This window comes from Harmonia axyridis, chromosome 3 (assembly GCF_914767665.1).
Source record: "Harmonia axyridis chromosome 3, icHarAxyr1.1, whole genome shotgun sequence".
Lineage (NCBI taxonomy): Eukaryota > Metazoa > Arthropoda > Insecta > Coleoptera > Coccinellidae > Harmonia > Harmonia axyridis.
The window spans coordinates 28,089,104-28,161,192 of NC_059503.1; the positions used below are offsets into that span (position 1 = coordinate 28,089,104).

The 72,089-nt window shown below is 34.0% G+C and overlaps 3 protein-coding genes, 1 long non-coding RNA gene and 2 other non-coding genes across 6 annotated transcripts; 4 read left to right on the plus strand and 2 right to left on the minus strand.

The window, feature by feature from the left end:
• Positions 1-5,261: 5,261 nt before the first annotated feature.
• LOC123676422 lies at positions 5,262-12,441 on the plus strand. The gene is made up of 3 exons (XR_006746937.1): positions 5,262-5,382; positions 8,089-8,235; positions 11,345-12,441. It is a non-coding gene; the product is annotated as an uncharacterized LOC123676422 (long non-coding RNA).
• Positions 12,442-18,841: 6,400 nt separating this feature from the next.
• On the plus strand, positions 18,842-19,904 carry LOC123676431 (ADP-ribosylation factor-like protein 2). Its single transcript, XM_045612308.1, has 2 exons — positions 18,842-19,421; positions 19,475-19,904. The coding sequence occupies exons 1-2, from the start codon at positions 19,114-19,116 to the stop codon at positions 19,719-19,721; spliced, it is 555 nt and encodes a 184-aa protein (XP_045468264.1). The 5' UTR covers positions 18,842-19,113; the 3' UTR covers positions 19,722-19,904.
• Positions 19,905-21,381: 1,477 nt separating this feature from the next.
• On the minus strand, positions 21,382-26,477 carry LOC123675198 (T-complex protein 1 subunit zeta). The gene is made up of 5 exons (XM_045610515.1): positions 26,269-26,477; positions 25,768-26,107; positions 23,551-23,998; positions 23,029-23,483; positions 21,382-21,736 (listed from the first exon to the last, which is right to left on the minus strand). The coding sequence occupies exons 1-5, from the start codon at positions 26,400-26,402 to the stop codon at positions 21,521-21,523; spliced, it is 1,593 nt and encodes a 530-aa protein (XP_045466471.1). The 5' UTR covers positions 26,403-26,477; the 3' UTR covers positions 21,382-21,520.
• Positions 26,478-26,796: 319 nt separating this feature from the next.
• On the plus strand, positions 26,797-27,186 carry LOC123674600 (active regulator of SIRT1-like). Its single transcript, XM_045609525.1, has one exon. The coding sequence runs from the start codon at positions 26,797-26,799 to the stop codon at positions 27,184-27,186; it is 390 nt and encodes a 129-aa protein (XP_045465481.1).
• Positions 27,187-36,833: 9,647 nt separating this feature from the next.
• On the minus strand, positions 36,834-36,905 carry Trnaq-uug. Its single transcript has one exon. It is a non-coding gene; the product is annotated as a tRNA-Gln (tRNA).
• A 1,983-nt stretch (positions 36,906-38,888) lies between these two features.
• On the plus strand, positions 38,889-38,960 carry Trnaq-uug. The gene has a single exon. It is a non-coding gene; the product is annotated as a tRNA-Gln (tRNA).
• Positions 38,961-72,089: the final 33,129 nt, after the last annotated feature.

The following is a 72,089-nucleotide window of genomic DNA, read 5'->3' on the forward strand; positions in this document are numbered from 1 at the left end:
ATTAAGTTCTTTATTAAATTTGGCCTAGCTTTCGGTCATTCACATGGCAATCTTCAGGGCATTGGAAACAATTTTTTACATTACGAAAGACTATAAAAAACCAAAAAAATACTCATTAGTTATCTAAATCTGGACTTACAATTAATCTGAACCTAACAATGAAAAATTAAGCAGAACCATAACAATGAGAGTCACCTTTTAATAAAACTTCCTGGTCATACAATTAAAATTTCAAAAATAAGTATAATCCACAATTCAATTATCTTAAAAGCACAATAGATATCTGTAAAATCACATGGCAACGTAAACACTCAGAAACTATGGAAATTGACACCGACAACAAATTTAAACTACTAAGACTTCAGTCGACCACAACAGCGTTGTGTTAGCTATACTGTTCCTGTAAGTTATACTAAAATTACCTTCATTTTATTTTTAATATTTATCACTTCATTTTTAGTTAAATGAGATAAAAAAATAAAATATAAATATTAAAAATAAAATGAAGATAATTTTAGTATAACTTACCGGATTTAGATAACTAATGAGTTTTTTTTTGGTTTTTTATAGTCTTTTGTAATGTAAAAAATTGTTTTCAATTCCCTGAAGATGGCCATGTAAATGACCGAAAGCCAGGCCAAATTTAATAAAGATCTTTGAGTGACTTTATACCTAATACATTATTCCTTTGATCTTGTTACAAAGTCGAGAATTCTTTTCTTGCAATTTTGTTAGATTTTTTTGTTTTTTTTTTAATAAAGACAGACACTTTTCAAAACTCATTGAAGTAAAACTTTCTACTTTTCGTAACTAGTTACGAAATGTAAAACATTTGGTTTGGATAGTAATGATATAATTACAAAAAACAAGCTGCACAAATAACTAGTATGATACATAATATATGAAGGTTAGTGTCATCATACTTTTTCACCTGTTTCTAAAAAGTAGAACTTTACAAACAGTTGTCAACAGTACAGGGTGTTCCCATGATTTCAATAGGAGATTTCATTTCGAAATTGAGAATATTTCACCCTACACCTCTTTTCTTCCAGGTTAAAGCACTGCCACTGTGAATTGTAATTGTTTCAAATAATATTAGGTAATCCTATCATATATTAACAGTGAAAAGAATGAAATTTGGCTTCAAATTTCATACTATATCTTATTATATCCTACTATGGTGAAGAATATTTAAAATATCATGTTTTTCAATAAAAAGTGAAAAAAGCATTCAACCTATTTGGAATTCAGCCTGTGGCTGCATAAATCACTTAGTCCTATGACTGAGTGATTTTTTGGGATTTTGGGCTGTCGTATAAGATGTAGACCCTACTAGAACTGAACCTTGGGGCACTCTTGCTTCTACTTATCTAATGGTATATACTGGGTCATCTTATTATTCTGCAAGCTTGGACAGTACCTCGGACAGTACAGCCTATCATCATCATCGTCATCTTGTAGACTAGTCCTTCGTGCCAAACTCGGTCGAAGGTTCGTTCAACATCTGATAGCACCAATCCCGTGGCTTGTTTGTTTTGAAATCCTTCAGTAACATATTCGATAAGCCTCAGTAGTTGCAATTTTGTGAAAAGACATCTTCTGAATACGAATGGTTTGGATGCTTCTGATTCATTTTTCATCGTTAAGTCTTCTTGCACCTTCTTAATGGAATTCGTAGTTATAAAATGATCAGGAAAACAAAGTTTCTACCCTTTATTGAATTCTAGTCATAATTTGTTCATTAACGATCTCAATCGCGCCATTTGAGATCCAAACCTAAACTAAAAATTTCAATTCAAGTTTCCAGGATTTCTGTTTAAGAATTTTCGTGGCCGAATGGAAAATAAGGATACCTAGAGACTGCTCGAGAAACGAACGCTGAAAAAGTGTTAAATATAGTGTATTAGAATTAATTTATCATCCAGCTATCTAAGTTAGTTGCCCTCTGAGTGGATAGAAGCAATTCTAATCAATGTGTAACTTGTCCATTAAAAACTAGGGCTGGCCAAATGCCAAATTTCAAGGAGATAATCAAACAGTATCGAAGCAAATCATTTCTGAGAGTCATATTCTATGATCTGGGAACTATATACATATATACATTCTAAGGGGAAATATTATAGGAAATAGGATAAACTGCCTACACTTATTTTTTAAGGTACAATAGCTCTTGTACATTTTGTTTCACAAATCTGAAATACTTTCAATATGCGAAACAACCAAAAATATTAAGGATTAATTCTATCAGTTAACATCACGAGATAATCTTTCATACAGACTCTTGTGATTAATGAGAGAAGTTACAAGATTTATCGAAGAATAATTCCAAACTACTTCTCATGTCGGAATATAAAGATAAGCACCAATAAACAAGGGGTCTAACCTTCAATCCATTTATAGTAGAGTGTTATATCGAAATCACCATAAACTTGGAGGATATAACGGAGTTAAGGGCGCTATAAATCAATCTCAATACAACCCTTAACTCTCAGTACAAACTTGGCCAACAATACTTTGTATACCTATTCATCATTGTGGAAAAACCATTTGGAGTTTTTCTCCCCAAGGCAGAAAACTACTGGGTTTCCACGGCGTCACGGGTTATTTACTTTCTATGGGTGGTCCGAATATGCATCTTCTTTCGTTCAGAGATATCAAGTTTTTTGAAATATGCTTCTCAAACATACATTTCCACTATTTTTCATTTGAACAGAAAATTTTGAAAAATTGCCAATGATTTCCATGATCACAAAAATGTCGGAGTTTTTAGAAGTTGTTGTTTTTCCGCAGAAGAAAGCGATGAGGGCCATTTTTGGAATGAGGAATACAGACAGGTGTAGAAAGGTATTCAAAAATGAAAGGATTTTGACCATAACAGAAGCTTTCATACTAGCAGGTGTTAATTACGTTCATCAAAATCAGAACAATTTCCCTAAGAACGCCTCCTTTCATGAATACAACACAAGAGACAAAAATCACTACTCCATTCCATCATCAAGAATCAAGAAAACCAAGGCCCCAATCACACTTGACTGAAATTGTATAACAGACTACCAGAAGAATAAAAGAATCTGAGTTCGGCTGTTTTCAGTAGGAGAGTGAAATGTCACCTCCTAGAAAAAACGATCTATAGGTTGAGCGAGTTTTTGGACGTATGATATGTGTTTTTTTTTAATTTCTTTGTTTTACTTAATATTGTTTATGTCCCATATACATAATAATTGTTCTCAGTCTTTGAGTGTTTTTATATGAGTATTTATGTGTTTTTATCTACATATTGTTCTTTTATCTAGGAGTATGACTAAATATAGCCCTTGACAAGCCACGGAATTTTTTAATGGCAAATTATTTGTACATGTATTCTCTGTATATATTATTTTATCATGTGTGAATAACTTATTATTATTATTATTCAGTTCTGTGGTTTTTAAGGGTGCAATTGGCCCATGAATAAATGGGCGGTTAAAAGCTCCAGACCTTTCCCCCAACATTTTCAATCGTTATCTCATTATTTACATATTTTTTCATAGTTAGTCCTTTAATTATTTGAAAGTAACATTTTTACAGCATTAACGTTCTTTTTGGTATTTGATAATCATCAAACATAGTCGCATAACGAAACCATACCAGTTTAGAAATATTTTTCTCTAATTCTGTGGTTATTCCCTTCATTCTTCCACATCTTGTAGAACAAAATCGTGCGAGAATATATAAGAAACGCACAGTTTTCATGGTTATATTTTATTATTCTATGTTGGTACTCCGAACTTTCCGCCACGGCTTTATCTGTCAATTCATCAATTTGCCTTAAAGAAATCAGTTCTGCCAACCAACATTTTTCAATGCAAAAATCACTAAAATATATTTATGGAAATATTTCATTAATTTCAAATAAAATGCAATGAATTAGAGAAAATAATGTATAATACTCGTACAGAAGGCTCATTCTACCACTCGTTCATTCCAAAACTCGCCACTTCGTGGCTCGTTTTTGAATTTTGAACTCGTGGAAGAATATCAATGCCTTCTGCACTTGTATTATAAATAACTATTCTTATTTGCACTGGAACTCACTGACGGATCTGCGAGGGGGGTATAAGGCCCCACATTTATTTTATGTACATTATATTGTTCACTACTTCCAGTTGTTTCCAGTAAATTTGCATTTTTTTTTAATCTTATTCATATCGTTTTTTTTACCGGTTTCTGTTGTTTCATATAATAAGAAAATTTCTTTTTATATCAAACAAAATAATAAAATGCCATTTCATGAAGAAATGACATTTTATGTATTTTATTCCATATGAAGACTCTAAGGTCTCTAGGGACAATTTCCACTTTGTCATTTTATCATGGCATATGCCAAAAGAATAGTTTTGTGGGACAATATGAATTATTATTTTTGAACCACATTAACGCTAATAGTTATAAAAATCTTATCAAACAAATCCTATATTTCGTGATAGTCGTTTTTAGAGGAAAAAATCATAGCAAATTCAGCAGTTGACTCCTGAAATGGCTTTTGACAATGAGGAAAACACTGAAAATTTCGTTCGGCGTTTCAGCCAGAAGAATATTCTTGTATTTTACCAAGAATTTCTCATCAATGAGTCAAATCATTCCCGGCTCAAAATTAAAAAATAACAACATTAAGACGAAATGATTGAGTGATTTGTCCGGTGAACGAGTGATCAAAAAAAAAATTTAACGATTATGCGTGAATGTATGATCTCAAAAGGGCCTGTATTGAAGGTTATAACTAAAATAAATTCGGATGGATACAACAAATCTTATGTTTCATCAATGAAAAACTAAGGAGCATATTAATGAATAACTTTATAAATGAGCTCATTTTTACAAAATAAGTACAAATAGAGATTTTTGGGGTTCATTAGTATTTTAGGAAGGGGGTATATATGATTTTTGTTTCCATATGACGACTTCTAGTATTAAGTATTAAAATATAATTACATCAAAATTTTGTCCCAGTCTATGAATTAAAAACGACAAATATAGTAGATAAAATCTAGCGAAAATTTCAGTGATGTTAAAAGTAATCGAATTTTCAAAAAATCATCCAAAATCCATCAATTCATTTCATAAAGAAAATAAGACAACTGTCTCGAATGTACTTTGGAAGACCAGTCACTTATGGACCTCCTGTTTGTCGGATTTCCTCTTATCCTTCTCCAACCCCCGCGTGGGGATGTTTTCATACGATATAGAGCTGGCGGTTTGGATGTCCTACTCCCACACAAATTCCCGGATATAAAACGGGAAAATTCCCAAGCTTCCCTCATTTTAGTTGCAAATACTGAGTTGAATTGAGTTCTCCAGAAGCTGCTTACAGATTTTCCTTTGGCGTATTTTTCCGCAGGTCAGGTGAGTTAGAAAATATATTTGCAGAAATATCGAAATTTAAAAAAAATATTCTTTTCAATATATTTATCGCAAAGAAAATTATTACTGTTTCTGTTTAATCTTTTGTGATCCAAGTCTATTTGGTTTATTAATTTTCAACTTGTTTTAGTAGAACATCTAATCAAATTTCAGGTGATGAATCAAACGGTACGATTCGAATTCGAATCGCTTCGCACTTAATTTTTCTTTCATTCAATATATTATATATTTTTTTTAATTTATAGTTTCAAAAATTTGGCTCTTTTTTCAGAAATATACCACAATAAAGGTTGAAGAATTTCTGGAAATTATCTTCAATTGCAAATAACCTTCATCATGTATGAGTAATTTCAATTACGAGTTGAAAAATTTTCAAATCTAAAATAATTTATTTTAAATACTAAGCACATCAGATTCAATATGCTTAAAGGTCTCAAATATATCTATTGACATCAGGGAATTTGTGATATAATTGATTTTATCTCATGGTACAATATTAGATATTCTTATTCGTACGACTGTGAATGTTGGAATTCAAGCCTCGGACCCGAAAAATATTTTTTTGTCTTCGAGGATCGTCTAACGAATCACTGATGGGTTAATAATTAACAATTTTCTGATTTAAGTGACAATGGGACTCAATAACAAAGGTCAAACAGTTCTGAGCTTCTGAGATGTCTTATGGTCTAGAAGAGACAGGTTCAAAAAAATTAAACATATTAATAATAATAATAATGTATAAAAAAAATTATTTCAAAATCATTACATTGAATGAGGAAAAATTGCATAATAATTAAAAAATTGATACACATTTATCTGAAACGAAGAAAACAAACCTACTGAAATCTTTTACATGTTTCTCCCCAATATCTACTCAAAATATCGAATCAATTAGTGTTCATTGAGAAAAAAATCAAAAATTGTTCTGTTTGTTCATATCATGCTGATGCTGCTGCAAATATAAATAAATAAAGGAATAAATCGAAACCAGCAACATTTAAAATTCTTGTTTCTCCATGTTCTTTAATATAACTAAATATGACAACAAGACAAGACAAACGTCATGAGAAATACGCTGACGTCAAGTCAATCTCTTGATCTCTTGATTGTGTGTTCACATTCGTATTTTTGGAATATTTTCACAAAATTTTACATGCAGATTTCAGCGGCCATATATTTTATTCAGTCTCCTGAAATCTGAAGTCGAAACTTCTTGATTCATCAATTTTTTAGAACAATTCTCTTCAGGAAACGAAAACTCATATAGAAATATTGAAGGCTTGCTTGAAACGTTGATTTTTTCCTGGCTACATCTTGGCATTTCTCTGATCCTCCAAGCAAATGACCGAAAAATATCGAAGTAAATTAGCCTGTTCTCTGAAAGATCTTCTGTGGTTCAAGGTTCCCAGATTGAAAAAAACTTGTTTATTTTCTTTCTTGCAATAGCTACATAGCTGAATTTTCAAAAAAGTCACTTTATCGATAAATTATATATATTAAGTGTGCAAAATTTCGTGAAAATCGGTTCACTGAAATTTTGCGTGTATGTATATGTATACGCAAAATTCCGAGGTATGGCAATTTTGAAATAAATTTCTCCGAATGAAACATTTTTTACGAAATTCTGCATGAGCGTTGGTTCCACTATTTTACAACTGATTTCTAAATTTCAACTCAATGAGCTAGATAGTTATTCAATTATTGAAGAAATAAAACTTTAACATAGGTATAATTCTTGAATCATCGAACGGGTTTTGACCATTCAGAAACTCAACCGAAATACATATTAGGATCCTGAATTTAGCCTGAAAATTTCTAGTCACTAGCACATATCTTGTATACGGCGAACGGACAGAATCGATTTTGACCTCGAATCAGTGAGCGAACCAAAACATTCAAGACCACTCTCGTCCCAAAATTACGTACATCAAGCGCGCAAAGGCTGCGTCATCATGAACAAAATAGCCGCCTTAAAATATACACATCTGTAAAAGTTATGAAGAAGTGTAACATATTATCCTTTGTTCACTTGGTAATTATGACATTAAACGTGAAAACCACTACGAGCCCCCTTCTACATTGATACAATTCTCAGACCAAAGGCGCGACTGAGGGTCGACCCACATATGTACCGTGTGTGTCAATTTTTAAGTTGCAACATCTCGCAAGGGATGGCGGTAGTTCATCCCGGGAACACTTCTATATTCATCATAGTGGAGTATGGTGACTCCGCCGTAAATCGTTTGGGTTATGTCCAAGCGATGGCGTTCTTCCGAGAGATGCGCAGCACATGACGCCATCTCTCGGGCCAGCTGAGAGTCACTTCAAGACCTCAATTTTCCAGCTTCAACTTTAAAATATGGAAAACGCACTCAAACCCATCGATTTCTAATTCAAAGGGAAAAAATTGTCTGCCTTTTTCCCTGAAACTTTAACTTTTCTATGCAAAATAAGGGACTCGTGCTTACCCTCGTCAGAGGCTTGATATTTTGGTAATGAAAATCAGAGCTCGACGAAGCTCGTTCGTTGTTTTGAGATTTTTATTTTAAAATTGGAAAAAAAAGAAGTGTTTTCATTGACCCTTCTTGTATACCATAAGATAAATGTCTTTCATTAAGTAACGTTGTTATAATTCGAAATTGTATTGTAAATTGAATGCAAAGCTACCACTGTTTGTATTTTTTCCAGATCGGAATGTTCACAAAGCACTTCTCCCTTTTCTGCCTCTTAGTAGTAGTATCAATGCTGGCTTTCAGTGACACTTCTGAAGCCAGATACCTCTCAACCAGAGGCTCCGCTGATAGGATCGACAAACTCAAAGAGCTCCTCAAAGAAGTGAGTAAGATCCGTAAGGTATTCATAAACATTCTTCAAATTCAGTTGCTTGGCTTGCCACAGTGTGAAGATAAATGGATGAGCTCTGCTTTTTTCGTCACAAACGTCATGAAAGCATGTTTGGTGTAAACTACGCGATCGTGTTGACAGATGACAGAGATTTCATAACGAAGAAGTCTTAATGTTGAGTTGGTAAAAGTGTAAAAAATGAAACTCGCATCGTACCAAACATATTTGGAGAATTAAAAGAGGTATTAAACATGGCTGCTTCCATTCCTAACGCAATTGAATCATTAAAACACACAAAAAAGATCATCAGCATCATTGATGCAACCAGAGAAGTTTCAACCGTTGGGACCACTGGTCCATCAAGCTTGGATCACACGTCGGATTATTTCATGATAATCAGATTACTACAACTTTTTTGTATTTATTAAGAGAAGCATCTGCCAGCTATATGCATGAGAGGTGTTTTTGTCTGTCTTGGTGGTAATTAGCATGCGTTGCGTCATATTTTACCATCGCTGAACCATATTATCGGGCACTGTTCCAGGATGGTATTCAGCAAAATTCTTGATGAGAAGCAGATAAAAAGTATTAGCCATGTTTCACTAACTTGAACACTAACTTATTTCATTCTTAATACTTATCTTAATTACTTATTTCTGAAGCTACTACTACTACCAATTGACTCAGAGTGTGAAGATTATTGTTTTGTACATGTGTCAATGGATGCTTACTGCACTGCAGTCTTTTGAGCTTTTGTGCGTAACTATTCCATTCCTCATGTCTCAGAAGAATGCAGATGACTAATTTGTGATATTTGAAACTGAGTTTTGTGAATTCAACATTAGCTTTCTAACAGAGCAAGTTTTATTTGTACCATTGCTTTCTACTTCCATAAAACCCATAAGAAAAATTAGGCTTTTTCCCTCCATGGCTATAATATTTTGGATTAAATAACGTGGAACCATCCGAAACGAAAAATAAGCCGTACTTTAAATTCCTTTTTTTATTTTGAGGTTTGGTGAATTCAAAAATTGATTCAAAAATTTATTACAATGAATATTTATTATTTTTTCTTTCTCAAGAAATATTTGATCTCATGAAAATGAGTATCATGATGTGGTAAATGAGGGTTATTTATTCCGAGTAAAATATTCAAAACTGAGGAACATATTTGATATGTTTCTTTCAAACAACTAATTTTTCAACAATTTGGTCTAATAAATTCTAGACGACGACTTATCCATTCAAATTCTTAAACAACTTTTAATTATATAGAATTATGAAAAAAGATTTTAGGAAATAACTATTCATTCCTAAATTCATGCAACATAATATAGGAGGTGAATTCTCGTATGAAATTAAAATTCCTATAACAAAATTTCCTCAGACCACCCCTTTCCGAGATATCACCCTTAAAAGGTGGTGACTGAAATTCACCATAAGAAATTCACCTCAAATCTTTGAACGTATACGGCAATCCATGACACGTAAACTACGTTCTTGCATTTTGGCTGGAGGTGATCATTTCCAGCATTTATTATGAATCCTTCCACATTTTACAGCTTTACTGTTTTCCACTCAATTTATTCAAAAATTATAAAATACGGTTTTTCTCTTCAGATATTCGTTTCGGAAAAAAATTCAAAAATAAAAAAAAATCCTAAATAAAACAAGGATTTCAATTCATAATTTCATCTCATGAAACTTCATATCGAGAAATAGTTTTGATACGAAATAAAATAAAGGTTGCTAATTTCACCTCCTTTAAAGGTAACAGGAATATTGAAAAATTACCCGATATTAGTCCTTTGCGAGTGCACGAAAAATACAGAATTTCAAGTTTCTAGCTCTGCTGGAATTTTAGAAAAAAAAATAAAAACTGAATTTTAGTGCTCGATATCTCGGAAAGGAGTGAGCTGAAGAAATGTTGTTATAAGAAAGACCAATCTTAATTTTAGACGAGCATTCGCCTTCTGAATTTTGTCGCATGAACTCAGGAACAACCTGTATATATTTTATCCCCACTCAAAGAATTTTGTTCTTGATATTGAATTGAACCAAAAAATCAAGAAAAAATGATTTTTTGAAAAAACTCGTGGGGCAAGTCCATTCCTGGACATTGAATAATAAGAAAACCTCGAATTACCACGCGTCGTGATTCAATTATTCCACCGCAATTGTTGTTGTTCGATCGAGGAGTCGGAAATGATAGTCTTGGAGCCTCTGAAGAGGATATGTCGACACAGACTTTCACTCGTAGGTCTTCACCGTTTGACCACCGCCGGTAACACCCAGGTCCCAGACTGACCACCACACCGTCGGCAGAACTACGCATTGGTGTAACAAAAAAAATCCAATGTAATAATAAACACCTACAACAGATTTGAAATAAATTATAAATTACTCTCGATGGGAGTACCCCAGGAGTCTGAATGGAGCCCTTAATTTTCCCATTTCCAGGTGAAGGAACTTGGGATGAGAATTTACAAGACATGCTTGTGCATGGGCATGAGTTTTATTTCCAATTTTCTCATTTCAATTATCAAATAAAACTACTCCGTACGCCTCTGCATCAATAACTCTTTCTGATCTAATTGTATAAACTAGTTTGAATATCTTCAAGATCATTTATATTAGATGTCGAATTTCATCATTGGTAAATTTATCGTGATGTCGAATCTGAAACGTTTCCTTATTACGAAATGATTAATTAAAAACGTTTTCAGAGTGTATTTTCCAGATAGGACTTATAGGAAATTACGTAACTGAATTAAAGCAAAATACATGCAATTCGTTTTTCATTCGAAAGGAAAGTAGAGAACTACATCTGGAGTTGCTTTGACAACTTCCCATTGTGTTTCTGAGTTGAAAATTGCATTAGAGTAATCAAAACAAAATAATCATTTAAACCTTCGTAAAATCCGCACAATCTGTATCTAATCCTAAGTGTATAAATTGCTTATAATCTTGCTTGCGTTTTGTTGAGATCGAGGAACTTGAACTTGACTTATCAGCCTTTGTCAAAATAGAAACGAGTTCAAATTCTTCGACCTTGATTTTAAAAATTTTGTTCTTTATGAAAAAACTGATTTATATGCAGTTGTTGGAGACTGAAATTGAGAAGGAAGACCAAGGAGATGCTCCCCCTAGATGGCACCCTGAGAGCAAGCTTTTCTACAAACGGGAAGTTGCAGAAACCAAACACTAATAAAGATAACGACCCCTGCAATACGAGGACTACGATTAAGACAAAATAACAATAATTTTTTACATGGATAAGATCAGCTAAAACAAAAATTAGATATAGAAGAGAAATAAAAGATATACAATATTATAATAACGAAAGCAATAAGAAAACAATAAAAAAATAAGTGTTTAAATTAACGAAAATTTGTTTTAGCTGAACGTAAATGTTCACTGTGTATATTCGTAATTGATAATTATGAATGTTGAAGTGTTGAAGATATGGAGAACTTGTATCTCTTATCTTCTACGATAGAGTTCATGCAATTATTTTTGTGATATTAGTGTATTAGAAACGAGACAATATAAGAAAATTTTGTTGTATTGAATATATTATACAGGAGTGCAGAAATTGAGATTCTTTTGAAATTCGGTAAATATATGAAAAACTTAATAAAATATCCTGTATATATATTTTGTATCAAGTTGATGTGGAATTCTATTTCTGCTTTAAAAACAGAACCCTCTTAAGTTGAACGGAAGATCTGACACTTTGCACCGAAGACATATCAGATCGTACATATATTCCATACATAAATCTAACCATTAGTTTTCGTCTGGTATGTTTCCGACCCAAAGTTTCCGTTCATATTCAAGAAACAAGAGGCAGAAGTGGAACATAAATTAACAAATTATTGTTTACCTACAGCTTACAAGTTGATCTCTGAGAAAAATGTTGAAGAACTATGTCGACCTATTCTTTGTCTTCTGATGGCAATGTAATAAGAGAAAATTTATTGTAATTTAAATATGAAGTAAATGTTATTAAGTAATGCATAATGAGTGCAATTACGATTTTCAACAGATCGAAATGAAGTTCTTTGATGTTCCACCGGAATATGTTGTTCAGAGGTCAACTTTCATTTCATGGATGTGAAATATCTCAATGTGTCTTATCGACTTATAAGTGTTAATTGAAAATGTGCAGTGATCAAAAACATGACGATGAAATTATTTGGTTTCATTTCTTCCAATTCCTCAGGCCAGGTGAAAAGTAATCGCGAAAATTTTCAATCCAGATAGGCAGAAATGCATTGGGAGTAATAAGGCACTTTCGAATACTCGCTTACTTTGCAGCTTACCTATTGGCAAGAACCTTATAAAACACTCCAATTTTTTTTAATAGCTAGCTATCTGGGCAGCTATTATTTTCTGACTTTCAACAAGTAAAAACTACGATTACTAAAAATGGAAAGCTACAAGCCTCAACAAAGCATTGAAATTGTTAAAATTCACTGCAAATACGGTGAAAAGTTTGTATTCACAGTTCGCAAAACTAAAACCCTTTTTGATCGTCTTGAAGCACCTTCCTGGCTGGCAATAGTGAAGTTGGTGGAAGAATTTGAGCTATTGGGACAAGTTAGTTATGCTGAAAATAGGAACCAACGAAACCGTGCAATACCGTTCAAAAACAACTGAGAATATTGCTGCTATATCCCGTAGTGTTGTCAAAAACCCAGGTTTGTCGATTTTTTGTCGATCTTGGGATTAAGGCATTCATCCACGTATTTTGCATAAAGACTTGGGTCTTTAGGCTATAAAAGCTCAAATAACACAAGAACTCAAGTCGGTCGATCACCAACAACATCGTATCTTCGCTGACTGGGAACTTTATTCAATTTATTCAATCAGATCTCCATTCAATCTTTCCTATAATTAACAATATTTGAGAATCTAGTATGACCATGCAAGACCCACCTAGGCAAGTATGCCTCTATTGTAAAGAGTGTTTTTTTTAGAGCTATTGAACTTTAAATTGCAATAAAACAACGATGGATTATTCGATTGACATGAATTTTATTTATCCGAAAGATAATCTTGTGGCATTACATTTTAAATATGATTTCTGGCATATGACCGCCACGGCTGGCTCGGATGTAGTCCAATCTGGACGTCCAATTTTCGATGACTTTTTCCAACATTTGTGGCCGTATATCGGCAATAACACGGCGAATGTTGTCTTCCAAATGGTCAAGGGTTTGTGGCTTATCCGCATAGACCAATGACTTCACATAGCCCCCCAGAAAGTGGTCTAGCGGTGTTAAATCACAAGATCTTGGAGGCCAATTCACAGGTCCAAAACGTGAAATTAGGCGGTCACCAAACGTGTCTTTCAATAAATCGATTGTGGCACGAGCTGTGTGACATGTTGCGCCGTCTTGTTGGAACCACATCTCCTGGACATCATGGTTGTTCAATTCAGGAATGAAAAAGTTAGTAATCATGGCTCTATACCGATCACCATTGACTGTAACGTTCTAGCCATCATCGTTTTTGAAGAAGTACGGACCAATTATTCCACCAGCCCATAAATTGCACTATTTGCAAGCTTTGTTCAGGCGTTAGTCTATTACCAAACCAAACTGAGAATAAATTTGACAGTTGTTAAATCGGTTGCTATCTTGAACAGTAATACCAACTTAAAGTTATATACCTCGAAAAAAAACACCCATTATAATCTTGCCAGGCCAAAGCGGAGTTAATAAAAAATTACAGTTCATGTAAGATAAAAAAGAAACGGAACTAAAAAATCATTTTCAGTGACGTGGCCTATTTTCACCTCGGAGGCTATGTTAATAGACAGAATTGTCGCATTTGGGGCTCGGACAATTCATGAAGATTCAAGTTGAATTGTTGAGGATGAAGTCATCAATGTGTCAAAGTTTTGTGCGATTTTTGGGATGCTGGTGTGATTGGATCTTACATTTTCCAAAATGAGGCTAGTGCAATAGTAACGGTGAATGGATTGCGCTACCGAGAGCTATAATCAATGATTTTTTATGGTCGGATTTGAAAGATATCGATGTGGACGACGTTTATTTTCAACAAGAGGGCACTACGTGCTATACATGCAACGAAACAATCGCAATTTCGTAAGGAAAGTTTCCTGGTCGTGTTATTTATTTTTTTTTTAACGACTTTATTCTTCAATTAGATACAACAAGGCGATATTTAGCTTGAAGCTACTCTTACATGTAACCACATCATACCATAACATCCATGACCTAGCCGGGATTCGAACCCGGTACCTTCAGCATCACAGCCGTCTCCCAAACCACTGTGCTACCGAAGGTAGACATACTGTAACTGATGCTCCCGAGGCTACCGTGCTATGTATCTACTTACACGGCAGAAATTTGTGAGGCGAGATCTCCACTTGCAGAAGCGCCAACAATGTCAAAAATAGTAAACAAAAATAAAACACCTGAAATAAAAAGTATGAACAAGAAAATATTGATAAAGAAAGATCAGGATCCTCCTCTAAATAAACAGGTCAGTCTCAGTACGAGTGTAGATATCAAAAACATCTCCTTTGATGGTGAGGTAAATAATGCATGGAAAAAAGTTTCTCGAAAACGAAATAGAAAAAGTTCCCGTCCTGCATTAGTTACAGGAACATTCTCGGGTCCATCAGCTGTAGAGGGGATCAAGAAATACAAGGCACTGCATGTAACAAACCTCAAACCTAACACTGCAGCTGAGGCTCTTACAACGTTTTTAAAGCAGAATTTCTCTGAAGTGATATGTAAGCCAATTAAATCACGATTCCCAAATAGTTACTCGTCTTTTAAAGTCCTTATTCCCACTGGTGAAAATGACAAAGTGATGATAGAATCGAATTGGCCAAATAGATCCACAGTACATTATTTTCACCAGCGAAAAAGGAGAGAAGAAGAACCCTAAGTCTCAATAATCATACAAGTGAACAATGTGAAGAGATATTCAAGATGAAAATACTACATAAAGAAATGAAAGTTAAGAAATCTTACTATTGTAATTTTTGATAGAGCCGTTGAAATTGTGTCCTATACATTGTTATATGTCTCACAGGATTAATAAATATTATCATTATCATTAAGAGCAGTATAGTGCACCATTCACTAGTGGTCATCGAAAGATTCGATTTGAAGTACAAGCTTTGGACGTTTTTATCTGGTGGAAGATTCGTCGTAGTTGGGTGATTCTCTGACTGATCGTTTGGGGTGTTTTATCGCTTTCCTAAGAATTTTGATAGCGATTTCATATAGAAATGTCTTCATCGGTGGTGGGTTTATCTCAGGCGGGAGTTGAGAAAAATTTATTTTGAATAATTTATTAAATTTGTATTGTGTTGAACTTTGTCATGGTGGGTGCAAAGGCTGAACACGTAAGTTACAGTATGACTGACAATAGTTTTGTATATTAGGAAATTTGAAAAGTCCTCGGTCTGATGCATCAGATGGCGGTGCTAGTATTAAATCCATATGATTTTTTGTTAGTAGGTACCAACCTTCAAACGATACGTGTCAAAATTTTACAGCAGTCCGACCATTAATTTGTGAGATTTTGCGTTGTGAGTATTGCTACTTTTGTTATTCGGAAAAAGATGAAAAAAAAAAACAATTTCGTGTGCTGATGAAATCTTGTTTTTTGGAGGGAAAAAATACAGTTGAAGCAAAATCTTGGCTTGATGAAGAGTTTTCGGGGTCTGCACCAGGAAAATCAACCATCATTGATTGGTATGCTAAGTTTAAACGTGGTGAAATGAGCACCGGAGACGACGAACGCAGTGGACGCCCAAAAAAGGTTGTCACCAACGAAAAAACAAAAAAGACACAAAATAATTTTGAATGGACGTAAAGTGAAGTTGATACAGATAGCAGACATTGAGAAGTTATCATCTGAACGTGTACATCATATCATTCACGAATATTTGTACATGAGAAAGCTGTGTGCAAAATAGGTGCCGCGCGAGCTATTAATCGATCAAAAGCAACAACGTGTTAATGATTCCGAGCAGTGTTTGAAGCTGTTTAAGTGCAATAAACATGAATGTTTGCGTCGTTATGTGACAATGGGTGAAACATGGCTCCATCATTGTACTCCGGAGTCCAATCGACAGTCAGCTGAGTGGACTGAATATGATGAACCGATTCCAAAGCGAGGAAAAACACAACAGTATGCTGGCAAGGTTATGGCATCAGTATTCTGGGATGCGCAAGGATAAATATTCATTTGAAACAGATATTCCTATCATCAATATTCATTGATTCCCTCCAAAAGGCCAGACCATCAACAGCAATTATTATATAGAGTTATTGGAACGTGTAAAGGATGAAATCGTTGAGAAACGGCCCCATTTGAAGAAAAATAAAGGTGCTGTTTCATCAAGGCAATACACCGTGTCACAAATGAATGGAAACAAAGGCAAAATTGCATGATTTAGGCTTCGAACTGCTTCTGCATCCACCGTATTCGCCAGAACTGGCCCCAGCGACTTTTTCTTGTTCTCAGACCTCGAATGAATTATCTCTGGAAAGAAATTAGCGCCAATGAAGAAGTAATCGCCAAAACTCAGACCTATTTTGAAGCGAAAGACGTATCATACTACAAAAATGGTATCGAAAAGATGGAAGATCGATGTATCGCCCTCGAAGGCAACTATGTTGAATAATAAAATCGAATTTTGCCAAAACAATGTGTTTTACTATTGCAGACCGGGGATTTTTCAATTGGCCTTTTGATCAATTTGTATGAATGTATGTGTATGCACAATTTTCCCTTTCGGATGGCATAGTCCAGATGCTGGTTGCATGTGAGGTTTTTATCAAAGATGACTCCCAAATATTTTACTTGGGATACTTAGAGGTTATCACGTCCAGACATTTGGACGTGGCCGTACTGTTCGACTAAACTTCCCCACAAGATAAGATCAACGCTCTTTTCTGGGTTCATTTTAGCCATTTGCTGCACCATTCTACCAGATGGCTTACGTCTCCTTGAAGGTATTTGGTTGCCAATGAATGAATGTGTCCAAATGATGAAGTATATTGATACTTTATCCACCTGAGTGGGAGAGGGCGCATTTCTCGTATTGTAATTGTGGAAGCTAGAAAGTTTTGAGTTATTCATTGTATTTTTATCAACAAACAAAAGACATTTGTATGTGCATATACAAGAGACTTGTAATATGACTTACTCTACAAAAAGAGGCCTCCACGATTCTCGAGCAGCAAATCCGAAAATTATCCTCAGAATACGTTTCTCAGTTTCTGAGCTATAAATACCCTGACGAAATTACTATATTATTTCAGGTACCTAATATATGGCTATGCACTAAGCTATAATATACATTCAAAACAGCTGAGAGTGGAAGATTATTTTTAATTTGACGGATTACATAGGAAGACCTGAGTTTCCTGCTAATATAAGCAACTCCATCAGACCATCTTAAGTAGTTTAGTAGTTATCAATGTAGATACCTAAGAACTTCGTACCGTAGAGTCCTTGGAAATTAAGGTCCATCTTCTTCTTCAGCCCGTGTTCATCCATTGTCGGATATAGGCCTCTTCCAGGTTTTTCCATGCTATACGATCTGTTGCCAATCTCATCCACTTTCCTCTGTTCTGACGTCATCGATCCATCTCTTTTTAGGTCGGCCCACACTTCTTGTTGTCCCTCTTGGTCTCCATAGTATCACTTTCTGGGTCCATCTGTCTGGCTCCTGTCTCGCCACATGGCCGATCCATTACCATTTTAGGCTTGCTACTCTGTTAATAACATCAATTAACCCATAGCTAAACTAAATGACTTCCTCCCCTCAACTCGAATTTGATCAGAACTGTTTTTCTAAATTAAGAACACGTCTATATCTACATTCTATACCTATCAGCAAAACTCTTCAAAAGCATTGTATAGTATATCCAAAGCCACTTGAACTAGTCCATAAAAACGCTTGGCCGTAGATGTCCCTTTGAAGTGGATATCGCGATCAGTTAAATACCGGGATTTATTTGAAAGTATTGTTAGGCAATAAATCCACTGGCCCCAAAGGAATTTCTGGAAACTTGGACAACCCTTGTATAATCGAAATAGTCAGCCTCCTCCAAGTGACTTTGGATATACTATACATAATTCGACAAGATTTTTCAGATTCTCAGCTGTAACTGAAAATGATGTATCAGTATCATCTACCTATACAAATATTATAATCTTTGTCTTAATATGAGATGGAACGTCAGTTATAAAAATAATCAAAAGAAGTGGTCGTAACACCGATCCTTGAGGAACACCAAGATGAATTTCGTACCCATCAAAATAAGATCGTTTATTTTAATATGTACCTATAGTTTCCTAGTTGTTACATAGTAGTCATTGATCCAATCCAGGAATATTCCTCGAAAACCTATATTGTAGTACAGGAGAATGACACGACCTTTTCAAACGATATATCTCAAGCCCATACTTCCTATTTGAAAAATTGGAGGATCCTGTCTTTAAAAGGGGGGATTCAAGGTCCTTGACACAGACAAACTAATCTGAGTTCTGAGAGAAGAGAAGTTTATCTATGATCCTTGATAAAGTTTTCGGACATAGAGAAATATCTTTTCGCTTAAACTTTAGAAATAATGGCCTTCATTAATTTATTCATTAATAATATTCATTTTTCTTTCCGATATTTCATGATATTCTCTGAATAAATAATAAGGTTCCTGGATTTTATTTGACCGGGTTTCATATTCACCTTAGTGCATCTTAATTTCAGTGAAAAGTTGAAGGTTATGTTGATCAATTCTCATACAATTACATTGTTTCCTTGTGGACCGAATGTCATGTAAATTGCAAAAATAAACAAAATCTAGCCAAATGGGTTTCTTAAAAGTGTTGAGAAAGATGAAGCAAAAGGAAAAAGAAATGAGAATACTGATGCTTGGTCTGGACAACGCTGGTAAAACAACAATTCTTAAACGTTTCAATGGTGAAGCAATCGACACAATATCTCCAACATTGGGTTTCAACATAAAAACCCTAGAACATAGGAATTATAAATTAAATATGTGGGATGTAGGAGGCCAAAAATCGCTTAGGTCTTATTGGAGAAATTACTTTGAATGCACAGATGGTCTGATATGGGTTGTCGACAGTGCTGATAAACGTAGACTCGAAGACTGCAGGTGAGCTACTTGAACTAAAGCAAGGGACTCCCTATCAGTATATGCTATTTCAGGGATGAACTACACGCTCTCCTTAAAGAAGAACGCCTTCTAGGTGCTACACTATTAATTTTTGCTAACAAACAAGATCTACAAGGAGCTTGCTCAGCAGAGGAAATAAAAGAAATCTTGGGTCTAGAAGAAATTAAAACTCACCATTGGAATATTGTTTGGTGCAGCGCAGTGACTGGAGAAAATTTATTGAAAGGTATCGATTGGATGATTGACGATATTGCTTGTAGAATATTCACACAAGATTAATACGTTTCCAGTCTTTCAAATGATATTTTCGAATTACTGTGATTCTCTTCCAGTTGAAGCGACTGGAAGTTTAATTTATGATTTTTTGGTATTTTGAATGCTTATTTAAATGTTATCGTTTTCAATTGTATTCTGATCTATACATGTTGAACATTATTGCATTGATTAAAAGTTTTGAATAAACTTATAGTTTTATTATTATGAATTTGAGATGTTTATATGATATGAAGATACATGGTATTTATTAATTAATGAAGGTGGAAAAATTTGTTCATTTGATCTATACATATAAAAAAGCAGTAGGAACTGACGTAACTTTACTTCTCAAAAATTCATGAAAATATTTATCTTGGTGATAAGAAAAAAGAAACAATTCACAAAAAAAAATTTTTTCAAATTTCAGTCTGCAGTTAGAAATCTAATCTTTGAAACTATTGCACTAATTTTTATGGAGTAGTCTCAATAGAAGCAGTATTTGGGTTTCTTCTAATTGAAATCCAGTTGAAGTGGAAAAAGTTTGTTTCATTTCAAGACACCCTTTCATTGGTTATTACAAACTAGTGTTAGTATATGATTACAAAAACTATTCATGAGATTTTCAAATTGATTTGAAAGCACAAATAACAGCTTTCAGAAGACTATTTTATTTATGACAAGATCACTCAGGTTAAGAATATTTGTCGTAAGCAGACCCATCTACAGAAAGTCGAGTAATAAAATACACACAAGTAAATAGTATATTGTGCAACAAGTGGGGAAAGTCCAACTTTTCTCGCGAGTGAGGAAGTTTGTGGCACGAGCCTGAAAGGCGAGTGCCGCAAACACACGAGCGAGACAAGGACTTTCTCCACATGTTGCACACTATACTTTTCCTACAACTGCACAAATTTCAATAATTCAAGTAATGGACTTGATTCAAATCAAAATGACCTTCGTTGACAGTATGTGCTAATTTATTGCGTTTCCATAGACACGACTCAAAAGCCCAATTTCATTGGTCTATCAAGGAAGGTGTGGGCAAAGTGCCGTGGGGAATAATATTTCCCACAGTATGCGCAATACATAGTTTTGCAATTGAGTAAACTATGCAGAAAACGCTACTGTTCATAGCAGTTGTAGGAAAAAGTATTTTATAGCTCTAAGAAAATTATAGCGAATCTAAGAAGGAAGTTTTTTTTTAATCTCCCATACTGCACCAAATTACAGAAAAGACATTTACAAAAGATTACAAGTAGTAGGCACACAATTGAGAAAGTATTTTCTCAATAGATATGCTGGATACTGACCTAGGAATTACTGAGAAACAAATTCAATAGCCTCTTATCTGGGTTCAATAATTTTATTGTTGAGAAAGCTATTTCTAGTTTCCACATAAATACAAATATATTTAAATTTCAGAATTATCCTAAAAGGAGTGAATAAATAAATCTAAAAGACAATCTCATCTCAAAAACTCAAATTGAAGCAACACTTAAATTTCTAAGAGACTGTCAATTGTACAATCTTATTAGATCGATATAATTTTAGTTCACTGTTTCCTTTTCTGTAAATATTTTGTAAACTGTATTATTTATAATGCCTAGAGGATAAGTACATTGTATCGTGTGTCATTGGCCCGAGCTGCTGAGACATGTTAATTTAAATAAATAAAAAAAAATCATTACAAATAAGCCATTTATTAGTAAAATTATTAAATAGGGAGACTGGTAATAAACATGAAAAAAAATTGTTCAGTAAGATGAATACAGATTAAATATGAAATACAAGCTGATTTTTCAGTTATACATTGACCTGAAAACTTAACCCTTAAGGCTGCTCATACCAGCTCTCATTATTTCATCTACCAATATAAGATTGGAAGCAATTATGGAACAGGAGTTGATTATTTGTTTCTTCACAATATAGTTGTCCAAGATACCTGCATCTTTTGGATTTATGGGTTCACCTGAAGTCAAGTCGATTCCAACAGGTTGTGGGTTCAAACGACATTCTTCTTGAAGTTTCACAATTGTATCCTAGAAAGTTAATCGTAATTTAGGAAAAAAGTTCACGAGGACACCAATTCGAAAATATGTGTTTATAGGGTAAATGCACTGGTTAGCCGACCGGCACTGGTTCTCGACCATTCCGTGATTTGAGATGAAATAATAATAAAAATATATCATGTAGTGCAAAATATTTTCGCGGTACATGTTCTCGACCATTCTACTCTTCCAAGATAGTTTGCATAGTAATGGTATAGGTCAGAGTTTTCGCGCTAAAAATTAGTTTATAATCGTCTATCATAGAAAAGGGTTCTTTCTCGTCCTCTCTTAGAAAAGTGCTTTGTGATATATGACCAGAAAATAGTAATTATTTCTTATTTTAAATGAATTATGTGTCTATATTTTGTTCCATATCAACTATAAGATATATTTTCGAGTGTATTTCAATCAAAAAGCAAATAAATGTATATTTTTTTGTTTAATATTCGGCGGTCGCGAACTGGTATTGGAAAATTTCTATCTTTTATTTCTCGACCAAAGTGGTCGAGAACCAATATGTTCAATAATTGTTCATTTCAACTGATATATTTCTGTTGGACCATATTCGTTTTTTTTGATACCTTGATTCATTTATATATCTACTTTGTGAATATTAGTTTGCGACCACCGAATTAACGTTGAAACACTTATTTCTACCCTTTATTTATTCGCGGTCGAGAACCAATTTGATTGTACTTAATTCTCGACCACTGGTGGTCGGTGTTTTATATTTTATTTACTCATTAGTTTCTAAAAAGATATTAAGAGCAAAATAACCAAATAATGTTGTATGAGTTGTTATTTTGAAATATTTATAGAAAATGGAAACTTTTGCAAAATAATTTTTTTTTCGTTCCGAGTGTTTCTTACTTGATTACCTCATCTGAAACCCATCTGAGTGATAGGTAGTGATGTCGATGGTACGGTACGAAAGTAAGAACTAATCACTCATCTCGTTCTAAAGTTTTTTATAAAAATTTTAAGTGGAGCGGCCACTATTATTAGTGGTCGAAAACTAACACAAAAATGGTCGAGAACTCTGCGGCGTGGTCGAGAACCGAGGTTATTGAGATTTTTTATAAGTTTTCACATTTCGAAGGTTAAATGCGGAAAGAACGCTTAAAATTAGATGACAAATCATTTAAAACTCGCCAAAGAATCGATGAACACCAACACCATTAAAATTTGATAAGTTTATGTGTGAAAAAATCGTGCTCGAAATCGATGTTTCTGTTAACTGGTCGAGAACCAGTGCATTTATCCTATATTATTTCCATTTATACCTGTGCATCATATCCAGAATTTGTAGCCAACACCTTTGGGATGACAAGTAGAGCTTCAGCATAGGCTGCAATTCCCAACCTTGCTTTTCCTTTGACTGTATTTTTATATTCATTCAACACTTTGTTGGCTGTTACCTCAAAAGCACCAGCACCTGGAATTAAGGCTGAATCAGCAATGGCATTATTCACAGCTCTAAGTCCATCTCTGATAGCGTCCTTTAGCTGCACAAGGGTGTGCTTGTTGGGGCCTTTGACCAATAGGGTCACAGAGTTGGGATTCTTGCAATCTTCTACGAAGGTAAATTTATTCTCTCCTAAAACATGTTCATAAACGTGGCCAGCATAACCGAGATGAGATTCCTGGATGTCTTCAAATGAATTAAGAGCAACTCCTCCACAAGCTAAAGCTAGACGTTCCATGTTACGCCTCTTGGCTCGACGTAATGCAACAATACCTAAAAAAGTAGAAATTACAGAATAACAATTAGGGACACTCATCTACAAATAGGTAACCGCACTCACCTTCCTTGGCCAAAATATCCAAACTGAGGGGGTCAATACCCTTCTGGTTTATGATTACGAAAGATTTATTGGTGCCATCGCACAGCTTCTTCTTAAGCTCGACAACTTTTTTGACTCTTTGTTCGATAAATTCCCTTTCAGCTAATACCATCTTTTCTCTATCTTCAGATGTCTTGTAGTAGAAGCCAGAGTTGACTTCACTCTTCTCATATTCCATACTGACGTTGCAAGTTAGGATATAGCAATTATCAAGTGATTTTGGCATGTCAGGATGTCTTGAACCATGATCCATGACCAGACCCTTCACCAGCTTAGTGTTGGTTTCACTCTTATGTTGCATCTCCATGATTTCGATCATGTGAAGATCCACTGGTTTATTATCCTTGTTAATAGTAAGAACAGCATCTACACACTCATCTGCCAAGATGTCTGCAATTTTTTGGTGAACCTATGAAGGATAAATAATTTGAGTTTTTTATGGACAGTTGAAGCAACCTTTTTTTTTAGGGTATTTTTTAATTAGTACTTGACAACAGATTTCGACAATAAAGTATAAATGATGCATTACATTTTTTTCACGAAGAGTCATGACTTCTATGTGATTTATTTATTGAGTAAAACAGAGCAATTATTTGTGAATGCCGATGAGTAGTTTGTTCATAGTTGCTTCAGTTCATGTACGAGTTTCTACTAATCACAATAATTCACAAAGGATTTAAGAAACACCTGATCAATATCTTTCATTTCAGTTTTATGTTTTTGAAATGAAAACAGCTCCATTTTAGAAATAATTATTTTTAAAGAAAAAAATATAGAAAAATGGTTCAAGCCTAACCTAACCTACTGTTAAAAAAAAAATAATACACAATATACCAAACAGGTTAGTGATTCTCTTTGAAACAAAGGCTTTTTCACAAGCTTTGCATTCAGTTGAAAGTTGTTCATTTTCTTTGAATAATAATGCCCTCTCTTCAACTTTAACCGGCTACAATCTGGCAAATTTTCTCTTTTAAGAATTTGGCAAATAAGTTGTTCTACAAAGTCAAGTTAATGGAATAATTTTAAATATATTATACAAGGTGATTCAAAAGTACTTTGACAAACTTGAGGAGGTGATTCCTCACAATATTCTAATATTAATTGTCCAAATAAATATACGTCTGAAAATTCTTTGTTTCCAAGATACAAGGTGTTAAATTTTTATTTTCCTTTTTTTTTAGATAACTTTCGAAATACTGACCTGAATTAAACAAAAATTGGTATTAAAAGGTATCGAATTGAAACCTGATATTTTTGCTCTCATTCGTAGGGGGCGCCACCTACACCTCTTTCTTTTATGGAGATTCATAACTTTTTTGAGTATACTTTTAGCAAATTTTTCAGTAAAATAATAAATTCCTCTATCATACCTAAGTAAAAAAGCTACCTTTGCTACAAGTCACTATAGTTAACCCTTTTCTAGATATTTGAACTTCAAAATTTAAAATCTGATAATAATCAATGCATGTTGAAGTCATTAACTTCATTTTGCATTTTTAAAAAGAATACTTAGGAAATTAATTTGATGTTTAAGTAATTTTGTTTTTTTTGTAAGGGCCGCCTCCTATTCTGTAACTGTTTCCTTGTTCGAAAGTTATTTCAAAAATAACTGATAATAATCAATGCATGTTGAAGTCATTAACTTCATTTTGCATTTTTAAAAAGAATACTTAGGAAATTAATTTGATGTTTAAGTAATTTTGTTTTTTTTGTAAGGGCCGCCTCCTATTCTGTAACTGTTTCCTTGTTCGAAAGTTATTTCAAAAATAACTGATAATAATCAATGCATGTTGAAGTCATTAACTTCATTTTGCATTTTTAAAAAGAATACTTAGGAAATTAATTTGATGTTTAAGTAATTTTGTTTTTTTTGTAAGGGCCGCCTCCTATTCTGTAACTGTTTCCTTGTTCGAAAGTTATTTCAAAAATAACTGGCCAATGTTTACCCCTCATTAAATTTGACAAAATGTATTGTGGCCAGTGTTGAATCCAGAAAATTTTTTCCTGACACACGCCTAGTTTCTTCAGCTTTCATCGATAATAATTTGGGAAAAATTTAAACTATTTTCTTGTAAGTGTAAAAATTTTAGAGCTGAACGTCTAATTGCTTTTTGCCCTCAATGCTATAGTAATGGACTTTTAATTCTTTGAATTTATAAAATAATTGACTTAAATCACCTTAGTTCTCAGACTAGTCCTGCATACATCCAATAAACTTTCTCTATTGATTTCAATAGGTATCTTGACCTGTTCCAAAACTTCTAGAGTTTTTTCTCTGGCCTTGTCAAAGCCTTCTGCTAACACTCTAGGGTGCAGGCCCTCAGATATGTAAAGATCAGCCTGTTTGAGAAGTTCGCCAATCACAAGAACTGTAGATGTTGTGCCATCTCCAGTGATATCATCTTGGGCTGTGGAAGCTCTAGCAATCAAAGATGCAGTGGGATGTTGGATTTGCATTTCGTGCAAGAGAACATTACCGTCTTTAGTTATTTTTATATCACCGGATCCCGAAACTAACCTGCAATTTTAACGATGTGTGTTCAGAAAATGTAAGAAAAATAAAAATTTCATATGTGAACTTTTAATTTTCTCACAAAGTAAGATCATAAACTCAATAACTTTAGTTGGCAAATGCTATTTGCATCAAAAATAATCTTATAAGAATCATGTGGTGCTTACATTTTCATTGTCCCTTTGGGTCCCAAATTGCTTTTCATCACATCTTGAATTCCCTTTGCTGCAGAAATATTCACAGCTAAAGCTTGAGCTGCTCTTGCAACTTCAGCTTTTGGATTCAATAAACTGATAGCCATTTTTTTATTAAATAATTCCAAATATTTTCTACCTTTTAGAATGAAGTCGGAAATTCAGGATTGGTGGAATCATAGACAAGGAGGTGAGATAATTATTCATTCATCTATGACTTAAAATTTGAGACTATAAATTAAAAATTATTTACCGAGTATATATTTTAGTATTGCTACGATCATAAAAAGTGAGTTATAAAATATAAACAAGTATATACTTTTCCAAAGAAGTTGATTTTAATTTTCAACATGATATTGAAATAAATAAAAAAGAATGTTTATTATTCTATGTTAACTCTTTTATCTGTGGCTACAATGTCAACCTCACTGTCCTCACTATATCAAAATTAGGTTATGTCAAATTAAAATTTTTTTGGGTGTATCTTGTAAAATCGTGAAGATGTCCTCCTCGATCGTAAGAAAAGCTCTTCAAATAGTTGATGATGATAGTTCATCAAAATATAAACCAAATAAAAAGATGAAAGCAAAAGATGTTCTGGTTGGAGGAAGATGGAAAAATATGCAGAGTACGAAAAAACTAACTATTAGTGAGCTTCGGAAAACAATGCAATGTAAGGAAGAAATATACCGGAAGAACATGGAGAAATTGGAATTAATAAAAAAATTAACTAATATTCAATTGAACCAAGATGCATTGGATATAATCTTAGAGAGAGGTGTAACGGGAAAGCCAATATCAGGCAATCCAAAAATAAGGAAAAAGAAGGAAAAAACTTCTGCGTTCACTGAAGAAGACTTCAAGAAATTTGAAAGAGAATACACTGATTAAAATGAACGTTTCGATGTAAGTTCTGTAATTTATGTTTATTCAAGTATTTGACATTTTTCTTTTGTTATATGGTAGTAATTGAGTTTTCTTTTTGTCTAATATGTGCCTTTTGTTAGTACTAATTCATAATTGGGTTTTATTTTAGATGAGAGTATATCGAAACAATCTTCCGGGTTCGATGGATGTTTACGATTGGAGGCAAAATTAAGAACAATTGAATTTATTGTCATAGGAGATCAAGCAAGCATTTTTTTCGAGTTCTGATAGTCTTATAAATTCGAACATCAAATGTATATATTTTGTATAAAGTAAGATTGTTTTTTTATTATTTAATTGCATTAAAAGTTAGTTCAACCCAAAAAAGTGAATATTTTATTTCAAAGCAATATGCCTAATTTGTAAGATTTAACTTTAAACAATTTATTGTTTTTTTTTAATTGATAAGAACAGGGTATGATGATTATATTTTAGGTAATCTGGAAACGGTTTTTATCTGATGCAATTGTTTTAATTTTTTGGAGAAAAATCTTGAAGTTTCTTATATTCTGGGACCAGGACCAGTAGTATATACAATTTTCTGAAACAGTGTTGTATTGGCTTGCGGTATCTGCAAATTTTGTCTCTATCTTGTGCAGTAAATACGTGAATTTTTGATTTTCATTTTCTTATTTTGGTATATAAATTTTGAAAAATTGAAAATATGTCCATTATTCAACGGTTAGAAAAGAGTTGATCTGTTGGAAATCTCTGGTTTCGACATCATCACCATCAGAATATATTTTTATGTTGAAATCTAGGTTTTTATTCGACTTTTGTAGATTCCACTTCCAAATAATTATTTGAATGGATAGAATAGATTCAACCAAAGCTTTATATGCCATTTTCAATAATTCTGTTGGAAGTAATTTTCTCAGCTTGTAGCAAGTGTATACAATTCATTTTCTTAATCATTTGGTTAAGTACTGCGAATGATTGTTTATCTTCTTTTTGCAAAAATATTCTTATAAAATGATCCTTATACTACACCCCTTGTCCCACATGCATTTAACTTTTTAAGAAGCAATTCATTGGAAATATCAAATGCCCTTGCTAATTCTATGAAGATGGCAATTACCTTTTTGTTTGTGTTGGGGTTCATGTATTTTATAAGTGAATTAAAATAAGCCATCGTGTGTGAAACGAATTCTGTAAATCCAAATTACTATTAAGATGAAATATTATTCTTTGAGACGTATTTACTCAACCTAATAAAATTTTAGCTGGTATAAAGTTTTTGTGATCATTTATGGATCACACTTTGGGGCATTTGGGAACTGACCTGGTGGGAATGATGGGTTTATCAAATGAGATAGTATTGTAATTATGTTAGAACCCATTGCCTTCACTGTTTCTGTACTTATTAGGACAGGTCCAGTTGATGATTTGTTTTTCAATCCCCTTATGGTAACGAAGATTTTGAGGGAAGTAACTGGATTTAAAAGCATTGATTTCAGTAAACAATAATAATTGTCTGGATGGTAATCTACGAAATCTGAATGGTGATCATTTATGGCTTCTTTCTTTCTCTCTTTGATTCTGATTTTTTGATGTTCGGTTCATTTCAGAAATCAAAATTACTCAATTTATGATTTTCAGAATTTTTGATTTCCAAATAGTTTCTGTGTGATTTTGTGCATTTTTCATTATATTCCTTCATATTCTTTGATTTTTTTTTAGTATAATTTCATGAGATGTTTCCATAATTTTTGTATTCATTACATTGGTCATCCATATTATCAGTTTTTCTGATGAGTTCATTAAGCCTTGTGTTATCTAGATATTCAGTTTATTAGACATTCTCAAATGTTTAAATTTGTACATTTTTTCATTAATTTTATTCTGGAATATATTATATGCTGTGTTCTCATTTTGAAGAATGTTGTGGAGTTCCACATGTATACAGGATATAATAAAGTTTATTCATGATACAATATAGTAACATTAATAAACATGATTACCACAGAGGTGATAATTTATTGCTTAAAAATTACCTGTACGTGGTGCCTACATTTATTTGAACTCAAAATTCTAATTTACATGAGCATTAATTTACAAACAACTAAATATTTGTTTTTCTTGTGCAGTCAGCTATAATCAGAATCCTGCGAACCTTACCCTTTTTGTAATCTATCGTTTCAAGTTTTTTCTTTAATAGGTTTCAGATCCTTAAATAGTGTCGTCATCGTGCTTTCACTCCCAATCGGTGAGTTTCAAAAAATTTCTTTTTTTATTTTCTTCTTAGGTAAGTTCCCATTTTTTAACCAATTAATTAATTGATTAACTTAATTAATCTTCATTAGATCTTTGTTTTATCATTTTTCGTAACTTATTTATTATTGTCTTTATCAAATCTTTGTTTTCAGTGATCCACATTTTGAGTTTCATTTTGAAAGTCCTTGTTTTGTCAATAATTCTCAAATATATGTATAACCTTGGCGCCAGGTACATGAAACTTCTTTGTCCTATTCTCTTCTGACTCCTGTCTGTCCTATAATTTCTTTCCCTATTTGCGTATTATGTTCATGATCTGGCAATTTAATTTCAATTTTCTTCATGAACACACGATGTAGAATCTTCTGAGTATACAAATTGTCTAGGATCGAATACACTCGACAAGGTATATATCTGCTCAGTCGGAAAAGTAAGTTTCTTCGTGAATATAATTTTCAAAATCCATTTTTGTTTTCTGTTTCACCATGCATCAACCCGTCCGAAGATGATCGCGATTAACCAAATCGCGATTAAATAGTCAGACCATTTGGCAACGTTGTGAACAAAGAGTTATAATAGTGTTCTCTGTATCGTATTAGCAGTGATGACCACCATTGGCGCTAGGTGTCAGGTGTCATTCATTCATAACTCATAACATTTCAAAACATTTGTCATCTTGTAAACAAAAAACAAAGTTAATTTTTGCCGAAAATGTCGAGTGATGTGCTTCGAAATATCGGAAACTTGCAGAAGTTAAAAAGAAATTATCCCATTTCACAAAACCACACATTCTGGAAAAAAAACTATATAAGTAATTTTATTAACTTATTTATTTTTATTAACAAGTTTAACTGCTTCTTAAATAATATTTCAATCAAACATATCAATAAATTATTCTTTGCAATAAATTTCATAAAACACAAAAACAAAGTTTACGTGTATTTTAAATGGGAAATATTGAGCCTATACATATAGTCATATTTTGATAAAATTGACCCAAAAATAAGAAATTTCCGGAAAAATAATTACATAGACAAGAGTTCCATACTGATAAATAATTATTAATCTCAACTTGAAAGGTTATAATCCTCCAAAAATGGCCGATTAGTGCTAAATCGCGATTGGTCGATTAAATGGCGCTTTGGAGTGTGGTGAAACGCTACATTACATTAATCGTGATTTAAGGCCTCACTTAAGAGCTAAGTCAAGATTAAAGCATTTGGTGAAACTGGGCCTAAGTTTCTGCAGGTGACTACTATAAATACCGCCCCACCCTATGATCCTGTAATTCATCTGCCATTTCACTAAAGCAAATTTTATCATCTTAATTTAAACATATTCTTCGCATATGTGTCATAGCGAGTAGACGTATACATCTCACCGCTCCGATAAGTTTTAATTCAAGTTTAAAAAATCCGTGAAAAAACTTTTGAAAACAAACAGAAAAATGGTTCTTTCTAGAGAGACTAGAGCTGAAATAAAAGACGTCGTCAAAGAAACTATTATGGCCGTATTAGATAGTTATTTGGATAAATTAACAGAAAAAGTTCTGGAGAAAATCAGTGAAAATATGCAGAGTGAATCTGAGGAAATTAAATTGAAACTGAAACCAAATTGGAACAGCTGCAACAGAAAAATAAGAAGGCGAATGTAATAATTTTTGGAGTTCCAGAAACACAAAATTCGAATCCGACAGAGAATATCACTACAATATGTAAAGATAAGAATATAAACATCGCAGAACGTGCAATATTAACATGCCATCGTCTAGGAAAAAAAACTGAAAACAAAACAAATTATATACTATATAATATATATACTAATGAAATTCACGGATGAATTTTATCGTAACCGATTTATATATTCCCGTAAACAATTCCTAGGTACAAATATTGTAGTGAAGGTGGATTTAACGAAAAAACGAATCGAATTGCTCAAGTATGCTACTATGAAGCTTGGAAACAAAAACGTTTGGACAATTGGCGGTGTCATAAAGGCAAAGACTAAAAGTGGTATAATATCAGTGAATAAAAAAGAGGTTATCGATAATATTACTCAGAGTGTTCTGCCCAGAGGGTAATTAACAATATTGGTTTATTTTTCATGAAACTTAAAAGTACAGTTTGTATTGATGTTGTATTATAGCTTGTCGGAGGGTAAATTATTTGATTCCCAATCGCATATTTATATAATTAATACGTTTCCTTTTGTTTTACCTTATAATTATATTTTGTAGTTGAATGTCTATTATTGAGCCAGTGTTGGAGGAGAAGACGAGAACATTTATTAATTTGGATGAGGTTAGAAGGATCATTTAAGGTGACAGAAATTTGAATATCATTCATTTCAATAGACATAGTGTGAGAAAAAAATTACGTTGATAAGAAGATTTTTTCATCATAAATTGTTGTTGTTTTTTCTCGGTAGTATGGGAAAAAATCTTTTGTTTTTGAGAAAGAAGAATAGTTCATCATGAGTAATGGTAGGTTATGGCAGTATACAAGCTATTTGCTTAGACTGCTAAACCTGCTTGTTCTTGTATTTATTTCGATATGTATGTATTTTTGGATGAATAAATTGAATTGAATTGAATTAAGTAGGTAGTATTATTGTTTTCAACGAATATAAGTTGCCAAATAGTGTATTTTCATAATTAATAACAATTCTTTCGACCAACGTGGAATTTTTTTTTATCGCTTTTCTACATATGATCTTCCTTTTTAGACACAATGTAGTTTCACTAGTCGCAATCAATCAAATATATAGTGATGAGAAGCATCGAAAGCTTAGAAAATTAATTATATCTATATTCTACCTATATTCTTAGATCGAAAGTCACCCTATAGATATTTTGTGACATCAACTGATATCTACTTCTATATTGGTTGACCTTGGACCATATCTCTTTTGCACACCATAGCGAAATTTGATATGAGCGCCATGTGAAAAGTTATTGTAGTTTGACCAATCGCCTTCAATTCAGAGGGTTAGAGATCAGATACTAAACTTTCTCAAGAGGGAGATAGCACACCAGTAGTAATCATGACTATTACCATAATAAAAACTTTGTGAAACCTACTACAAAACTGCCAGATTAGACGTTTCGACGTTGAAACAGTAGAAAAAACTGTATCCGTTAATATCGTGGAACCCACGTCGCGCACCAGCATCTCGCAGAGGTATTAACACTACAAACAACTGGAGGCGGCCTCCAAGTCCCCAGACCACAGTATAAACAAATTACCGGGCTGAGACTCCAGAATTCCTCATTTTCGACGAAAAAAAAAAATGCTCTCGATCTGCGTGGCTTGGCGGTCGCGATATCACAGGTGGCTGGTGGCGCTAATGAGGCAATTTAAATGCATGACACGGGGGTGGCGACCGATCCATCCCTAGAGGTCCCCGGGGGAAACCAACCCCCGTCACTGATTTGGGATTTGGTATGATAACGCAGATTCAGGGATACGTTTAGGTTCTTGAGGTCATCTGGGTCGGATGACCGAGTGTAGGAATGAGGAATTATGATTGTTTAGCAATGACCAGTATTTAAGGTATGAGCTGTGTTGATCCGAAATTCTTTGGAACATAAGGGTCTAAAATTATAGAGGAGTTTCGTCATAAAGAAATCGTTTTGGAAAAATAATCAATAACTTACGACGGTAGTTAAAAAATTGAGGAAAAATCATTGACGTGGAGTTGGGAGCTTTTGAGCGTTCTTCATCATTGTGTCAATTGCATCCTTTTGCCCTCTTGGAAACCATAGAGATGTGATGAATGTCATCTCATAATATCCTATATTAAGATTTCAGGGGCGTATTTTTCAGGCCAAAATAAGACTTTTTCCATGTCCGAAAACATTTCGTTACCTTATTATACAGAGAGCGTAATAATTTTTAGTTTTTTCTGCATAGATCTTTCAGTTTTTGATATATAACGATCAAACTTGAAATATAGGTTACGTTTTAGGTATTAACATCATCCAGTATATCTAGTGATTGTATAACAATTGCTACAGGTAGATATTTTTTCGGGAGTCAAGCCCTTTTTGCCCCATAAACATTTTTGTACGCCGCTGATGGATTCTGATATATGAAATGAATTCCATATTTCATATTCATATTCATGTTCATATATTGTTTTGTCTCTTGTTATTTTTACGCATCCGCGATCATTATATCGAGAAAAAGGTTAAATCATTTTTTTGTAATTCGCTACACTTGATTAAAATTTTCAACAAATGTAAAATAATAAACTATTATCACAATGAAAACAAAACACTGAGTATTTGGTTCGTGTTATTAATTACAGGTTTCCTTAAAAAAATAAGAAACCTAAATATCTTAAAAACTGAAAAGCTTTGAAGAAAAAACTAAACAAATCTTGAAACTTTAACGCTCTGTAGTTCTGGTGAAGAAACGTTTGCGGACACATGTTTATGGAAAAAAAATCTTATTTTGATCTGAAAAAATAGTCCCTGAAATCTTTTTACTAAATACTGACTCACCCTGTATAGGTCTGTGGTCTCCAAGTGTGCAATTCTTATATTTAAAGTAAATATGAATGTACAGGGCGATTCATCAAGAATGTTTAATCTCTGAATTGTAGATTCTCCACCTCGAAATACTGGGTGATTCACTGGGATGGCCTATTAAACGTTTATGGAAAACAAATCAGAATTTTGAGCTGAAAATTTGCAAATTGGGGTTTGAGACAATAATCTTTCTCCCTAAAATATTTTCAGATCTTTACAACTTCCGGTTATACCGGAAACAGACTACTACATCCTTATTTCAAATGACACACCCAGTATATTATTCCATCATTAGATAGCTTTTTTGATGACAATTTCGGCAATATGCCATAACTCGGCTAAAAACTCAATGATTCCTGAGTTAATGGGATTCTTATAAAAACATGGTTGCGATGAGGACTCACTTTTTTTGAACATTTCGGCAGAAAAAGGTTTTTTCGAAAAAATGTTTTTTGACTGTTTGTGGTTTGGACCAAAAATGTACAGGGTGTTTATAAGAAGATCATGAATTTGGACAACTCAAATTCATTAAAACTCAATAATTCCTAATTAGAACCTATATTTGTTATTATTTCAGTCGAATCTACTTACAAAAATAGTGGGGGTTACTCAAGCAAACTCTATATACCTAAAATGAATACTTATCGAGGAAGAACTTTAAATGAGGAAAAACCGCAAACTGAATTTGACATTTTAGTCAACCTTACACTTATAAATTGCGATTTTTCTTCATGTAAAGTTTTTCTTCGATTACTCATTATTCATTTTAGGTATAGGATAGACACAAAACATTCATTCAAATTACGCTATTACCCAATTACCCTAAAAGCGTGGATTTATATATCCATGTGTAATGCATTTCACTGAAATGTTGTAAAGCAAAAAATAAGTTAATATGATTTGTATTAGTCTCAAAATTAAATAATTCTTCATATTGTTTCAGAACATTGTATGGAAAAATGATCATAGTCCTGGACTCTGATTATTGTTGCAGGCAATAGCCGACACAAAATAATGTTGAAAAGATTCTGTTTTATGTATTTATTTGGTTGATATTTTAGAACAAAACTATATAAATAATTATTTAAAATTTGTTCCAAAATTTTGTATGGTTCTGATGACGAACAGTTATATTTACAGAACCACTATTCGGATTTTGGTCGAAGCATTCGAGATCCGAACATACCCTGATAAATTCAAGTTTTTCGGTCGTTTCGCTCGGATTGGCCGGACAAAATAAAATTCGAGAACGGATAAATTAATGAGTCGAACCTCGAAATACAGAAATTGTCCTCGTAGAATGTAGGCATTGTAGTTTGAAGCGAATCGATATAGGGATATGTATAGAGACGAATACTCAATAATGACAAATCGAAAATTTGTAGTAGGCAACACACAATATACATATTATGTTGTAAGAGTTGCCTATAAAACTGGCGTAAAGTTTAACCGTTCCGGTTGTAGATCACATTGTTCTCATAACTCTTCTCTTATGGGTTCAACTCTTGGCTTCGTTCTTCATACCCAGTCATGGCAGTCATATCTCATTTCGTATGTTTATGACATTCGGCTTAGAACAAATTATTAGTGTACTAGTGCATAGTGCTATCACTCCATCCTAAAACGTTTATTAATCCCTCAATAAAAAACATGTTTTGTAGACAAATTTGAAAGTGAACTTTCTTTATACATTTCACGATACAAGGAGTATCAGAATCAAGTACTGTACTGAGCCGTTCTTGGTACCATTTTCAAATTCGATCGAAATCGAATCGAAAAAAAAAATGAAATCCAATAAACAAACCACTATTCAACTCCTAAATGATTCATTTATATGGGTAGATACCGAGTTTGCTATATTATTTACAATAAAAACCTTTAAAATTGGCCAAAAACAATGTTTCAACCACCCCATATATTTTTTCAGTTTTTGTTTTAGGTAAAACTTAAAAACTTTGAACCTTATCATGATTACTATAAATACAGGGTTTTCCAAATTCAACGCTCACTGAGAGTATCTCGAGAACTGTAACACTTGGAGAAAAAAATCTGCAAGAATACCCGATCTTTTTTTTTGTTATTTTCGGCATCGATTTCTAGGATCATTAGCCATACCAGATCTTCTCTTTTCGAAATAATAAAATCAGAAAGCTGATCTTAGATTCAGATCTTGATTCGAGTTACAAGGTGTTTTTGAAAAATGTTTCAAATATTTCGCAGTACCTATCTTTCTGTTTGAGATTTTCGACCTCATTCTTGAAATGGATCTCCTTACTTCTTTTACTTTTCATTTACTTCGAGATTTAATTCATTTGATTGTACCTATATATTGTAATCAAGTCATTGAAAAAATCGCACCAACTCTCCTCTACATCTCTAACACTGTAACACGGTAATTAATATCGATGATCTATTATGAATTCCTATCATATAAAAATAAACCTCAAAAATTGCCGAAAAACCTTTTGAAATTGTTCGAGTATCTCGAAGAAAAACCAAGATATAGCAAACTATTGGAAACAGTCATTTTTCAGAAACACCCTGTAACTCGGGAACGAAGCAGTATATTTACGATCTGATAGTGATAAGATATCTTTATTATTTCGAAAAAAGGAGATCGGGGTTCCTTGATGATCCTTTCTATAAGTCTTATAGTTCTCGAGTTTCTTTTTTTCTTTATATGTGCTAGGGTTTCTTAAGCCATCTACACAACGAACCTTTTTATTTTTCTATAAGACTCTTTCAAATTTATTACCCATCACCAGACATTTAGAACATCCATGACATAGCTAGGATTCGAACCCGAAACCTTCGTCACCACAGTCGACTTTTCAGTCCACCATGCTACCGAGATAGTCAAAAAGTTAGGTTCCACCGAGATTTGAACTCGGATCGCTGGATTCAAAGTCCAGAGTGCTAACCATTACACCATGGAACCTCGATGTTCTTTAGTTTGGGACACCCTGTACACTTCTATGCTCCTCTGTGAAAATTTAAATAGACGAAAGATAACTATACAGTATACATATATATATTATAAATACCTAAAGTATATTGAAATTGAAATTTCTCTTGAAATAAGAAATATAAACAACTGATTTGTTTCTTTGATTTTTGTTTGATTGTTTTCAAATGAAAATCAATTTGAGTCCAAACAATCGAATAAACTGGAGGTTGGCATCCAAATAAACATTTTTTAACAAAAATAGCAAGAATACTGTAGCATAGAGGTATTCTTCTAATTCGAGTCGAATAAATTGTAAATTAATTTCTTAGATTTAAGTGATACTGTCGTTATGTGTATTAATTATCTAGAGAGTAACCCTCGACCTTCTCAGACATTGTGAACGCGAATCTGTCGGCGACATCAAAGGATAATGTGACGAATTAGGGCCCGTTCCCCCGGTAGCTCTATTACGACGTCCTATCTTGTCTTTGGACACGCCAGAACCCGTTGCCTTCCGAGGTCGGTGTCGGACAAAGGAATATCAAGGCGGAAATAAAAATACGAGCGAACAGATTTCGCGGATATTTGCGCGGTTGGCTACCGCGTGGCCTGCCATCCTTCCCGATTTGAGTGCACCAAATCGGCTTTTTCGCAATTTAAATGAAATAAAAATATTAATTGCAGTTGTAGACGAAGAAGATGTGGTTTTATTGGCTATCAGAGCCGCATTAGCTTGTTTTTGACGAGTATATCCATCGTTTCATTTTGCCTATGTAATGGAGAACAATTTCTTTCGAATTTGTACCTACTTTTTCGATTAGGTAAAAAATTAATGAGCTTTGTAATGGATATCTCGCTAAGATATCTACATGATATGAACTTGTATTAAGAATTTTTACACGAGAAACAATTTATAGTACTACTAGGGATTCACGGCATGGTTTGATTTTCAAGCTACATGGCTTGAGCTTGATTTGATTTCAAGAAACTTCTTTTTTTTTATTTATTAAACTTATTGTATAAAAGAACCGAAATTATCAACTTTTTTGAAATAGAAACATAAATTGAATCAATAAATCATAACAAAATAAAAAATAATGAAAAACTAAAGTTTCTTAATATTGAGAAAACTCCAGGCTTTGTTTGATTTAATAATTTTACATCTAGGATCTAAGACACATGAGGCATCTTATAGATTTGTCGTCTAGCCTATTTCGGGTTTTTGAAACTGTAAGAGCTGCTCTGGAAAGTTGTCTTTCAACAGGAGCTGAAGGTGCTGGCGTTGATAAAAAATCCTTAGCCATTTTGGCCAAGTTTGGAGAGATATTTTGAAACTACCAAAATCTACCAATAGATTTCATAGAAATGTGAGAAAACTACTAATAAAGTCACACTGGCGAATGTTTCAGTCTATCGTCGCTCGAGGAATCCCCTTATTTAGTTTGAGCGCGCACGAGATTGCATAAATATAGATATGCCGTGCGACGCGTGCATATCAAGCTCACGTACCTAATATCAAGTAGCTCGATATCAAGTCAAGCAATAAATATAATTAAGTCAAGTCAAGCTCAAGTACCTAGGTATCTAATTTTACACGAGCTTGATTTTCAAGTCAAGTAGTTGGTTAAAATGTCAAGCTACTTGGCTATTTGGGATTATTCTAGAATGTAGATTGATATCTGATGCATCAATTTAAAAAATTTAATATGTCCTATATATGTACCTTACCTGATTTCGATTTAATGAACTGACCTAAGTACCAACATTTTTCAGTATGAATGACTACAACAGATAAATATGATGATAAAGTCCTTGATTGATGAAAATGAAATATGTCTTTCAAAAGCAATTTATAATTTGGAAAAGAATGTCGAAATACAAATTGTCAAAAAGAAACTAAACAAAACAATAAAAGTATATCTGTAGATCCATTGATTGCGATATCAGCTATGAAAATGCCACCATTATCAACAAGGTTCCATGGTGTAATGGTTAGCACTCTGGACTTTGAATCCAGCGATCCGAGTTCAAATCTCGGTGGAACCTAACTTTTTTTCTCGTTTATTGTTCATCTTCGCCTAAGTAATTATTGCTCTCAAACAAATTTGTATGTTTGCGTAGAGATGAAAAAAAGATTCTCATTTGAATTTCTCATAAAAAATTCAATTTGTCCAAAATATGCTATTGGCTTTCACCTGGAATATTGGAACAATTATTTCAGCTTAGGTTGATTATAACTAATAGTTAATTAATTTGGGATATTTGTATATTACTTTTCTGTTTTTGTTAGGTATTTTACAATTTTATGAAAAACCGGTTATTGAATTTTTATATCTAATGAATATACCTAGGTAATACCTACATAACGAATACGTATGAAGATAGTGATAGTCGATGAAATACTTATCACAATATTATTATTTATAATAATGACGATCAAGTCAATCAAATAATCGTTACTTACTTACCAATGTTTTTTCTAACACAATATGTTAGAAAAGTATTCATAATCAGTAACATAACTAGAGTTGGCTCATGAGGGGGGTTATCCCACTTCGAAGAAGCAAAATTTAAAAATTTTTTATGTATTTTTTTTTAATTGCTACTTACAATTTTTTTTCATTTCCTTCAATCAATGGTGGGGTTATGTCCCCAATAACCTCGTTACGCCAATGTTGAATTTATACAATATTGAAAAATTATACATATTATGCTATGCTAGTCATCGATGTCAAATTTGTATGCCTTATCTCTAGAAAAATTATCACACAATTCTGGTTTTTTTAGTATTCATTGGAACGAGGCCAATTTATTTCATTTTTTTCCATTCTTCTGTTGGTGGAATGATTCGTTCTCGATATGTGGAACAGTGTCGGTTGGGAAACGGGGCCTTAAGCGTTTTCGAGAAGCTGAGGGAACATGCATCAAAATTGTAATTACAAAGTGGGAGGGACCGGGCACGATACTATTACCAGGATCGAGCTTTGAGGTAGGCTGTTATTATGTAGTGGCAGAGCCGAAAGCATCGCATACCTCTTGCTACCGTGTGCTGCGGGCCTTAGGATGACGGTCGATCGCTTTCGTTGTGACCTTCACTCGTTTCGGTTTTTATTACTTTGAAATTCTTTGATGAATGAAAAACAGAAATTAATTCGTATCTAGTACCTACAAATTTGAAAACCTTAAATTGAGCACACCGAATTCAATTTGAGGTGAGATCCATCAATATGATTTCATAAAATTCAATAATTTTAGCGATATGAAATATTTCAATTCTAATTCAATTTAGCAGTTGAATAAGTAACATCAAAATCTACAGTAAGTCAACAAAACAACAAGTTCAGAACAGGCTTTAAATTTGAAATATTTACATTCAATGATAAAATATAAGACAAACATTAAACTTATGACAAACCTACTCAAAATGGATCATTATTATTATTCACTGAATTGGGGTCGTTGCCTTCCTGGAACTGCGACCAATTTGATCTTAACCCTATTCATACAAACCCAGGGAGGCAGTCGATAAGGTTAACAAAACCGGTGACATCCTTAGGAGCCTTGGCTATACTTCGTATCTAACGGGTGTTTTTTTTGAGGTATATAACTTTAAGTTGGCATTACTGTTCAAGATGGCCACCGATTTAACAGCTATCAAGTGATTTATTCTAATTTTGGTTTGGCAATTCATCATGAATAGACTCAAGCTTGAACAACGCTCGCAAATAATGCAATTTTATTTCGAAAATAATGGTTCTGTGCGGAATACGTATCGCGCAATACGTCCATTTTATTTTGTTTAGCGATGAAGTGCACTTCTGGTTGAAATTCTTCGTCAACAAACAAAACTGCCGCATTTGGAGTGAAGCTAATCCTCAAGTGTATGTCGAAACACCGTTACATACAGAAAAACTGACTGTTTGGTGCGCTTTATGGGCTGGTGGAATCATTGGTCCGTACTTTTTCAAAAACGATGATGGCCAGAACGTTACAGTCAATGGTGATCGGTATAGAGCCATGATTACTAACTTTTCCATTCCTGAATTGAACAATCATGATGTCCAGGAGCTGCGGTTCCAACAAGACGGCGCAACATGTCACACAGCTCGTGCCACAATCGATTTATTGAAAGACACGTTTGTTGACCGCCTAATTTCACGTTTTGGACCTGTGAATTGGCTTCCTAGATTTTGTGATTTAACACCGCTAGACTACTTTCGGTGGGGCTATGTAAAGTCATTGGTCTATGCGGATAAGCCACAAACCCTTGACCATTTGGAAGACAACATTCGCCGTGTTATTGCGGATATACGGCCACAAATGTTGGAAAAAGTCATCGAAAATTGGACGTTCAGATTGGACTACATCCGAGCCAGCTGTGGCGGTCATATGCCTGAAATCATATTTAAAATGTAATGCCACAAGATTATCTTGCGGATGAATAAAATTCATGTCAATCGAATAATCCATTGTTGTTTTATTGCAATTTAAAGTTCTATAGCTCTAAAAAAAAACACCCATTAGAGCTGACTTTCGCATGTCAGTGGTTCTTAGGCCAGTCAGCCCCGGACATTTACGCCCCTTTAAGGTTTCTTTTGGGACACTCTTGGGCGCAAGTATAGACAGCTAATGCCTCGGTTTGCAAGATATAGGGCTCACTTCCCAGGGATCTAGAGATCCTCCTTTTATGCCCGTATACCTCAACACCTATGCCTTTTTCTGATTTTGATCCATCGGTATACCCTATGGAAGACTTTTCTCCAATGGATCATTTTACAATGTTTTTTTACTTCCAGTTTCAGCTAATTTTTGTTCCTAAGCTTCAGGGATCTTATTAGGTGAGTATATATTTGTATGGCCTCATAGTTTATACTTAGCTGAGTTCCTGCTACCCTGTGATATGGAGTTTCAGCATCTACTATAGTATATTTATAGTACTCTTCATTATGCGTCAGTGTCAAACAGTGATAACAAGGGTTATCATGGAATAGATGTATAAAATATAGATGAGCATGTACAAACAGGTGAGTGTTAGTATCTTCTCCTTTTATTTGATAAAAAAAGAATATGAAATAGGTCCTTGAACTAAGTGACATAGGAAACCCAAATAGGTAAAACAAGGCACAATATACGAGAAAATATGAATGCAACTTATTTTTGAAAATACCAAATATTATTTAAGTAGCGTTTACATTACTTTTAAGATTTGTGTTATTTGAATATCTGGCATTTTATGGAATGTAATGATTATAATGAAGAACCTGAAAGATTTGAATGGAATTTTGTATTAGGAGGAGATTCATCTTATCAATGAATCTTATCACTATATTCCAAAAATCATTTCCTTCGATAGAAAGATAACTGAAATATCATTTTCCTATACAACTGATATAAAAAGTAGCGTATTATTCATACCTTACTGAATTTCAAAACTATGTTCTGTACATGCTGTAAGAAATATTATTCCTTACGGCATTTTGTCAATACCTCGCTTGATAGACTAATGAAATTTGGCTTTTGAAAGGTCGTTTCTTTGGAAACGAAAGAAATGCATAGATAGATACTGACAACAAAGGTCATTTTGAATCGAATCAGGTACTTTATTTGTATTATTTGAATTTGAGCAGTTGTAGGAAAAGTATAGTGTGCAACTTGTGGAAAAAGTTCTTTTTGTCATTCGTGTGTTTGCAGAACTCGCCTATCAGGATCGTGCCACAAACTTCCACAGTCAATAATTTTGGCGCCCAACGTGGGGTTCGAAAAAAGTATGTGTAACCTCTTTGTTACAATTCAAAATGCCCGAGCATAGTCGTTTGTATTGAGTCGTGGTTCTGATCTCTGAATTCACCAAATGGAAGGGACAAAAACCCAGGTCGATCAAACACCTCTTATATTTAAATAAGTATTTTGCAATCTGAATTTTAAAATATCTGGTACCTGAAAAATTTACATAAGTTGATGAGACAGTTCTTCAATAGTAAGGAGAGTATATACTGCGGCTTGTAAGCTGACAATTGACAATGATGTTGGGCCATGGGCGCCCGCAGGGGGGGGGGTTGGCAGGGTGGCCCTCACTATAACTTTCTCAATCCAAAGGGCAAGGAAAGAAGGGAAGTAATGGATTCGCAACAATTCTCCGGATTTCAATGACAATCATGGACGCCTTATCGTTTTTCAATAATTTTCATATTGCCCCCCCTGAGAAAAATGTCTGCGGGCGCCCATGTGTTGGGCTGTCTTTTGACAAAGGACTCTCAATGTAATAATCAAACGTTCAGCGTTTATCAGGAGCACCGATCAGGAATTTAGTAAAGAAATAATACAAAAAAAAACCTTTTTTGAGGGTTTTATGAATATAATAGAGGAAAACAATTCTTTAAATTTCGCTGCGATAACTATCGATAACATTAATTCAAAGAAACCAGGAATATAAAACTTTCCTATTTCGTTGAATACTTATATTTAATTTGTAATGTAGCATGTTCTTCTTTCGTTCAATCCGAGATCTGGTTCTACACTAAATTCATGGGTATTTTATGAAACAAATTTCTTCACAAATAATGAGAAGAGTCAGCAGACTCCTTTTCAGTCAACCATCCCTCCAACTTCTTCTTCATCCTCATTACCACCCCCACATTGGCCGTCAATTCAAAGCACGTCTGGATCGATACAGGAACGAAAGCTCGTAGCACATCACCGACACCCCATAAAGCCCAAACACCACGTCCCATCGACATCGAATATTCCACAACCTTCGTCCGATATCTCCTCGTCAATCCCATCCCCTGGGCCCAGTTGACCGAATGTCGTGCCCCGTTGTCGGCACCATGAGCGATCGTTTCTTCGCCCTCGCAGATAACGCCCGAGGGATGACCGTCGTCGCATCCCTGAACCCCCCTGGGACCTGGGGGTCGACGTCGGAGGCCATATGGTCCTGTTTAAAAATATGCCGAGTTGTCGGACATGTGGTGTAAACAGGGGTAGATCGGTTTTCGATCGCGTTTTGATGGGGCTGTAGCGAGATGGGGGATCAGGTTTGGCTTACCTACACTTATGTAAAAATCTAGCGATTGGGGAATCATAATTGGTTTTGGAAACTTTGGGATATTTATTTGATAGTGTTAGGATTTCGTTTAATTTATTAGTTTTAAAATTGTCTAAAATTAAGAATGGACCTATTTCTACTACTTATTTGCACCATTGCACACTGCTATAGACTCAGCTTTGACAAGCCTTATGGCCAAGAATCAAAGTAGAAAAAATCTCACAAACACATGAGCCCTTCACTCAAGACGATCAGTACCAGCTGCCAAGGACGAAGATCTTTTTTTAATCGACCAAAAAAATTTTTGACGACTACGATTACTCATTTCTGCAGAAAAAGAAGTTTGATAACGAAGGAAAATGAGAGAATCCTCGAATAATTTAAAGAATAAAAAGTCCTATAAACGGTTTGTTTTCGAGATAGAGGGTGTTTCTTGTATTCCTACTTTTTTATGATGCTTATACCAGTTTATCGAATCTTCATTAATCTTGTCTACAGATTGGATAAATAAGTAACAAAATAATTAATTTATTCATCACAGCCCACTAACTGAATCTTTATAATAATTTGGATTTTCATGAGCATTACAAGATAGATGTATGAAATTTTCTTCTCGAAATCAGTATAGCAGTAAGATACGACAAAACTACAAGAAACCAAACAACCTAGTACTGGACGAGAGTTTCTTTTTACATTTTCCATAGTCAATCTGTTGAGAATGTCTGCACAAATTCACTAGACATGAATCTCATTGAGGACATATGGGATGTCATTGAACATCTAAAATAGAATTATTCCTCCTAGCCCCCAGTTTGCACAATCGCTGCCCAAAAAGAATTGAACATCTCAATGGATGCACAGGCTCTTTAACACCTAACTATAGAACAGAAGAGAACACACCGAATATTTATACGTTTTTGATTTCGCTATATGGTTTTCGTCTATATTTCTGATAATCTGTTCCTTATGCACTATTTTTTGTTTATATTTGATTTTCCTGTTAAGTTAAAATCAATGGATGCATAAATGAAATAATCATTTCAAGCTACGTGTGAACAGAACCGACAAATTTGAGATTTTGGGTGTTGATATGAAATAACATTTTCAAGCTCCGTGCGATATTCCAAGCTGATCACATCATTAGAAACATATGAAAGTCAAGAAGAATATTGGAAAAGAAATACTTAATATTTCCGTGATTATAGATTCGCCCGGGTTGAGATTTGGCGTGCATATACAGGCTGTCCCGGAAGTAACTGTAGATACCAGAGGTGTAGGTTCCTATTTCGGATACATTTTCTTTATTAGTGAATTTTCGTAATAAAGTACGCGGACGTTGGTCCGCAAATATTTTATTACGAAAATTCACTAATAAAGAAAATTTATCCGAAAATAGGAAAAGCTAAGAATGTTAGGACAGAAACCTTGAAATTTTCTGACGTTCTTCTGTAACACCTTGTACGGTGGTTTGTATCCTATAACAATTATATAGGTACCGGGTTTTTCACCATAATTTGACCCCCCCTTTAACTTTGTTACTGAAAGAGGTACAAAAAAATGTTTTCTACAAAAGTTTCACCAAATCCACTAGTGTTTTATAAAATAATTTCACAAAACGAAATATATACAGAGTGGGCAACATATGGATTACAACTTCATTTTTTCAAATGGAACACCCTGTATATTTTTCTATATTTGACTAGTTATTTTTGCCCTGATTTCGAATATATGTTTAGCATATCTTTCTTATTTTGAGTATCACAGAGTTTCAAATTTTAAGAACCACCTGACATGCTCAGTAATCAGTTTTCAAGTGGTAGGTTGCGATAACTCAAAATGCCATTTTTGAGTTATCTCGTTGACAATAATATGTTCTTCACTAAAATAAATTGGAATTCGATGATTTGGATACAAGTCCATATATTCTTTCCTTGTAGGTTTCATATTTTTATTTCTCTTCACATAAAGTGAATATATTTCAAATTTTTCCGCTTTTGTGTAGTGCATATTCGATGAATATTTTCATTCAATGACGAATGTATGTCATATAAATGCCAACTCAAAAAAGGGCATTTTGAATAATCGCAGCTTTTGAAAACTGATTACCTAGCTTGCCAGGTGGTTCTTAAAATTGGAAACTCTGTGGTACTCAGAATAAGAGAGATAGCCCAAACATATGTTATATTTTCAAAAATCAGGTGAAAAAGAGCTAGACAAATATAGAAAAATATACAGGATGTTCCATTTGGAAAAATGAAGTTGCAATCAATATGTTGTCCACTTTGCATATATTTCGTTTCGTGAAATCATTTTAAAAAACATTAGTCGATTTCGTGAAACTTTTATACAAAACATTTTTTTGTATCTCCTTCAGAAACAAAGTTAAAGGGGGGGTCAAATTATGGTGAAAAACCCGGTACATCTTGCTCCTATGGTTTCCGGTAGTCTATCGTTTGAACTTATCAGTCAAAAAGAATTGAACATTTTATTAATTATCGCGAGTAAGAAATAGTAATGAAGGGAAAATGTTGCTTCTACATCTTCCGGACTCTTTATTCAAAGGCAAATGAGATGGAACTAATAAACGGCCCCCAAAAAAAAACTGGAATGCCCATCGAACGCGACCGGAATTCAAAGAATTCAAATAACACCGAAACCCCCTAATCTTCTCATTCGCGACATCACTTCTCGACCTCCCATCACAAATCATACACGCAAATCGATTCCATTACACTCCACCGATTCTCGCAGCCAAAAAATGTTAATAAAGACGAGAAACGTCGCCCTGCCTATCGCACCCCCGCCTAATAAAGCGCCGATTACACGACAATGATTGCGAGTCCGTGATTCTGCCACTAATTCGCCAGGATTCGATCCGGCACCGTGACTTTCGTCCCCGTAATCGAGTTAGCCGGGCTGTTGTGCGGAAAAAACAAACGGCGGGCGCGCGCGCCGAAGGGGGAAGACGCTCCGGGGGCTCGGACGAGGGGCGGCGATCGAACAATACAAATATACATATAATTAGGCCGGGACTGCTGGGTCCCCGAGGGCGGAATCGAGTGTTTCTCTACTACCGACAGAAAAACAATGCGTGGTCGAATTTGATATAAGGAATATTTTATGTTGAATCTTTTGTTATTTCTAATAATAAATATTTGGAATCGTCGGAGGAAAAAAATAAACATCCCTGGTATTTTCAATAATAATAATAATAATAATAATATGTTGATCCTTCGTAACATGATCTCACATGTAAAAGATGAACAAAAAACAGTCATTCAACAATACAATCATCAGAGTAATCGTTAACGCTGTAATAAAAATTTTGTATCAATAAGTTTTTAATAGATATTTTGAACTCCACACAGTTCAGAGATCGAATGTTATATGGCAACTGATTATAAATTTTGGTGACAACGTATCCGCATTGCTTCCGCCGTTGTTTCTCCAAATTCGAGGCTTTATTGTAAAAAACTGGTTATACATTTATGATTCAAAGTATTGTCCATCGCTGGCCACTACTTTCTCCCATCTTTCGGAAGCATACAAATCCCCCGTTGAAAACACTGGTCATCTTTTGAAGCGATCCACGAATCGATCCAATTTTTTTACTTCTTCATAAGACCGGAAGTGCTGGTCAGCCAGGCCACGTGCCATTGATCGAAAAAAGTGGTGTCATGCTGTAAAATCACTTTATCATGTCTCTCGTTGTATCGCGATCGTTTGTCTTTCAATGCTCGGCTCAAACGCATTAATTGCGTTCGATAACGATCGCCTGTGATTGTTTCAGTTGGTTTTAAAAACTCATAATACAATACACCGAGCTGGTCCCACCAAATACTGAGCATGACCTTGGAACCGTGAATATTCGGTTTGGCCGTCGACGTGGAAGCATGGCCGGGATATTTCCATGATTTTCTGCGCTTGGGATTATAGAATGAACCCATTCTTCGTCTCCAGTCACAATGCGGTGCAGAAATCCCTTACGTCTTGGCCGTGCAAGCAGCTGCTCACAAGCAAACAAACACCGTTCAACATCTCTCGGCTTCAACCTGTATACGGCACCCAATTTCCTTGTTTTTGAATCATTGATGATGATTCTAAATCAATGACTTTCTGGCGATTTGAAGTGGCTTGTTGCGTTACTCGCAATGATCCTGCTAATTCTTGTTGTGTTTGAAACGAGTCTTGATCAAGTAATGCCTCCAATTCTGCATCTTTGAGAATCTTCTCTCTCCCACCTCCATGCTGGTCTTCAACGTCAAAATCACCTTTTAAAACCTCTTTGGGCACGTTCTTTCACTAATAGCGGCATCACCATAGGTATTTGAGAGCATTCGATGAGCCTCAGCCGCAGATTTCTTCATATTAAAGCAGAAAATTGAAACCTTCCACAAATGACGACAATTTGGCTCGCAAGCTGACATGTTTTATCGAGAATAACTCAATGATGCAGACACAAATCGACTAATATTTCGATAGCGTTATGTTTACAAATACCTAAGCTTATTGTATGACATATACAATCTATTTATTTCGACTACCACTTACCGCTACAGCCATCTATTGTAAAAAGGCGGAAGCAAAGTTGTACAATAAGCTTAGGTATTTGTAAACATCTTGCCATCGAAATATTTGTGTCTGCATCATAACGTTATTTTCGATTAAACATTTCAGCTTACTAGCCAAATTCTCGTAATTTGCGGGAGGTTTTAATTTTCTGCTTCAAAATGAAGAAATCTGCAGCTGAGGCTCATTGAATTCTCTCAAATACCTATGATGAGGACGCTATTAGTAAAGGAAGGTGCCGAGCGTGGTTTCAACGATTCAAGAACAGTAATTTTGAAGTCGAAGGCCAGTATAGCGGTGGAAGAGAGAAGGTTTCCGCAAATGTAGAATTGGAGGCATTACTTGATCGTGTCAAACGCAACAAGACTTGGTAGGATCATTGGGAGTGACGCAACAGGACATTTCAAAACTCCAGAAAGTCATGGGAATGATCAGAAACAAGGAAATTGGGTGCTGTACGAGTTGAAGCCGAGAGATTTTGAACGGCGTTTGTAAAAAAAAGTAAAAAATTGGATCGATTCGTGGATCGCTTCAAAAGATGATCAGTTTTTTCAACTCGGAATTCGTACGCTTTCCGAAAGATGGGAGAGAGTAATGGCCAGCGATGGACAATATTTTGAATCATAAATGTATAACCAGTTTTTCACCATAAAGGCTCGAATTTCGGAAAAAAAACGGCGGAAGCAAAGTTGCATGTAGTTTATACAGGTTGAGTTGAACAGAAGATGTACTTAGGTGCATCACTGGACTCCGCCTATTCTCACATTTTCGACGTTATTTTTTTTCTTTGTAAAATTATTTGTATTGATCTTGTATTGTGGGAATAAAGTCAATTATTATTATTATTATTATTATTTATCTAAAGCGTATGACCGACTGAACCATTTTCCCCTTCATTTTAGGTAGGTAAAGAGAAAAAGTCAGCAAAATGCTGATGAGGTGAAATCAATGATTTTAGCCAGAAATCTTGCATTACCTTAGTGAAAAACCCAGGAATTATCGCCCCCATATTATGTTTCGGATTTGATTTTAGACTTTCCGATCACTTTCCAACTGCAAACAAGGATATAGTCGAGAACCACAAGTCCTCCCTCCCCTCATTCCTCACTTCATTTATAACTCGCAAATGCTATTTTCAAAATAACAGGGCAGCGATGATTTGCGGCCGATGGACCATTTTCCCTTTTTTTAGGTGAGTAAAGAGAAAAAAGTCAGCAGAAGGCAGATGACGTGAAAGCGATGGTTTTGGTTAGAAATTTCGCTTTACCGTTTTGAAAAACCCAGAAGTTATCGACCCCATATTATGTTTCGGATTTGATATTAGATTTCAGAGATGTCAGACTTTCCGATCACTCCAACTGAAAACCAGGATATAGTCGAGAACCACAAGTACTTCCCCCCTTATTCCTCACTTCATTTATAACCCGCAAATGGTAAATTCGAAATAACAGGGCAGCGATGATTTGCGGCCGACCGCAGCAAGGTTGCGATGCGTCCAGATATCAACTCCGATATACCGCTCTAAACCCATCTCTCGATCTATAATCACGTTACGTACCTATACACGTCCGTCCCGCGCGTAGCGTAATACCTACCGTAATACCGCGACGTACCCATAACTAATTTTCTTTGAAATTCAATTTCGCCGATATAAAACACGATTTATCGGAAATTGTAGTCGGCCAGCGTGTTCGTTAATATTTTATAGTTGTAATAAATTATGGGGTTTCGTAATGGCGTTAGAATTATGTACCGGGATTGAGTTCTATCGGCGTGTATGTGTCGAGAATTAATGATGGCTTTCAGTGGTTTACTGGCCTTTTTTTTTAATGGAGGTCTTTTTGATGTTTCGCTTCCTTATTTTTCTTTCGGGTGCCCGTGAAGGTTATAAAGATTTTTTATGGTTCGACTTATTGGATGAAAGATATGGTAGAATTTGTTCGTAATTTACGTTTAGGTAAACTTATATAAAACTAAGACGATTAAGTTGAGATTAAAAGATGGATATAAAACAATATCGAAATAGATAACCGAATAAAATGAGGAAAGCACTGACGTGATGCCAGGATTTTTTGAGCGCTCGTCATTCATGTGCTGTTTTGTGTTTATTGTAGAGACCATATATAACTAACATACACAAATATGTAGGATGAGTCAAAAATGTGTACGAAGCTTTCTGGAGGTTATTAAAAAATAAGTATAGTTTGATGAAATAACTTATGGCCAAAATTCATATCAAGTTAGATATATCCTTCCAAAGTTGAAAAAAATAAAAACATTCCTCCGCATAACTTCTAAACGGTGAATGCCACCAGATTGTAATTAGGCGTATCAATGTAATGTATGTTGAAATATATTTTTTAACACACTTCTACATTTCTGATATTGTTATAGAGGGTGTTTTTAGAAGGTGAGTAATGATTTTTTTTGGACATCTTCTTTAGTTGAATTGGTTTTGGTGAAAAAATAGAAGAATGGAAGGGTACTCCTATCCAAATACGAAAAATTGAACCGTTTTCGAGATATTTGAGTTTTTGTAGTCACATGTTGTCAGCGGCATCGCAAGATTTATCGATAATGATAATTTAGCAGGCCATGAACAATTCTGTTCTTAATTTTGTCGATGATAAAACCTTCCTGTGTCATTGATAAACAATAAGTTTCTACATAACAATAAGTCTACCCCAACGAGTTTTGGATGAAAATTATAGTTAGTAATTTTTTTTAGTAGGACATTTTTTTTTAAAGTATTATCAACCTTAGAAGGATATATCTCCCTTAATATACATTTTGGGTCATAAGTATACCTATTCATCAAATTACACTCATTTTCAATGTACTATCACCTTTCAGAAAGCTGAATTTAATGAATTTCTGACGATCATTTTTAAAAAATTGAAATTTTTATATGTATACACGTTGAATACGCAAAACTCCATCCGATCAGATCCGTTGTCACGGAAATATTGTGTATTTCTTTTCCAATATTCTTCCTGAGTTCTCTATGATTCAAATTATTGGATCAGCTTGAAATTGTGGACTAAGCTTCTTGGTATAGTTATTCAGCTCTATTATATTATTTAAATCGAATAGAGATGGTATGGATCTGATAGAAATGCACCTGCCAAATCGGAATCGTTTCGAAAGGGCATTATATAAGTAGAATTTCTATGGATATCAATTAATAATGATAATAATAATATTTATTGATCCTTTAAGACATAACAATATAGATATGTATAGGACAAGTCAAAAAAGAAAAATAATTCAAACATTTTACGAATAACATTTGGCGAAAGAAGAATTGTATACAGAATAAAAAATTTGGACTCAATAGAAAGGAAACATTCCGATTTCTCACATTACGATTCGATTCGTTCATTTCTATTCGAGTTGCAGAATAGGGGAAAATTTTATATCTACACTGAAAATATCAATTTCATCAGTTTGGTAGCCACGTAAATATTGAATAATTTTATTCCGATATTCTCCTTTATAGTTTTGAAATTATCGAGAAAAAAATATCAAACTTGATCGCGGCATTCGAGACTAAAATCTGCAGTGAAAATTTCAAATCTCTAGAGTAATAATGTTTTTCGGACCGCCGTCAGATGGACAGATTCGAATTTGAGGACGGATTCTTTATGTATGAGTAAAACCTTATCGTTATAAACCTTTTGCGGCTCAAAACTCGAAACTTACATACATTATGAAGAAAAAATAGATTGATCTGTTTGAATAACGACCGCAAAATTGTAAAAAGCTCTGACGTGAAGTTAATAAATTAAGATCGCCTGCTGAAAGTCAAATGAATTGATTTCATCCAGTCATATAGTGTGTCCCATTTAAAAAACACCAACACTCTACTATATCTCTGAATCACTAATTCATTTCTAATGTAATGGGAACACTCTATATAAAACTGAATAACAATAAAACGATGGACACAAAATGAAATAAATCTCGAAATAAATGAAAAATAAGGGGATGCTTTTCGACAAATCTATGGACAAAAAAACTGCGTTAAAAAATATAGTGTGTCCCATTTAAGATATATCAATTTTGCTCTATATCTCTAAAACGACAATTATTTTATATGATCTGTTACGACTATCAAATATAGACAATAAAAATTACTGAAAACAGTAGTGGGTAGAATTTTTTGTATATCTCGAACATAAACCAAGATATACAGAAATATTTGAAACAGTCATTCTTCAGAAACGCCCTTTAACTTGAGAACGAATCAAAATATCTGTGATCTGCTCTCTGATTATTTCGAAAAAAGAGCTTGGGAATTTGGAATAATTTTATATCTATACGCAAAATCTCAACTCGGTTACTGGATTAGGGCTGGGAATCATGAATGAATGATTTGAATATTCGAATAATCATGGAATAATTATTCGAATAATTGCATTTTGCATTATTCGAATAATCATGAATATTCACTGAATAGTTGAATAATCAATGACTACTTTTCTATTCATGAATAATCAGTGAATAGTCGAGTATTCACTGAATAGTTGAATAATCAATGACTACTTTTCTATTCATGAATAATCAGTGAATAGTCGAGTATTCACTGAATAGTTGAATAATCAATGACTACTTTTCTATTCATGAATAATCAGTGAATAGTTTTCTATTCAGTGAGTAGTTCGATATTTATGAAGTAACGAATGAAAGTTTGAATGATCACTTGACTCACTATTCACGAATGATTAAAACAAGGTTTTGTGATTCACTACGGACAAATCGTTTTATTAATATTAAAATTACTGGAAATTACATAATATTGAAATTGATAGATACAATTGAATTAAAATTATTCATTCAATAGAAGTACAAAAAGGTATTCAGCCAAAGAAAAATTAATAAAATTTGGATTTCATCAATGAAAAAATATAAAAATGGAATATAAGATTCTAACATATGAATTTAGTAATAAAGAGTTCTAATAATAATAATATAAGATTCTACATTCGAAAATGTAACCTTGCCTTCCTATTCCGTATGTATTGCTATTTCTAGACATATTGCTCTATTTCAGTGGTCAAATATTGTTTTATGTATTCTGAATTGCGAACCGACGAATCTTTATTTTCTTTTGAATCTATGGTCTTAAAATGTACACACATCGACTGATGTAACATCCTTCCCTAACAAAACTGAATCAGAAAACAAAGTTTTTTTGAAAATTCCGAATAATTGATCACGAAGTGTATTCTTGAAGAATTTAATTTCTCAGAATCCGCTTCATAATTCTTTTTGTACCTCTAGACCTGTAAAGGGTCTATGTAGATTGTGAAGGTTTTACTGCGTCTATTTAAGGATCTATTGTATTTTGTACGTTCTCATGTGATGAAAAAAACTCTGTATTTACCAAACGACAATTTGATTATAAAAATAGGACAATTTTTTCGGTAAAACCAGAATACTCTCGACTTTTCCAGGAATAACGAACGTTTTTACATTTATGCATTAGATTATAGTAAACTTTGTTCAATATTACATGTTCGTTAAATAGATCTGTTAAATATTTATGCATATTTTTTGCTAGATCTCAAATACTCTTATTCATGAAAATAAGCCAATTCCTTCAACGAGACCGTACTAATTTGAATGACAATTTATTTGTTTGGATTCCGAACACTGACAGGAGAACCAAAAATGGCGGTGTGTGACGTCACACTAATAGAGCGTATATGGCGAGAGGCAAAACACCAAAACGATTATACCACGTCGCAAAGGGTATATTCACTCCTCAAAACGCTCGGATTTTATTTGTTAATTCAAACATGAGTTTAATCACTGAATATTGACTGAATATTCATTGAATAATCACTGAATAATCACTGAATAATCATTGAATAATCACCGAATAATCATTGAATAATCACTGAATAATCAACGAATAGTTGAATATTCATGACTACTCATGAATAATCAAGCATGAATATTTGTTTGAATGAATTATTCGAATAATCGAATAAATTTATGAATGAATATTCGAATACAAAAAGGCGAAAAAGTCACAGCTCTATACTGGATACTGTCGATACTGAACAAATGATTATTTTTTTCCACATTCATCTTGAATTTTCTCTGGTTCTGCGGAAGCGATCAACATGAAATGATGCAAGAAGCTTGAAATTGTCATTTTACATCTGAATACAAAATCTTATTTCCATCGAATTTGTTGTTTGAAATAATAAGGGGAAGGATTTTGCCCATTAACGATCTTAACCTTGGTATTCGAGATCCGAACCAATTCTCAAAAGTTTGAGTTTTTTTTTGATTTCTCATCAATTCATCAGTGAGTCGAACCTCGTATCGTTAGAGATCAGTGGCGTAACTAGAGTTGACTCACAGGAGGAGATTTACACTAACTTTGAAAAAGAAAAATTTCACAATTTCTTAATTTTTTTTTTTAATTTTTACTCATAATTTTTGTTATTTCATCTAATCAATGAGAAAGGGCTCGATACGCCTAAGTTGAAGACCATTTCTGGGTCTATTCTAGAAAATAATAGACATCGTTGGCTTTAACGACCGTTCAAAAAATCGACTTAAACAAAAAAATTGAACCTGTTCTTTTATGGATTTTTCCTAGCGCAACCCTAAAATATCCCAGCCCCATATCGCAAACCAGCAGCAGCTCTGCAACAGCAACCCCGATACCATCTGCCTTAACGGCCGATTGACGCCGAGTCCTCTCGGCATATACACGGTGTCCCGTTTTGATTTATATCCAGATCTGCACCAGATTCAGATTAAGGTATTGTTCGCGCTCCGACGGCCACCACCCCACGATCTCTCCTGGGCCTCTTTTGATCGATGGTAATTTATGTATCTGGAGGAAGAATCTGGCGTACGGGGATTTTCGGCGATAAGGAACCATCGAGGGTGGGGGTGCGTGTGGATCGGATTTTGCATAATTACAGGAGTTATTGTGGGGCTGATGTGGACCGGATATGATGACTGTGAAACAATGGTTCCCTCAAGTGTGCCACCCCTTGGAATGTTTTGTGGAGAGTAGATCAGGAGTCGACTTTGTTTTATAATGGGTGTTGGCACCTCTGGATAGACAATAGGGCAGACTGTTTCACATTTGGAGTTGAAGTAGTGGGGACATAGACTTCTATGTCCGAATATACCAGATGACATAATTGGAGAATTACAATTTCTGAGGTAGTCATATAAAAAGTAGTTTTACGATGTTATTATTTTTATTAGATTTATCGGTGGAAGTACAATACAAAACGAATTTTTTTGTAAGTTCAATTTGTAAATTTTCTTTATTGTGGTATATCTGCGTTATTTACCTTTATTTCACCATTGCATACTAATAATTACTTGAGGCATTTCTTTTCGGATTAATGAAATAGATCTACTCCCCCATCTTTTTTGTGAAGCCGAAATATTTACCTTTTTCTTCGCCTCAAAATGTTACCATTGAAACAAGCTTAATTTCGATATTTTCAGATACTTCCAGAAGCCAACTCAGTCAAACGTTTATACCAGCAAAAGTCTTCTGATCTCAATTGCTTTCAGAATCATAACGAACTTTCATTTCTTCTCGTCTCCCTTTGTCATCGAATAAAAATTTCAAAGGTTGACAATATTTATAGTAGTACAACAAATTGTACTATTATAGAAAGCAGGAAACTCTATGTATTCTATTATATATAATAAGAGAGTTTATTCAGAATATTACATAAAAAAAACTATATAATACTGTAGAGCCAAGTTTAAAAAATTTGCTGTGCTCTAAGCTTTTCATGAAGTAATATAATTCCCCGTCCAAATATGGTATAGATGACAGATGTGAAGAATCTCAATTTCTGAGGCAGTCGTATGAAAATTAGTTTTACGATGTTATCATTTTTTGTAGATTTATCGGTGGAAGTACAATGCAAAAAACATTTTCTGTATATTCAATATAGACATTTTTTCAATTGTGTTATATCTGCGTTGTTTACCTCCATTTTACCATTCAATATTCATTCTGTTTCTGGAGCCGAAATATTTACTTTTTTTCTCACCTCAAAATGTTATAGTATATCCAAAGTCACTTGGAGGAAGCCAGAATATTTCGATTATACACAAGGCCGCCGCCAGACATTTTGGCGCCTCAGCAAAATAAAATTGTGTCGCTTTGCTTTGTCTAATTCATCTGATTTTTCCGAGTATTTTTCTTTGAAGGAACCTCTGTTATTTCCCCAGGCATCTTTTCAATTTCATATGAAATCGTATTTTTCAACTTGAAATCACCTTGTCAAATTTATCAAAGGAGGTTTAGTAGATTTCATTGAAAAACGCCCTACATTGTTTAAAAGTACGACACTATATAAGTTTATAGTAAACATACGACGAAAGTGCATTCTAGTACCTATTTGTATTTTCATAACTCTAGTTGAGAACTCCTATTCAATTTGAAAAAATCGGCTCTTGGTAATTTTATTATTTTACTACGAAGAGTGGTATTTTCATTGAACATCAACATTTTTGTGTCAAAAAAATATGTCTTGTTTCATTAAATGACTGCGCCTATAAAATTTGGCGCCCCAGCAAAATGTCCGGTTTGCCGGTCCTGGCGGCGGCCCTCATTATACAAGGGTTGTCCAAGTTTGCAGAAATTCCTTTGGGACCAATGAATTTTTTGCCTAACAATATTTTAAAATAAACCCCGGTATGTAGCAGATCGCAGTATTCACTTCAAAGGGACATCTGGCCAGGCGTTTTTATGGACTAGTTCAAGTGAGTCTGTGATATATACTATACCATCCTAACTGCTTGATTTTGATACTACCAGATACTTCCTGAAGTCGACTGATTTAATGGTTTATACTAGCAAAAGTCTTCAAATCTCAATGGCTTTCAGAATCATAACAAACCTTCACTTCTCCTCGTCTCCCCTTGTTGTCAAATTAAAACAACAAAGATTTTTATAGTATGTAGTACAACAAACTGTACTATTACTCTATTATATGTAGAGGGTAGGAATATCTATGTAATTTATTGATCTAAGCATTTCATGAAGCACCCAGTATGTATACTTCTACTATTAAAGGAAATAGTAGGAGTAATCTTACCCAGTATGAGTCACTAGATTTGTTTTTCATTAATAACTCAACCGTTTGTTTTTCGTATGATGTTCTTTTCTAGGTATAGATAAGTATAGATAAACAACTATCAAAATAAAATTAATGTACAAAGTCTGAATATTGATCTTTAGCGTTTTTGTAACCGATGTTGGTTGGAAACTAAATACCTATCATAGTTAATAAAGTCACGAATAAAGCCTCAAACATGCCCAATTCGAGATAAATGAGGTGCAGAGTCAATAAAAAAAAATTTTTCCTCTTTTTTTAATCACCTGCAGACTACTGTTTATCTCGAGCTGAAGTGGATTGTATTCATTTCGATAGATTCATACCAGCTCTTAAAAAAACAAAGATAACTCAATGAAAACTGTGATATGATAAGGAGATACTGACACCGCAATGGCCGAAGCAATGGCTTAGCTTCAATAGTTTGTGAGGGTGGATGTACTCGAGGATGCACTTACTTCCTGTCTGGACTCATATCACTCAAAACGTCTTAGGTATCTGAAAATCTGTAAATAGGATCGAATTCAGATTTTGGGGATATGTTAATAACCATTAGCAGAAAACAGTGTCGGTTACTCCATGCACTTTCACCTCAAGGAGGCGAAGGAGGATCACCTCATATAACATAAGATGACATATCTGAAAATCGGTACATAGGATCAAATTCAGATTTCAAGGATAAAAAAATTTCAAAAACAAAATATATGAATTGTATTTTCTAGAGAAAATATTGTAAGACCTTTTGTAATTGCTGGCAACTTGAATGTGGAAAAATATTTGAAGATCCTGTAAGATGTAATCATACCAGCTGTACGGAATTTGAATAAATTTAGTTTCTGCAAGATGGATGCCCTGCTCATAATGCACATTTAGTTCAAAAATTTTTGAGCAGAACCTTCCTTGGACTAGGGCAAATGTACCATGGATAATGGTAAGATATTTGACCAAAAAACATTAACAGGTACATATGCACCATATGCCGAGAATAAAAATATTTGACATCGCTCGGTAATAGCAGCGGTGTAGTCGAATGTGAGGGCAGAGTTTAATGATCTTCTCGGTTATTATCAAGGAGTAGATGATTGACATTTGGAGAAAAAACAAAGGGTTTACAATTTTTTTAAATAAATCGTTGCCGGCGATGCTCAACCGTCAGAGGTAACACCAGATGGGGTCGATAATGCTGTAGTCCAAAAGACAAACCGTTCACAGAATGGCCTTGTTCTCCTAACCACTCATCAGCCGAAGATCGAGTTGTCGCAAATCGGTCTCTAATGGCCATAAGTCTAAGACGACGACCTTGAACTTCATTTGTGCCCCTTCGACGTCCTGTGTTTACTCTTCTTCGATTTTGGGCACTATCAAACCAGGCTTGACAACATCTCATAACAGTAGTTGGATTTATGTTCGTACGGTCAGCAATTTCTTGAAGTGACAACCCCGCCTTCCGTAGACCAATAATTCGACCTCTTTCGAATTCTTAGCTGGCGATAAATTTAAGTGCTCTAGGCATTTTAACAACAACTAAACATTGACTTTGGATCTCCTCGAACAGCTGGTTTGTTGTAAATTTCAAAAAATTTGCAAAAAACGACTACAATATTTAAGTAACAAACATTGATTACATAAAAAAACCTTCACGATTTTTTTCTCCAAATTCAATCATTTACTCCTAGATATACTATCTATGTTTTACCAAAAAAAAATTAAAATAACAGCTCCTTCTGGGTGTTATGTTCCTTTGTCAGTTCGTACATTAAAAAGATATTATTAGAGAACTTCTGAACGCCCACCTCACGCCTTGTACGCTCCAGTTACGACCTACCCTATATCTCATAATTATACAACACCTACTACGAGTACACCCTTCATTCCAGCGACATTCCATAGCAAAACATCCCCAAATAAATCATCCCACAGTCTCGGCTGTTGAAAAAAAAAATTGCATCTGGAAAATTCGCCACAATTTTCCGAAGTCCTTTTCACCTGTCCATCACTCCACAATCCTCCGACTGTCTCAAGGAATGCGGAGGTCCCCCCCGACCGACAGGGTGGTTTTTGGGGGTTCGGGGAACTAGCGGGGGAAGCCCTGGGCCGGTATTGTTGATAGCTATCCCCGGTTGCCAGGGAAACGCAGATTAACGGGCCGCGCGCCCGATGTCTATTATGTACAGTCCGTGTAGAAACGAGGATTCAATCATAGTACAGTCAGGGTGCCGGAGCGGGAGAATGTGATCCGTTCACAACTGCTTCTCTTGTGCGCTACGTGAGGAAGTCGGTGAACTCAACGAAGAGGAGTTTTAGTGTCCTTACTGTCTGGTATTGAGGACAATTGCTCAATAAAGCAGGGTATATGAGTCTTGATGAAGACTATATATGTAGATGATATGGGAATAGTAGTCAAATATCGACGAACAGACGTCGTATACAGAAGATTTCAAGAAGCCTTTTAGAAGATATACGTAGACGAATGTTACATTAAATGGAAAATTCAAAGAAATGGAAAAAAGAACCAGGCTATGCTGCTACAGGAGAATATATATCAAATCTAAAAATAGACAAAAAAGTGATAAAATGGAAAAATGAAGTGAATTATATGGTTGTAACATTTGATAATAGATTCACATGGAAAAATCATATAAAATATGCAGTGGATGAAACAAATTCAGCAAAGAGTAAAATTTACCCACTCAAAGGAAAAAATGGGTCGAATGAACTAAAATATATTTTAGTTTTTTTCTTTAATACGAAACTTAGAAAGATCAATCCAAAGTCCCAACTAACAAATGAATTGTCAGTATGGGGTTATGTAGCCAAAAGCTATACCAAGAAGATACAAGTCACATAAAGTAAACTGTTATGCGTTGCAATAGATATATATGCCTTGGTTCGTAAGATACCAACAAATCTATAGAGACTATAAGAATGGGAAATTGTCACAGATCTCCTGAAGACAAGAAGACAAAACAAGAGAACAAGAAGACAAGATAAGAGGACAAGAAGAAAAAGCAAGTCAATATCCAAACGACGAACTGAAATGTAGTGTACAACAACCAAAATTGTAAAATTGGATTAGGATGCCAACTTATCACCAAAGCTCTAGAGATCAACTACTTAGGAGCAGAAATTGGGTAAAATTCAATTTCAAATATCGAAAAAATAGACACTCCGATGAAAGACTTAGGTATAGACCAAAACCATGCGACAGAAATCGCAGCTTGAGCTTGACTTGAAATCAACTCAAGTTCAAGTCAAGTACTAAATAAAAAAATACTTGACTTGACATTGAAAAACTACTACTTGACTTGAATTTGAGTTGATTTCAAGTCAAGCTCAAGCTACTTGGGTTTGAGCCAAGTAGCTTGAATATCAAGCCAAGCGGTGAATTCCTAATTGATGCATACATGAACGAGCTCTCAAATGGTCCTGACTTCAAATGAAATTTCGAAATCAACAAAGAAACAAAATTTTGAACGGCCATACTTATGGATTATCTCATTAATGAACTTAACTGCGGCATTCAAAATCCGAACCAACCTTAAAAATTTCTAGATTCTAGCTAGGTATTTTCGTTCGGGAGTACTCGGTGAGTCGGACCTCATAGAGCAAGATCCCAGAGCCGTAAGACATAACTTATTTTCTGAATGTCATTAGGTCCTTAGGCTTTGAGTAGTCTCAAGTACTTGTAACACCTGTGAGTTTGTGAAGTTCGTATAGTGACACCTAGGCAAATACCAGGTGAGAAAGGTAACTGAAAAACATGAACTCCACTTTTTTCCAAATGCCTAATTTTTATTCATATTTTGTAGAATATTACTGTGAAATTTCATCAAAATCGTCAGACGCGTTCCTTGGACCAAAACTTTAGACACTTCATACGCTTTATAGCTCTACGAAAATGTTTTGTTCCATGGAAAGCATCTGACGCTTTTGATATAACTTCATAATAATATTATACAAAATAGATATAAAAATCAGTTATTTGAAAATAAGTAAACTACATATTTTTCGTAGGGCTTCAAAGCGCCTGACTAAATTTTATCAATTTACAACGATCTGAATTATTAGATAGTTGTTAATCGATACGCATCTATGTATTAACATAGATGAGCGGTAGGAGCAGTGCAGAGTATTGACTCCAACATTAGAGAGAAAATTGGAACCTCATGTCATGTGACCATGAAGGAGAGGATAAACATGTTTTGAATTTAACCAATGAAAAGAGAAGCCGAATCAGGTGATCTGAAATGGTTCATTGATTCAATGATTGATTGGTGCAATATGTCCAACCAGTCAAAACATCGGTTGGTTGGCTGGTCCTCTGGCCTCGAGGTGTAAACATCGTGTAGTAAACATAGTTTTCTGTAAGAGTTAATTCCCCTCTTTATATGCACTATCTACTTATTATTAGACCATTGATTAATTAAAGTGTATTCATTTCAGGTATGGCATGACATCAATGATAGGATGAAGCTGAAATCAATGAAATCAAGGAAATTTTGGCAAAGTGTTAACACAAACTCATCCAGTCTGCCTGGTTTTCAAGGTGCTGGTGGATACAGATATTCCAATCATTGGCGTCATTCCATACCTAACATAAATACACTTCACCAATGTGTGGTTAAAGATTTTCATAAAATATAGCTAACAAATTTGTTGACTATAATACAAACTCCTGTTTTCCTGCGGAGGCTATGTTGTGAACGGATCACACAATGGCGTAGTGCGGGGATCCTCCGCTAGGTGGCCGCCGAGATAGAGCCGTCATAGGGATGCAGGTGGAGGGAGGAACCCCATGAATATAGATTAGCTGTTTTGCCGCTGCAACCGCTTCTGCTCGGGACTTGGGGACAAGTCCCGTAGAGTATGCGACCGAATTTCGGCTACGTCGGAGATGTCCAAAAAAAAAAACTTCAATACGAAATACCACAATTTCCACGTTTTTCCTATCCTATAAATATTTCACAGAATATCCCAACTCCTACCAGCAAAAGTAAGTGGGAGTTACACGTTCCGAAATTTATGAATCTTTGTTGGATAGTTTTGTACGAAATTGTTGGAATGAGTTGAGATATTCCTTGAGATAGACGAAATAATAAAAGATTGCTTAAAATTTGGGGAGTATTTCCGCTTGGTAATATCCCATGATTTGGCAACATCTGAAATATTCGAGATATTCTGAATGCGAAAGGGCTTTTACCTATTTAAAATTCCGGTCTTCAGGGAGAGGATGTTCATGATATCGTTCAATTTAGATGAATATTCTGAAGGGTGAGGGTTTATTATTTTTAATAATACATAATACATAATTACAGTACATAATAACCTTTATGATCATTCTAAAAAAAATCTTTCCCTCAGCGAAATTTTCACAGTTACTTTTTTCGTTTCACAGAATCTGAAGTTTATTTTCACAACAGAAGTGACGAATCTATAGTTTGATGCGAGATTATTAACGAATTTTCAAAATAAATCTTTAAATTTGATCATTGAGATCAATAAAATAAAAGTATGAAATATGGTAATAACTTTCGTTATCTGAAACATCAATCAGAGCAAATTACGTCACATTTAACTATAAACTATAACCCATAGACATAAGTAATATAACATTCTATTTTATGATGTTACCATACCTCGTATATCCTTTTGAAGTTTGGTTGTTATTACTGCTGGCGTTTCGATTGATTTTTGCATTATTTAATTATTGTTCGCCATTTACTCGTGGTTTAGTAACAATAAAACAGCATAAAGTATATTTTGTCGACTTCCTTCTTTCAGTATAGACACCAAATCCACAATGGAAGGTCATGAGAAGGTTTACTTAACCGTTACGTCATAAGCGGACGCCAAGACACCTATACCTAAGCTTTTTCGCTCTGGATTCAAATTAGATAGGAAGCTCGTTCAGAACCGTATAGGTATATGTGACTTCCAAGGGTGCAATTGGCACAAGAAAGAACGAGCACTCAAAAGTTTCTTACTTCACGTCAGTGCTATCTTCTTTTTCGATATTCTATAGATAGTACTAAATTTTGAACGAAAGTACTTGGTTTTTCGATAAAAATCAGGTTCGGATTGCATAAATGTTATGCCCAAAAAATGTTACCTTGCATCGAGATTTTTGAAAATCCAATTGCATAGTTGGAAAGAAGATGACGAAATTAATTTGAATGAATCTTGTTATTTGGACATCTCAATTACTATAATTCATAAAAATGGGAGCTTGCACAAATTTCTTGGACAAAACAAAATATTTTAATATTTTATCAGAAATTTCATTCATCAAGAAAATAATTTCTACTCATTTTATCCGATTTAACAAATAAAAATAAACAAAATTTATAATGAATGAAATAATAATAATAATTGGATAGAAAAATAAAGGAATAACAATAAACACAAAAAAAAATAATATGGAACGAAAATCGTTTTTTGAAAAATAAATAAATTTTCCTTAAATTTCATAGTTCTCCCCAGAACTGAAGCTTGTGGAAATGAAATTTACTCGCAATTCGTTTCTTCTTAACTGTCTAATCATATCTTGAATAATGTTTATAAAAGGTGATATTTTTTTGACGAAAACAATTAGGTACCAATTACCAATAGAAACTGTAAAAAGTTTTTTACAAAAAAAGCGATAAGGTATTTTTAGTAAATAAGAATATTTAAAATACATTGGACGCTTTGTTCAGCGGTCCACAGGAAATAATTGATATCAAGAATTCTAGTGTTGTGTTGAAAAAAGACAAAAAAGTGAAAGAAGTGTACAGAAAAATGGTCAAATCATTTTTTTTAAGACTTGCATTGATAATAATAGGATTACGAGAATATGTAAATATAGAATTAAGGAAATTTGGGCATATAGCTATAAGGTTATGTACAGGGCGGTTCACAATGAAGTCCCGTATTTACGAGGCTTATAATAACTTTTGATAGGAGAATCATAGTGCTAAAACCTTTTGCATAAGATTCCTTATATCCTCAAGTTTTTCTCAAATGAGAGATAAAGCTTCATCTCATAAAAAACAAAAATGAATTTCCGACAAATTTTCTTTATGTCCAAGACAAAGAGTAATACCCATAGATAGAGGAAGGATATAGGTACGTAATGTCCCCAACATGGTTAGATTACGTTGTCTGATTGTAATATATTTTCAAATCCACAATTTTACTATATATTTATGAATGCATATTATATTGAATGAAATATATTTATTTGAGTGTTTCTCAATTAGATGTGCAAATTTGAATATTTGGGATCTGATATTTGTTCTAATTGCCAAATTTATAGTATGCAGAATATTTATGTTTTTATGTTTATTAATATATTATATTTATTATTTATGTTTTATCTACCTGCTGAAATCCAAGGTTTGGCAACTATTGCTTTCCTAGTGTCATCCGTTGTTTCACGTCTTTAGGCGCGCTTGAAGTTTGTTTTCTGAATTTTTGATATATTTAGGTATTCATCTCGATATATTTTGAGTTGATATGAAACGTTGGTTCAGTATGGGACATGAGTGTTTTTTGTGGAGAAACTCGCGAATTTAGTGAAATATTTTATCACTGATATGTATTCATTTTCGCGCGCTTCATGTCAAATTTGATAGTTCATGTTGGAGACAAAATTTGCTAACTGAAAATGACATATGCTTCCTCTATCTATGTTTATTACTCTGAGGTATGAGGTTTTCTTTTGTTCTAGATAAAAAATTAGAAGAGCATGACGGTCTTAGATGCAACTCAAAAGTGGGGGTAACATTCTTGTTTCCCTGTTATAAGGTATATTCTCCACTCCACTCCACAGAAAAAAGAACACTCAGAATATTTCGAGTTATTGGGGAATAAAGATTTTCAATAGGCTTCCAAATGAAATAAGGAAGTTACCGGAAATAAAATTCAAGAGCAAAATCAATGAAATATTGGTGAAGGTTGCATTTTATTCATTAGAAAAATTTTTATGTTTCAAATTTCAATATTATTGTTATTTTGACGAACCATGTATAATTTGATGGTGAATGAATATTATTATTATTATTAGAGAAAATAATAAATTAACAATAAAACTCTATCAAACATGACCTAAACGCAATCTTCTGTTATCAACACACATCGAAGGAATTTCCCCCTCCGGATTCATCCCCCACTCCAAAGGGTCGCCCATGACCACGACCCCAATAAAAGCCGACGGCCAAAACTCGTGGGAGCGTTCCGAAATCTCCGGGATTCGTGGGGTTCGGTCCCGGAATCCGGAAACGTTGTCAGGTGTGGTGGGCGACAACATTTTAAGCCGGTAATGTTGTCCCCTGTCAGGACCTGGATATTTATTCAGATTTAATGACCTCCCGGCTCTCGTCGCCGCCTTTAATTCGAATAAATTCGTTTTAATTAGGTTATAAACCGCCACGTCATCCCCGGCTAACGCGGGGCAGTAGGAATGTACGCACAAAAGGGCGGTTTTCAATTTTTTATTTTTAGTTGCGGACTTTTGCGGTAGTGAAGCCTGAAAGAATTTCGGAATAATTATTTATAATTTTAAAGCACCACGAACTTTATACAGAGATTTATTTATACTGCGTTTTAGAGCAGTGACGGCTCGTCAGGGTCGGCAGGGTCGGCCGGGCCGACCCAAAAATTATCGGGAAATAGAAAATAATTCTAGATATTCAATTCATTCAAACTCAATCGGAGTTATCGATTTCGATATCCAAATTCCCTCGGTAATGAATATTTCCACTCAGAACAGGAAAATATAACTTATACCGGCCAATATTTTCTTTCGGACCCACCTAATATTCGATTTCCAAAGCATCCAGCGTTGTTATTTCCTTTCATAAATTGTAACAAACCACAATCGTAAATGGTTACTTTTCGTAACATCACCCCAAAAAGGTTATTCCAGAATTGTACGTAACACCGTAACTTTAGGTCTGAAATGTAACACAAATGTTACAATTATACAATTGCAACCCCTGGAATGTCACTGAAAGCATCTCATCACGTTAGGTCGGCCAAGAGCCGATGGCGGAACCAGCGCTACCGAGAGCGCTACGTAAAGGAAAAGATACTACGACATACGCCCAGAATACGACCACTCAATAGAACGGCACAACAACTCGATGTAAGGTCGCTTCCCAATACACAGGGTCGGCTGGCCGGTTATCCTATTGCAGAGCGTCAAGCAGCAACTTTTCACAGTTTATTTCAAATATTTGATAATTAAATGAATGGTTAATTTATGTATTTATTTATATTTTTATTAAATTATGAGACATTATGTCTTAATCAGAAAAGAACTTATTTATGCCGTTCGATAGTAGCTATTGATTTTCAGATCATGAAAATATAATTAATATATTCAAATGAATGGTTAATTATGGGATATTACGTCTTAATCAGAAAAGAACTTATTTATGCCGTTCGATAGTAGTTAGGTATTGATTGTCTGATCATGAAAATATAATTAATATATTCCTAACTTTGAAAACATCCTGATTTCAAAAATTCTGTAATTTCGAGGGAGAAAATTCGCGAGGAAATAAATAATTCTGCGTGCTTTTCTTGGGAAATAGACGAAACAACGGATGTTAAATATTTTTGTCAGATGTCAGTAATTTTCCGCTTCGTTCGAGAAGGTAAAATATCCGAACGATTTTGGGGTTTTTTCGATGTTAGTGAAGGTCGAACCGCGAATGATATTTTCAATACCTTGTTGGACAATTTTAAAGATTTCAATTTAGCGACTAAATTAGTAGGTCAAACATATGACGGGGCAGCTGTGATGGCGGGGGAAATTAATGGGTTACAAGCGCGAATAAAAACAATTGCTCCTCAAGCACTATTCACGCACTGTTATGCACATAAATTGAATTTAGTGTTACAAGATTCGACCAAGAAAATCAATGAGTGTCGCGTGTTTTTTTCGAATCTTTCAGGATTTTCGTCGTTTTTCACTAAAACAAGTAAACGCACTAATATTCTAGACGAAATTTGCAAAAAAAGATTACCCTCTAGCTCGGAAACTCGTTGGAATTTCAAATCTCGCGCTGTAAAAACAATATTCGATAAGAGAGAAGAATTAATTGAAGTTTTTGATCATATCAGCGACAATTTAGATGAATGGGATGATATTACAATACGTGAAGCTACCGGTCTGAAGAAAATGTTGAATGATTTCGAATTTTTGTTCATTGTCCACTCTTTTAATTTGATTTTTACATACACAGATCCCGTTTTTTCTATAATCCAGCATAAGTTATCAGATATAACTTATTGCAACGCCAGAATCACTTCTTTATTATCGACTCTGAAAAAATTTCGCACAGAAGATGAGTATTTCATTCGCTTATATTCAGAAGTAGAAAAACTCCCTGAAGTAATGCCACCGAGTGCTAGACGTCGAAAACGTAAAATAGATTCCGAAATTCAGCTCACGGATAATTCCTCAATGAAACGGCTTTTTTGTGAAATTCTGGATTTTATTATAACTCAAATTGAAATAAGGTTTAAAGACATTTCATCACTTCATTTTTTGGAACTAATGAATTTTAATAAATTTGATATATACGTTGGTAATTTTCCGGAGTGTGGCCGACCCACATCTCGAGGGCACGAGCCGTCACTGTTTTAGAGTTATATTCAGTCAAAAAAATTGATAATTCATTACACTCATCTGCCTTCTCAGTGGCGGATTTACATTTGCGAACGTAGATTAATATTAGCTTAAGAACAATACAATTAATTTCCTTTCTTAATAACATATATGATAATATTACAGTTCAAGTTAAATTATAAAAGCATTACAATACCTTTTTGGGAGACTTTAAATTCGCAAAATCATTAATTGTAGCGTCGTATGAAATCCCACTCATTAGTATATTTTACAAAGTGTTTAGCAATTGTTTATGAAGAGATCTTAAAATATTGAGTATTTGGCTCTGTATGTAGAACTTTATTTCAAATTTTGTTAAATTTGTTTAATTTTTCTCCAATTTTCGGAATTCGTTCTTTGTGTGTTTATAATAATTTCTTTTAATTCTGTGAACCATAATAAAAAAATTATTAGCCCACCCCTTAAGATTTGCTTTCTAGGCTTCAGCCTGCTGGTAAATCAGCCACCTGTCATTCTATTAGAAACTTTCCTTGAGAATTAGTAGATGAAATCAATAGTCAATAATAATATTATTGCGAGTAGTATATTATAAACTTGCTCTACCTCATCTAGTATTGATTTGAAATTTCTAATAAACTCTTAACCTCGAAATTATAGTATTGGTATTGAAATAGGTTTGGATTCTGACCAATAAGACATGCATTAAAATCGTTTATCTACTATAACAATAAATATTAAGACACAAGTACATAGGAAACGTTATTGACAAACCTCAACCTATAATAATAGTAAACAAATTCTAGTTGTATAATCACTGATTTTGTTTATTAATAAAATTGACTGTTAAATTTGAACAACCAGTAAGAGTTTTTGTCTTTTTAGCAACATGTTTCTCTGATTGACGTTTAACGTAATTTCAAATAATATTCTATATTGATTCCATTATTTGAATGTGCTTCTTAGCATGGATCATAGAGACGATGATTTGTATTTAGTGCTTAGTTCACTAAAATATGGCAAAATAACATTATCTGTAAACGTCGACTTACTTGCTACAATAATCTCGAAAATGTTTGTAAACACCTTTATATCTTTTTGGGATTTTTCGAAAAAGAAATTCTGTATGGTAACATTTGCTGCTTCCATTTTTTCTGGAGTTGTTTATAATTAAAAGTTCATCTTCACTATCTGAATCAACGTTTTCAGCAAATCATTCACAATTTGTAATGAACCTAATTTGAAAACGTTAAAATTATTGAAGTGACTTTCCTCCCCTCAATAACAATAATGGAATGTTCCCTTTCGGCCAATCGAATAGAAGTATAGGAACACAGAGCCATCTTTTCCGATTTATTATAGTGAGTAGTAGTTAGTTATTATAACTCACGCTGTTTGATAATAGATACTATTAATCGATGAAAAGCAGTTAAATAATGAATATATAATTCAATAGAGTAGATAAAATTGTATTATCTTACAAATAATAATAATAATAAAATAACTGTCATTTAGTGCTGAACTGAGGTTAAGGACCTTGGTTCCTTCAGTTAAGTTTTTCCAGTACATATTCATTAGAAAAAAATTAATGATAGTGAATTAAATATTTATATTTATTCAGCTTGATGTTCGAAGGCAACGATCGGAGAGAGCAGATAATACCTATGTCAATCAGTAGCATATTTCTTGGGATATGGAGCTTTTCTCGAAATCGGATCGCACGTTGTTCGTACACGAATTCCACAAAAATGGTAAGTGCGAAGAAATTTCTCCGATATTGGAGATTTTCGCCACTTAAAAGATGCAAATTAATCTCCAGGAGAGGTGACATTCTTTTAACACCCCCCACTCATCGCAGTCCTGATTTGACGCCTATGGACTTATACATGCGTTCATCTCCAGGATAGGTTATCTAATGTTATTGTTATTGAACCTGAATACGCATTCATGAAATCATGACTGTATGCGTCCTTTCGCAGTTTCGAAATATGGGATATTTCGGATACAAAAATGATGGAAATAATATAAACTGATTATCTATTATATATGATGACACATGAAACCACAGCAATTTTTAGTGATATTTTTGTAATCAGAACATAAAATAGAAAATCTCGATTTTCAGGTTTTTCGAGATATCTCAGGAACCATTGGAGATATTCTGGATCTGTTCACATCAACACACTCATCCTTAATTAATGCACCTTTTTTTGTAATTAAAGCCACCCTTTATTTCTAACGGTTTTCGATATGAATATAAATAAATATCCCTGTAGTGTCCCTCTAAATAGTTCTAATCCTGTATTATAATATGTAGAAATGAAATATCGTACCGCGTAAGTTCTAGTCTCTAGTTTTCTGGAATCATTTTTGTCCATTCTATTATAAAATCTTCTCGTGCATGGAGGGTATATAAATAGAAAGTACCTATAGCAAAAGATTTACTTCAGATATCCTTAAGTTATTATTAAATTTATTGTATAATCAACAGATTATACTAGTTTTCATCGGTATATTCAATATTCCCACTGTTTTCATTTCCAGAATTCATTTTCAACTCGATTTTCGAGTAACAAAATCAACGCTGAATTACGAGGTGGCACTTTCAAGTGATCGAGTATTATCTAACAGATTAACAAAGCTTTATATTCGAGAATCCATTCCCTCAGGACCTTGAATTACAACTAACATCTCCCAATGGACTCTCCTGCTGAATACTTACATATACGAGAAGTAATTTCCACCACATGTTCCAAAATCGACCCCACCAAACCGATAACAATGGAAGTTGAAACGATATTTCTCCATACTTATCCGATGGGATGAACAAAAAAGAAGTATCGATATGATGGCACAATAAAGAGCACACAGAAACGCTCCTTGCTGCGAGGGTGATTTTTCTGGGGGAAACCGTATTTCTAAGGTAATAAAAAGGCCGTTTGCAGCAAAAACCATTTACAGTAATGATAATTTCCCGAATAATTTTTTTCTGGACCCACAGCAGCGTTTCTCGCATTATATGTGTCGTTTTATGTTATATGGGCCAGTCGTAAATGACAACGACCTTTTCACCTATACATTGGAATGGGTTTTTCGAAAGAAATAATATGTATCGAGTAACCTGCACAAATATTGTATTTTTATAGCTATCAAAAATAAACGTATTCGTATTTGATATAAAGGTTTGATATTTTGTTTTATTTCATTGGAAAAAACATTGAAATTGATATTATTCCTTAAACTATAAAACAGTGGTGCACTCAGAGATGGAGGTGGAGGTTTTTGATGGAGTAATATTTCGGATCTATGAAGCAGTTAAATCAAGAATAAAGATTGACAAAAATTAATGAAGATGTTTTATTTTGCGAAAATTTACCGAAATGGAACTTATTTATGATGTTTTGCCAAATATTTCGTTTCGAATATTGCCAGCTGAAAGATTTACTTCTGGAACTTCTTAACTAGGAGGTTATTTAAGCTTGTGTGCGATTCTTCCTTTGAAACCATAGTTTGATGAACATTTCAAATTCAATATTCAAAACTGTTCAACATTTTGCGTGATAATTATTACATTTCATCCGTTGAATTTGCAAATTATACATTAGTTGCTATGAAGTTCAACGAAGTTCTGCTGGAATTTATTTTTTCCTTTTCAAGATTTTGATTGATTATAAATGGCGTGTTTGGTCTTCATTGATTCATTTCTGATGATTCATTGATAAAACTGAAATCTTCTTGGACAATTATTCCAACGAATGTGATGTGTGTTTGTGTTTTTCAATACGGTTGATCAAACAACTAATTGAACATAAAATTGAAATGGTTGAATAGAC

Bases quoted from the DNA above. Each gene is read 5' to 3' on its own strand.
- LOC123676431 (XM_045612308.1), top strand. From the start codon at position 19,114: ATGGGTTTCTTAAAAGTGTTGAGAAAGATGAAGCAAAAGGAAAAAGAA. The intron at 19,422-19,474 runs GTGAGCTACTTG...ATGCTATTTCAG, and splicing joins CGTAGACTCGAAGACTGCAG to GGATGAACTACACGCTCTCC.
- LOC123675198 (XM_045610515.1), bottom strand. From the start codon at position 26,402: ATGGCTATCAGTTTATTGAATCCAAAAGCTGAAGTTGCAAGAGCAGCT. The intron at 26,108-26,268 runs GTAAGCACCACA...TTAAAATTGCAG, and splicing joins CCCAAAGGGACAATGAAAAT to GTTAGTTTCGGGATCCGGTG. The intron at 23,484-23,550 runs GTGAGTGCGGTT...CTACTTTTTTAG, and splicing joins GGATATTTTGGCCAAGGAAG to GTATTGTTGCATTACGTCGA.
- LOC123674600 (XM_045609525.1), top strand. From the start codon at position 26,797: ATGTCCTCCTCGATCGTAAGAAAAGCTCTTCAAATAGTTGATGATGAT.